Raw genomic sequence first — 72,089 nt, forward strand, 5'->3', positions numbered from 1 at the left:
TCATACAGCCAAACGTACAAACATTTGAAACACGCTGATTTGGCAAGGATGTGGGGAACAGACACGTTCCTGCCTTGTTAGCGTGAGTGTAAATTGATTTATCATCTAGAGAGGGCAATTTAGCAATAGCTAGCAACATTATGTGTGCATTTAGTCCCAGAAATCCTACCTCTATGAATTTATCCTTTAGATATACCTACACACCTATGGAATGAGGTTACATATTCCTTTATTCAATGCAGTGTTGTCTATACTAGCCCAAGACTGGGAAAACCCTAAATGTCCATCAGTAGGGGACTGGCTAAATATTTAATAAATAAAAGAGAATATATCCATATAAAAGGATACCATGTAGCTATTGGAAAAAAGTAGAATGTTAATTAGCTTAGTGGAGCTACACTGCATTGATGCAAATCCTGGTTCTTCCCGCTTTTAGCCATATTACTTTCAGCAGGTTATTGAAATTCTGTGTGCTCTAGTTTCCTCATGCATAAAATGAGGACAACACTTACATCAGTGGGTTATGATAAGAATTAACTTAATAGGCCAACCTCTGAAGATTAAGTTGATTACCAATGACCAATAATCTAATCATTTGTGTCTATGTAATAAAGCTTCCATAAAAACCCCAAAAGTACTGGGTTTGGGGAGCTCCCAGATAGGTGAACACATGGGGATTCCTGGCGGGTGGTGCACCGGGAGAGGACATGGGAGCTCCATACCCCTTCCCACATGCCTTGCCCTATGCGTCTCTTCCATCTGTATCCTTTGTAATGAACCAGTAACCCTTCAAGCCTGATCTGATCTGATCTTATGGGCAGTGGGAATGTCCTGAGACTTACTGGAACTCTACTAATTTTCTTGCTTGGCTCTATAATGATAACACCGTCAAGACTGAGGTGGTAGTAAATGACCAATGGGGTCAGCACTATTCCTGTCACCATGGAACATACTACAACTGTCAAGACAAATTCAAGCCAGAGGGCTTATCAGATCACAAGAAGGAGACGTGTACCAGCATCAACAAGACATCCTGGGACTATTGTCACCAAAAGGTGATGTCTGACATTGCAAGGGAATCTGAAATCATTTTGGAACTGGCTCTGACAGTACGTTTGGGAGGCAACTATCTTCTGAACAACTAAAGATGGACTGATTGTTTCCATCTTCCAAAAAAAGTTTCTTGCTTTTGGGAAGCGGCTGAGCATCAGTAGGGAGGTTATCAATGCCTCCAATCCATGGAGGGTACAACTGGAATATAATACATCTATATAGCATACCTCAAAAAGATCAGTTGTTTATGCCGTTTCTGCACTGGCCATAAAATGGAGTCTTAAATCTTGAATCCCCTATAACTACCTTGACTACAAAGATAACAATACTGGGAATCCAAGAAGATCTGAAATGGTCCACAGATCTGGATGAAGTCTCCTCGTTTCTCTGCCCCAGTTGCCACCCTCTGCTCTCCCAGTTGAGTTTACTTGGGCTGTAAAGCTGACAGGAGTGAAATGATCCTTGGAGTTCAAAAGGAAAGGGACACTGCTGTTTGTTGCTTTTATTTTCCTCCATCAACTGCAATACACTAACTTCTTTTCCCCACCCAGAGGTGGCTTTTCCAACACATTTTGATCAAAGAAACTGAGTACATTATACTGATGTCTTAATGGACCAAAGACAGGCGGCTCCATTGCTAGTATATTTCCCTCTGGTCAGCAAAAGAAGGGACTGAACAGTTAAACGATGGGTTCATCCATTCTTATATTTGGGAATTATCTACAATAAAAGCTTCTCTCCATTCTCTGTGCTGGATAACCTACTTGCTTATTTAATGACTTTAGATAAAAATTAAGCCAAGTTGCCATGTTGCCTATAGGAGGAGGTGGAAAGGATTTGGCAAGTTCACCCACATGCTACTTATTTAGCATCAATTGTCACCAACACTCCTCCCCCAAAAGGCAGGAAAGCCTAGAGGAGAACAAAAAGGCATACTGGGCTGCTAATGGTCAACTCTTCAGAAATTTCCAAAGCAAACTAAGCGCTCTGAGATTCAGTATGTTTACACTCACACTGTTACAAAAATGAGCGTGATTCTGCCTTGTCTTTTTAAATATGATCAAATGAATAAATTTGTGTGTCAAATCATTTCTTTCAAAAAATTAACTTAGTAATTTTGAAACACTTAAAACAATGGCATGGCAAGCACTCTATAACTTTTGCCCTCATTAGTACTGCACAGAAATTACGCCAAGATAAATTTTGAAGTGAACAAATGCAAGGCCCACATATTGTTAGCCATTTGAATAAAAAGGGGAGTGGTTGGAATATACACATATGCTTGAACACCAGGGATGTGCTTCTGGAAGGGTATTTAAGAGCCTGGTGGAAAAGAGTGGTGGCCTTTAGGGAGGAGTTCTGGACAGTTCAGCAACAGGGATGAGAAGAATCCTTTGACTGCATATTTTTGAAACTTTTGAATTTTATACCAAGTGTGTATGTATCACCTATTCAATATTTTTGGTTCTGTTACAATCAAGAAAAGTAAAAGAAATAATGGCTTTGGAGCTATGCAGTCCTGAATTTGTGACCCTTCTCTACCATACAGTTCAAGCTATATAACGGGAGGCCTTGTACAAAATGAAAATGTGGGGTCCGTTGTGCAACAGCAGCAAGGACTGTTTTTCCTTTCTTCCTTTCAGTCTCTCTTTTGCCCTGTCGTGGTGTTTGTATTTGCTATTTAATATCATGTTCCCTCAAGTATGGGGACACTCATAGGGTGAGTGAAGGTCCTCACAGGTGCCCAGGGACCCTGGCCTGTGGCTGGGCACTCTCAAGACCTCCCCTCCCTGCCCCCACACCCAGGCGCCCACCTAGGGGCAAGTGCAGCAGCAGCCACTGGGCTGCAGAGGAAAGGGGAGTCTGGGAGGGTGGCTGGGTAAGAAGGCAGCAGAGAACCTGTCCCAGCGAGGTAGGGAGGTGGTGGGAGCCAGACCACAGGAGAGCACCTACTGCATTGTCCCATGTGACTTCACCTACAAAATACACATGCAAAGAAATGAAGGATCCCAAGACAGCAACACTAAACTGCAAGCCCAGGGACCCATTCTGAGCGTGTGGCCTTTTGGGACTATACTGGTTGCAGGCCCATGAAGCCAGCCCTGTTACCACGCCCTACCTGTGTGCCAAGATTTAACCTCTCAGGGACCTCAGCTTCCTCATCAGTAATGTGGATATTGCAAAAAAAAAAAAAAAAAAAAAAAAAAAAAAAAATCTCACAGGTTTTTTTTAAGACCTAAACAAGATATTACACGGAGAGTACTTAGCAAAGTATCTGGCACTGTGTAAGAAATCCTTATAGCTTAAATATAATTATTAAACTATTAACAATAATTAAACTATTATAATTGATATTGTTATCAATTAAGCACTAGTGACTATTATATAGGAAATATAAACTATGAAATACTTTATTAAAATAGTGTAAAGGTGATATGATGAACACACACAAACATCACAAGAGAGAGCGAGCCATGGAACCCAGCAGATTAAACAAGGCTATTTTTGCTGTAGTTTTGGAGGAAGTGTCCCATGCATCCCTAAAACCCAAATATGCAAATTGTTCACCCATCTGCAGATAATAGCAGCCAATTCAGAACAAAATATCTGACCATTATGAATCCAACTTGAAACAAATTGGTCCTGGTGAGTCACATGTGGTTCCCAGAAGCTGAGTCAAGTCCCTGAGTTTCCATGGCAACCAAGTCTATCAGGGAGCTCCATCATCTCAGAGGAAATGCAGGGCGAGGCTTTCTCTGAGAGTCAGGCCTGGATGTTAGTGGTACAGATTGGTGCCCCTTTTCTGGGTACTGTATGTTTTGCAACCACCTGTCTACATGCTAACAACATCTCTGAGGAGGCAGTTTTCGTGCTTGCCTGGAGCACCAGTGCCCCTAGGTTCAGCCATCTCCCTTGTCACCAGCCCAGAACACATCCTCTTTGCCTCCACCTGCCCTGACTTCCTCGTGGCATTGGCTAGCTCTTCTTTTCATTTATCAGTGCACCGTCACCCAGTACCTACTCTTCTCATTGCAGATATCCTAGGGTATGTTACAGCCCCCCGTCCCATTTATAGGGAGGTGGGTGGGGTGGTAGCTGGAAGGGAACAGGGAAGTCAACACGGAAGAAATTATAGCACGTTTGTAGGCCGATGGGAATGATTCATACATGGTGTAAGGCGTGATTCAGTGAGAGTTTTCTCCATTAATGAGCCAGTTCTCCAAATGCTGACCTCTTTAAAGACACAGTGTTGGGTGAGGAAATCCAGCACGGGCCCTGAGCATTCCTTCATGGTTTTGGCAGGTATGCCAAGAGTTCAAAGCCCCAGTCACTCTCTACCTAGGATATTTCTCAGGGTTCTACTTGCAGGGAGCATCCTCAGGGATGAGGTAACACCTCACACAAAGAGCAGGATGGCTTCCACTCGCTATAAGCACACTGCGTCTCCCAGGCTCGGTGTTCATTTCTTACTACACAGCCCTCTGCACGTGCAAGTATCCAGTTCAGTCTGCCTTCATTGCTCCCGTGGGACTTGGAGGGCACGTAGAACCAGGGTGCACATGAAGCCTGGCTACTGCTTTTGCTGTGAGTGATAAAGTCCTTTGTCTGTGGCCTAGAAGGCTTAGGTCCTCTGTCAGCCTCTGTCGATCTGTGGCAAATTAACTTGCAAGTTTGCAAGTAGGATAACATTTCTCACCCTCCATTGTCCTTGATACATGGATTTAAGTGCATCACTTATCTGCTTCCCTTTGCTGTTAAGATAAAGGTCAACTCCACTAACATGGTATTCCAGCCCCTGCCTTATTTAATTGGCCCTGTGCCAGTTCTCTCTACATCTCTCTGCTCTTTAGTCATATGGGGGAAAACATTAGTCCCTGACATCCAGACATTGGCGTGACACTTATAACAAGGCCTCTGTGTTGCTATTAACCTGGCCTTTTACTCATGGCTAGGCCATGCTGTTCTCCTGGTAGACATAAATACCAGCATCATCCAACCAAATCTTGAATCCTATAGTAGGATTTTTTCTAACATGATCTTTCTGAGACACTGTGGTTCCTCATGGCATGCATTCTCCTTCATTGCAATGAATAATAAGCCCAACTTATTTAACTGCCTATGTGTTCCTGCTGCTCTTTGGCTGGAGTGTATTGACATATACACATGCTAGCCTTCTTTTAGTTTAGCAAACAATCCAATTTCTTTCCTGCTCCATAGATTTCCCACATACTGTCCCCTCTGCCTGGAAAACTCTTCTCTCACCCTCTCAACATAGCTAAAATGTCTCCATTTAATTAATGAATCAATTAGTTAGTTCCACAGTAAGTGTCTAACATTTACCCCATACCAAGCACTGTGTTAATTATAGGGAATTCAGTGGTGAGCAAAACCAGATATGGTTTTGTCTCTGCTTTTGCTTACAGGCAAGCAGATGAGATACATTTAATCAAACATCACATTAATGAACATATAATTCTATAATAACAGTGCTCTGATGATAAGGAAAGACATTTCTATGTGGGTTCATAATAATAGAACCCTAAGCTAGACTCGGTGGGAGAAACAATTGAGTGACACTAGGGCTGAAATATGATGGATGAATGGCACATTCATTAAAAGCAGTGGTCAGTCAGTCCTGACTGAGAGCACAGCACGCTCAAAGGACCTGTGGTCAGAGTAATTGCAGCTGGTTCAAGGAACTGAAGAGACTTTATTTGATGGGAGTAAAAAGCACAAGTAGTAAAGTGGTGTGAGATGGGGAGGTAAAGAATAAAGTGGCTGAGTACTACTTGGTGTGATTACTGAGTCTGTGTAATCAGATGGCCTGCATTTGGCCCGCACCTCTCCCGCTTAGTAGCTGTGTAACAAGGGGCAAGTTACTGAACCTCTTTGGGCCTTACCTGTTTACTGAGGGATGATGATAAAAAGATACCTTGCAGAATTTTTGTGAGAATTCAGTGACATAGAGCCTGTAAAGCACACAGGACCATACTCACTGACTACAGATGGCAATCATTCAGTGAACGTTAGCAGTTATTATTGTGATTAGAGTGGTTAGACAAGGATGGCAGGACTGAGATCAGGGTGTGATATCCGTGGCACCCAGGGTACAAAATTACAACAGACACTCATTCTCTGCTGCCAACACTCCACTTGACCATGACTCTGAGTGTGATCATTCTCTTAAATTTTGTATCCCAGTGCCTCTCTTGTCCCACTTAGTCCTGAACCTAAGGTAGACGTTGGAGCATGAAGGCCATGTTAAAGATCTTGGTTTTTCTTCCAAGAGCAAGGGACGAGTTTTTAGGTTTGTAACCAGGTGGAGTAAGTGGGATGTGTGTTCTCTAATGCTTGCTTTGAAAATATCATTTGGGCAAATATGACCTGGAGGGAAACCAGAGTAAATTTAATAGTGGACAGTTAGAAACAGTTCAAGTAGTCAAAGTGTGACGTGATGAGAACACAGACAAGAATGGTGGTAGTGGAGATGGAAAAACATGGATAATTTTGATAAATATCTAAGAGAATAATCTATAGGACTTGGCAATGAATAGCACGTAAAAGTAAGGGAGAAAGGGCAACAAGGATAATGCCTCGATTGTTGATGTGTACAACTGAATAGAGCATGATACCATTGAATGGGATGATAACACTGGAGGGGAACTCAATTTAGGGGGAAGAGTATACATTTGTCCATGGTCATGTGGAGTTTAAGGTGCCTATGAGACATTCAATCAGATACATTGGATATTGAGTTGGTTATCCTAGTTTGGAGCTGTATTGATTGGGTGGACTGAGAAAGAAATGTTCTTGGTGGCTTACAGATGGGAATTAAAGACGAGAGTATGGACAGATGGTAATTAAAGACGAGAGTCTGGTCCAGATTGCCTGAGGGAGACCATGGAGTGATGATAAGTGGCCTTAGGACCAAGCTCAAAGAAAGTCAAATATGTAATGCCTAGGTAGGGTAGGATGACATTACAAAGGAGCTAGATGAATGGCCAGAAATGTAGAAGAACATCAGGAAAGTTGTGACACAGAAGTGAAAACGTAGGAGTGTTTCTAAGAGGAAAGAGTGCTCCATGGTATCAGAGGCGAGAGGAAGGTCAGGGAATTGAACTGGTGATATTAAGTAATAAAAGACAATGCGGAGAGTGATGCAGTGAAGGTCAAATGCAGGCTGGCAGGGAAGGGGGAGGTTAAGAAATGGCAACAGAGCACCTACAGAGTTCTTTCAAGACACCTGGCTGTGAAGGGAGGGGGAGAGAAAAGACACTTTGTGAAGGGGTTCATATGTGAAAGGAAGGGTGATTAAAAAAAAAAAAGACAATTTGCCAAGTTTAAATTTTTAACATTATATTAAGAGTTTCCTCTGGTTCCAGGCTTTGTGCTAAGGGCTTTACATATATTGTGACATCTTCGCAGCAATTTAATGGTGTAGTGGTTATTATTCCCATTCTACAAATGAGAAACAAGGATAGGAGAGGTTAAATGACTTGCCTAAATCCACATTACACCTAAGTGGCAAGGTATGTACCAGTGTGCCACTGAAGACTGTGCACTTAACCACTGCAGTCATCTATAATGTTGCCCTTGAATTTTGGCTGCTCCTGCCGGATTCCTTCAATTCTCCTTTTCCTTCCTCTACTTGAGCTGCGTAATTCTGACATAATCAAAGGAACAGCGAGAAAACCAGACCTCCCAGTATCCTAGAGGGACAGAGGAAGTTCCTCAAAGAGGAGGAGTGGGAAGGAGGGGCGACATTTCCGGCGGTGCCCCTGAGCTTTCTCTCAGGCTCCGGTGAGTTTTAGGAACGTTGACCTGTCACTGTCTTCAGCAGGTTCTTAAGGGGGTTGGGGTGGGGGTGCAGGACAGGGATTTGTCTGGGGGATGGAGGAGGAGACGCTGGAAGTTTTTTCTGGCCGCTCTGCCTAACTCCTGAGAAAAAAGCACCAAGCTCAGCGACACACCTCACACTCTCTTTTGTTAAACAGGGAGATTGCCTCCCTGGGCTCATGTAAAAGGGGAGGAAGGACAAGGAAAGGAGAGACCTGCACTGTTTGTAGTGCCTGGGTCTGGCCTTTTTCTTTTCTTTTCTTTTTTTTTTTTTTTTTTTTGAGACAGAGTCTCGCTCTGTTGCCCGGGCTAGAGTGAGTGCCGTGGCGTCAGCCTAGCTCACAGCAACCTCAGACTCCTGGGCTCAAGCGATCCTCCTGCCTCAGCCTCCCGAGTAGCTGGGACTACAGGCGTGCGCCACCATGCCCGGCTAATTTTTCCATATATATTTTTAGTTGTCCAGCTAATTTCTATTTTTTTTTTTTTTAGTAGAGATGGGGTCTCGCTCTTGCTCAGGCTGGTCTCCAACTCCTAACCTCAAGCGATCCTCCCTCCTCGGCCTCCCAGAGTGCTAGGATTATAGGTGTGAGCCACTGTGCCTGGCTGAGTCTGGCTTTTTTAAGCCTCAGATAGAAGTGCGGATACCTGTCCAGGTGGGTTTCCTATTTTAAAAGGCGCCTTCTGGAAGAAATCAGGCAATGCCCCCTTCAGCCTACACTTAGCAACGCCTCTCTGCTGGGCTCTGAGAACCTGCAAGGAATCAGTGTCTGTCTCTGCCTTCATGTTATGTTATAGCCTTGAGGGGACATGCACATTAATCAAAATTAACATTCATGTCTCTGTTCACTTCTGTACCACCTAGAGCATATCTAATTTTATTAAATGAATGAAATAATAGTTTCACACGCAACTCTAATTTTATTAAGTGAATGAAATAGTTGAAAAATGACACAATTATATGTTTAAAGTATACTAACAGCAAGATTTATTGGGTGCTTGCTGTATGCCAAACACTCTTAATTATACGTATTATTTCATTGTGACATGTGATATGAAGAAAAGAGGTTTGTAGCACCATAACAGGGTGACCTGACCTAGTTTGAAGAGTCAAGGAAAGCTGCCCTGAGAAAATGTCATTTATGGCCAGGTGCGGTGGCTCACACCTGTAATCCTAGCACTCTGGGAGGCCGAGGCGGGAGAATCGCTCGAGACCAGCCTGAGCAAGAGCAAGACCCCATCTCTACTAAAAACAGAAAGAAATTATCTGGACAACTAAAAATCTATAGAAAAAATTAGCCGGGCATGGTGGCACATGCCTGTAGTCCCAGCTACTCGGGAGGCTGAGGCAGAAGGATCACTTGAGCCTGGGAGTTTGAGGTTGCTGTGAGCTAGGCTGATGCCACGGCACTCTAGCCTGGGCAACAAAGTGAGACTCTGTCTCAAAAAAAAAAAAAAAAAAAGAAAATGTCATTTACAATATTGTGCAAGAATCCTAACATGAGATCTACCCTCTTAACGAATTTTTAAGTGTACAAGGCAGTGTTATTTAACTATGGGTACAATGTTGTACAGCAGATCTCCAGAACTTATTTATCTTGCATAATTGAAACTTTATGCTCATTGATGAACAATTCCCCATTTTGCCCTTTCCCTCAGCCCCAGGTAACCATTCTACTCTCTGCTTCTATGAGTTTACTATTTTAGATTCCTCCTATAAGTGGAATCATGCAGTATTTGTCCTTCTGTGACTGGCTTATTTTTATAGCACTTCACAATTGCCAAGATGTAGAAACAAACTAAATATCTATCAGTGGATAAATGGGTAAAGAAAATGTGGTATGTACATACAATATTACGCATCCTTGAAGAATGAAACCCTGTAATATGTGACAACATGGATAAACCTTGAGGGTATTTTGCTAAATGAAATTAGCCAGCCACAAAAAGACATACAGTGTTATGATTCCATTTATATGAGGTACTTAGAATAGGCAAATTCATAGAGACAGGAGATAGAATAGAGGTTACCAGGGAATGTGGGGAGGGAGAAATAGGGAGTTATTGTGTAATAGGTACTAAGTTTCCCTTTGGGGTGATGAAAAAGTTTTGGAAATATGTAGTGGTGAGTGTTGCACAATAGGAATGTACTTACATGATATGTCACTGAGTTGTAAACTTAAAAATGGTTAAAATGGCAAGTTTCATGTTATACGTGTTTTAACACAATAAAAATATGTCCAAAAATGGTAGAAAAATTTTGTAGCATTTTTACTTGCCCTTGCTCCACTTTCTTCCTGATATGGTGACAGTATTGAATACAGCAGCCTGCATCCCAAGTGCAGAACCCCGGTACCTGGTTCTAGAGGAAGCAGAGCAGAACTTATTTGCAAATTATTATTTTCATCTGTTCTAAACTGTCTGGTGGCTACCTGAAGGACTGGTGAAAGATGCTCCTCTCTGGCCTAAGTTGGAACTCAGGGCAGAAAAATGTTGGGCAATTTTTGAAAACTTAATAAGGCAAACAAAAAAACTGCAGCTGCTTGAGGCAAAAATTACAGTTGAAACATATAATAGATAGCCTAAAACCTGGAAGATAAGCTGGGGAGAAAATTTCTTCAGGAAATTAGCCCATTCAAAAGCAGCCATGTTCCCTGGGGGATTAGAAAGCCACCTGGATGCCCAGGGTAGGATGCGTGCTCAGAAAAGCTCTGAGAAGACCCTTAGCTTTCATCAGCTGATCTCTGGACTGAGTACAAGCAGAAAGTGAAAGCTAAGGCAGAATTGTAAGTAGCCTGGCTGGGTGTTGAAGGAGTGCCCCAGCACAAGGCCAATCCAAAAAGACTGGCAGAGGTATTTTTTTGTTTCGTTTTGTTTTTTAGCTCTGAGCTTTCAAGGAAATTGCTGTCAAAACACTAGCTGAATACAAGCTAAAGGAACAGAGACTTCAGTGACCACATATAATAAGGGAATATGGGCTCTCCCAGAATAGTTTGGAAAACTCGTTAAACAAATGAATGTTTAGAGCATTCAGAAGCAGCTGTGTACCTTTCAGAAATCAAGAACAGCAAACCCTGGGGAAGGTAGAGAATCTGATTTTCAGTGTTACATTATCATATTCAAATATCTAGTTTTGACAAAAAAAAAATCACAAAACACAATGAAACAGGAAAGTATGGCCCATTCAAAGGAAAATTATAAACTGACAACTTGATGGTAGTTTCTTCAAGAAAGAGAGGGTTTAATTCTGTTGATACTGTTGGAGGAATTAAATGATATGAAGACGGGATACTCCTATTGGATTTAATGCCATGAGCATCATGGTGACCTTTGAGAAAGCCATTTCATTAGGATTTGGGGAGCAAAAGTCAGTTTTAGGATGAATAGGCAATGAAGTAATGACAAATGTAGAAAGCTTTAAATTTTATTGTGAATGTGAGGAGATAAGGTAGTGACTGGAAGGTAATATGGCAAAAAGGGAGGGTGCTTTGGGTTTTTGATTGTTTATTTTTATTTTTTTAAGATTTTAGTGACTAGAGCATGTTTTAGTGCTGATAGAAAGGATATGTTTAAAAAGGACAGATTGAAGTTGAGGAAGGGGTAAAGGGAGAAGATAGGAGGAATGAAATTCAAAGCATGCTTTGAAGGATTATCCTTAAACAGGAGGAGGGACATTTCTACCATAAATGGAGGGAAGACAACAACTATGCATGTAGATGCATAGGTGTTTATAGATTTGGTGGTAGGAAATTGAGAGAATTCTTCCTGAGGTCTTTGATTTTCTTAGTGAAATAGGAAGTGTGGCCAGCTTCAGAGAGTGAGAGAAAAGCAGATGAGGTGTTTGAGGAGTTTTACACTTTTAAATGGTCATTACAGGTAGTTGGAGAGAGAGCTGATTGGAAGAATACAGTAAATTTACTGGATCCTATATCAGGCTTAGTTGAAATTGATATCAATGACTGTAGGTGGCACAGGTCTCTGTACTCTTTTTATTTTTCACCAGTACTCTGCTGCTTCTTGATTGTAGGCTTGAGTTCATCCAGACTTTGATAAGGGGAAGTTTCTGAGCTGGGTGACTGAGTAATGCTGGCACATGTAGTTGAAGAATTAAATACAGGGGCATGCACACATTTGTGGGTGAGAGGAGGGCATTGAAATGAGATCTAGGTTTGAAGAGCTTGTGAAAACATCCAGGATGTACAGGAGGCAATTGGACATATTAGTCTGCTGCTCAGGTATTACCTCCAGATGAGGAATATATGTTTGCAAGTCATCACAACTACCAGAGTCGATGAAGCCATGAGTTTGAGTTAATTCATCCAAGGATGTAGGAAGTATAGCATGTAAAGAGCTGGCCAAGGATGGAACTCAGGGAATAGTAATGCTTAAGGACACAGGGAAAGAGAAGTCCACGAAGGAGATCAAGAAAGATACCTCAGAAGAGTAGGAGAGTAACTAGGAGAAAAAGTAGAATCACAGATACGATGGAAGGAGGGAGGATGATGCTACAGAGAGGTAAGGCCACATGAGAACTGCGAGAGGAGTCCTTCAGGATTCATTAATTAGGACATCCTTGTGCCCTTATGGATATCTATATCAGTTGGGACAGCTCAGGGACCAAGGGAATGAAACTAGATTGAATTAAATTGAAGAATGAAGAAGGGATGGCCAAGGTAGTTCATTTGAAAGGAAATGAAGAAGAGTTGGGTAGTTACAGGGAGAATGCAAGGGAAGTTTATTTAAGATGGAGGATGCTTGAATACATTTTTAGAATGAGGAGAAGGAGGCATTAAAAATGGAGAAAGTGAAAATGTAGGGGAAAGAGAATCAGACAATTTTTATCCTTCTAATCTCTTCTCAGAACAACCCTCCAGGACAGGTAGTATTTTCTGTGTTGCAGAGATGCAGAGATGAGGCAACCAAAACTGGGAATTTCAGTCACCTGCCTGCGGTCACACAGCTGGCAAGTAGCAGCCAGGACTTGAACCCAGTTATAACTCCAAAACGGTCACAATTACCGGAGTAACATTCACAGATACCTTGAACATTGTTCTCTCTTAGGGGAAAAAAAGTTGATGTAGTAGCCATCACTGTATTTTTTTTTTTTTTTTTTTTTTTTGAGACAGAGTCTCGCTCTGTTGCCTGGGCTAGAGTGAGTGCCGTGGCCTCAGCCTAGCTCACAGCAACCTCAGACTCCTGGGCTTAAGCGATCCTACTGCCTCAGCCTCCCGGGTAGCTGGGACTACAGGCATGGGCCACCGTGCCCGGCTATATAATTTTTCTATATATATTTTTAGCTGTCCATATAATTTCTTTCTATTTTTTGTAGAGACAGGGTCTCGCTCTTGCTCAGGCTGGTCTCGAACTCCTGACCTCGAGCGATCCTCCCGCCTCGGCCCCCCAGAGGGCTAGGATTACAGGCGTGAGCCACCGCGCCCGGCCTATAAATATTTTTCTATTTTGTTCTCAGATGTGGCTAAGAAATTTGGAAACTATTTTATCCTTTCAGGTTTTGCTTTTACACTGTATTAGGCATGGCCAGAGTGATGTTTACACTGGGAATAAATTTCTCCCACTCCCAAAGCAAAGTCCTTTTGCGTATTGGTCCCCAACCTTTATGGCACCAGGGACTGGTTTCACGGAAGACAGTTCTTCCACGGACCTGGTTGGCGGGGGGAGGGCAGGACGGGGCACTCTGTAGATAGTCCCTAACAGGCCACCAACCAGTACCAGTCCGAAGCCCTGGGGTTGGGGACCATAGCTTTTGGGTACTTTACCTGATGCTCTGTGAATTGTGAGCTTTTCCTATGACTGATGGAAGCCCTGTGTAAAGTTCATGCTATTTAATCTTTTCAAATGGTTCTTTTCTCAACATTCAGTACTTTCCTCATATGCAAACATTGCTTAGCACCTATTTAAATATGCAAGGGAATGTGTCTATAGAGCTCGAAAGTTCTGTTCAGGCCTCTCCTCTCCAACACGCTGTCCCGAAAACTATAGCCACCTTGACTCCTCCTGTACTCTACAGCTCAGACCACCGGGCTCTGCCTGAGTTCCCCCTCCCTGCAGTGAGCAGAGGGAGGCAGTCACAGGGCTCGACGTGTTTATTTCTCGTCCCTCACAGGTTACTCTCTTTCATTGCTTTATGTCCGATATGTTGGAAATCATTCTTCTCCAGTTTCTTTTGTAGCTTCAGAGGGAAGGATAAATGTGATACTTTTTCCTCCATCGTACTGAGAAACAGAATCTCCTGGAACACAATTTTTAATACCCCTTATTTTAGAAGGTCTTCTTCAGGCTGAGAAAAAGAAAATTGGAAAGAGAATCCAGATCAGTGTTTTGAGAAAAAAGTGTCCTGAAATTCAAGAACATATACTCAGGTAAGACCGTCTCTCTCTTCCTGTCGGACACTGTTGTGCCCGGATGTGGTACCTGGAACACTTACTGTGCGGATGGGAATCGAACTGGGCTCTCTCCCTGATGCTGGGGGCAAGCTCCCCGGGCCTTCCAGAGGCAGGAATCTGCCACCTGCTAATGATGAGGGTTTATCTCAGAGACCACGAGCTCTGAATTTGGCTTCCCCAGCAGGTACCTTCAGCTCCTCCAGGCTGTTGCCAGTTGCTCTAATGTCCACTGGTGGGCACGAAGGCGCTGTTGGTCACACCTTCTACAGCCTGACCCATGGGAAGGGCCTTCCTCACTTAAGTCTCTTCTTACAAGTGAGAGACAGTAAAGGCATCAACCCCACCAACCTCACACCTCACCCTTGCTCCTCCTCATGCTTCTTCCTATACTGGGGAGGGCATGGACACTATGACAGGGTCTCAGAGCCAAGTCTCAGAAGTTGTTGTGGAACCTCTGAACTTTTGCCTGTCGGAGAAAACCTTGTTCCTCTAGTCATGACGGGGGAGGCGAAAGGTACTGAGAGTAACTCAGTGATTTAGTCACTGCTGAGTCCCCAGCACAAACAATAGGGTCTAGTTACTTTTGGTCCAACTATCTTGGTGTGATAACATAACTTACAAAAGTAACACTAGATGGTTTTGTTGGCCATTTGACATGTATCGGGACATGGAAGTCTATATGCTTTTCAATCATTCTCTCCCAATGCTCAAAGAGTTAGGAGATATGTGGTTCTAGAACCGTTGTACAAATGAGGAAACCAAGGCCGAGAACGGTTTATTGACTTGTCTGATAATGGGCACCCCCTCTGTGTGCTCCCACAGTTCCCTGTACTTTCCTTACCAATGGCCCCAGTCACCCTGCATGGAATGGAAAAGGCTACCTCCGTTTCTCATGCAATAGACTGAGAGATGACAGGGTCTCGGGAAGGTGGGAACTTAGTAAGGAACCGGAAGGTCTATGTGCTTCCCCCTCCTTCTACCTTTCTGCAGCTGAATTCCTTTTATACTCAGTGTCAATGTCAAGGAAATGTGGATGACAGTTCCTGAGATAGTGCTTCTGAAAGTACTGCCTACACTTTAAGCTGTGTACAATTGAGACAAAAGCTCCATTCCAATTTTTGCTCTAACAACAACAGGAAAAATACAAAGAGCTCTCATGTGCAAAGTGCTTATGATAGGCGAGGCTCCGTTATTTCTTTACGTGCGTTGCCTGAGTTAAGCCTCACCGAGAAGATGAGTGCAGGTTTACAAACCTGTCACCAACTGAGAGTTAGCACACGAGCCCGGGTGGGTGTCCCTGGAAAGCCTCTTCCTCAAAATGAGTGTTTTCCCAAACTGTGATGTGCAGGTCACGTGATTTGTGGTCCCAGAGTTGTCTCTGTTCTATCGGCACATGGAAAAACAATTTTGGAGGTGGGGGTTCACAAAATGGCAGCACGTCTAATCTAATATCATTTCAGGTTTCTAAAGAGGGCCAGAGTCAAGGCTGAATCCACTGGGCATCTGGCCACAGGATCTCGGGAGAGGTCTCTGGGAGGGAAAGCTGGTGTGGGTGTGAAGAGGCCATGGGGGAAATGCTCAGGGAACTGGATCCATGACCAAGGAGAAGGGACCAGATTCAGGGGAGCAGAAGTACACGGGAACCTCTCTGTCTCCAGTCCTTACCGACTGTGGTGTCCAGTGGCCCTGGCTGTCCCCCTTCTCTCTGCCACTCCCCAGCTTTGCATCCGTGCGCTTCAGCCACAAATCGAGAATAATAATATGTGTCAGGGAGAGTTTTCGTGAACATTAAATGAGGGAACACAGATGAGGTATTCTGTGGAGGGAAGGCCTTTGATCTACTTCTCCTTTTTTATTTCAAATGTTTCATTAAAGATTATTTATAACCATAAAACATTTTCATATTTATTTTTAGTTATGTTTTATGACCAGAGATACAGCTTTCCATTTGGTTCCATGACACGAATGGTCCTTTTCAAACACATTTCAGTAAAAAATATTGTGATGTTAATGGAAATGCGAAGAAAGGAGAGTAGAGGTATTACAGGATGTCAATACGGCAGATATCATCGACGGTTTCTTATTGAATCTTTTCATGACACTTTTCAGAAAACAAATTCACCTTCTACTCTGGAGTTCATCCTACAGATGCCATGCAGATGGCCAGCATCGCAGTGGCCTTTGTGCGTCAGGTGCCAGATGCATCCCTGTCATCCACTCACAGGGCTGTTTCAGTTCCCTTTCCTGTGGCGTTCCATAAGAAAGCCAAGCTACGCTCTAGGAAAATTACTGTAGCCAACCCTCCTCCATAGCCTTAAGTCCTTCTCACATTCTGTTTGGCACATGTTAAACACTCAGTAAATATTTGTGGAATGAATGAACGAAAGCACGAAGGGATTAGAATGGATAGAGGAAGGGGTGGTCAGGGGCACTGTGCTAAGGCAATCCAACATATCCAACCAACGATAGGTGAAACTTTTCTGGGGGCCCAGAAACACTTATGGTCCCCCGGATACGACTTCTACTACCCTGGGCTGTGCTTGGGTGGCCGTTGTCAAGGTTTGCCGCAGGAGCAACCAGCCAGCCTCCTCCTGGCTGTCGTATTCTCTGTGTACCTCCAGTCATACATTTAGTCTGCTCCGGCTCTTGCTCAGTGATAGGAGTAAGAATCACCCGTTTTTTAATATTCTGGCTTAAATCATACACAACTATACATGCACTGTATGTGAACTGCCAAACCATTACAGGGTAAACATCTGAGTGGCCGCCACGTAGGGGAACTGAAACCTAACCAGCTCCCTAGAAGCCCACTGTGCCACAGACTGTATTTTCCAAAGATGGCCACGCCAATATGTCCCCTCTCTCATGCTGTTATAAAAAGCTGCCACCTCCACCACCATGAGATGCAGTTTAATCACCCTACTTGAATCTGAAAGGGCTGGTGACTCACTTCTAATCAATAGAGTATGACACAAGTGACTCATCACGACTTCTGAGTCTTGGTCATAAAAGGTGGTGCAACATTCAGCTTGTTTACTGCTGCAACACTCCTGCTTGGAGCCCGACTCACAAGGTATGAAGCCTGAGTACTGTGAGGACTGCTGTGTCATGAGGAAGCCTACGTCCATGGAGAGGTAGCAGGTAGGCCCTGCACTCCTCACCTAGTCTTCCAGTCCTTTCCATGCCAGCACTGGGCATGTCAGTGACTGAACCTTCAGGTGGTTCAGGGCCCAGCCACTCAGGCTTTTGCAGCTGAGGTCACAGACTCATGTGAAACACATCATATCCACTGTGGCCTTTCTGAGCTCCTGATGTTAAAATGCCACACATAGGGTGAACTGGCTGTTCTGTTACGGACTAAGTTTGGGGCGGTCTGATATGTAGCAAGAGTAATAGGAACATAGGACGAGTTCCCCACTCAAGTCACAAAGCCATCCCTCCTCCATGGCATTAAACCCTAACTAATCCTTGCTTAAATTCTTTCTTTGCATTTCTTCAGGGTTTGTCCCACTGTATACACGCCCCCCTAAGCAATACAGTGCAGTATTTTCTGGATGACGTGATAGGAGGGGTCTAGGGACCCCAAATCAGTTGAAAGGAGAGCATAGGCATTCATTGATAAGGTAGTCCACCCAAGGCACTGTCTTTACCCTGAAAATGAAAACTCTATTAGTCCTTAATGTGATTTACAGAAGATGAAGTTGAAGAATAGATTTTCAGCACTTCCAGGCCGGGCGCGATGGCTCAAGCCTATAATCCCTAGCATTCTGGGAGGCCGAGGCGGGTGGATCGTTTGAGGTCAGGAGTTTGAGACCAGCCTGAGCAAGAGCAAGATCCCATCTCTACTAAAAAGTAGAAAGAAATTAGCTGGACAACTAAAAATATAGAAAAAATTAGCTGGGCATGGTGGCTCACGCCTGTAGTCCCAGCTACTCGGGAGGCTGAGGCAGAAGGATTGCTTGAGCCCAGGAGTTTGAGGTTGCTATGAGCTAGGCTGACCCCAGGGCACTTGCCCCGGGCAACAGAGTGAGACTCTGTCTCAAAAAAAAAAAAAAAAAAAAAAAAAAAGTACCTCCATACAAGTTATGTAACTAGTATGTAGCAGATTCCAGATTCAAACACAGATATTGTGTTCCCAGAGGCAGGATGTGTACGCACTCTGATAATTCCCCTCATCAAAAATTTAGGGGACCCTGGAGAACTTTTCCCTATTATAAAAGCGAGAGACACCACTACTTTTGCAGATAACGTGAGACCAAATAATTACAACCACCAAACCTTCCCCATAGTAGGCGGTGCTTTATATATAAATCAACAAACAAAATTTCCTCTCAAAAATTATTTACTAATTTCTATATACTTAACACATGTACAAGATAGGTATTTCTTTCTTTTTTTTTTTTTTATATTTATTTTATTTATTTTTTTTTTTTGAGACAGAGTCTCACTTTGTTGCCCGGGCTAGAGTGAGTGCCGTGGCATCAGCCTAGCTCACAGCAACCTCAGACTCCTGGGCTTAAGCAATCCTACTGCCTCAGCCTCCCGAGTAGCTGGGACTACAGGCATGAGCCACCATGCCCGGCTAATTTTTTTGTATATATATTTTTTTAGTTGGCCAGATAATTTCTTTCTATTTTTAGTAGAGACGGGGTCTCACTCTTGCTCAGGCTGGTCTCGAACTCCTGACCTCGAGCGATCCACCCGCCTCGGCCTCCCAGAGCTAGGATTACAGGCGTGAGCCACCGCGCCCGGCCCTAAGATAGGTATTTCAAAAGATTAAAGGGGACATGCATTGCAAAGACATCATGAGTCTCATTCCTGTCTAACACCCTTCCCAGAGTTTCTAAAACAAAACTGAAAAAAAAAATACTAAGTAGTGAAAATGTTGAGTGTCCACCTAATACACACAAGGGGGCGCGCGCGCACACACACGCACACACACACATACACACACACACACACACACACACACACACACACACACACACGGAGTAATCAGTGGAAAACATCCTAATGTTTACCAAACTGGATGGACCTGTGCTAAACACCAGGTGCAACTGTTAGAAACAATCCTGTACACGATAGCACCAAAAAACGTACTATCTGCAAGTGATTTTTGAGAACTGTATGAAGACTAGTAAAAGTGAGTGACACAAAGGGTGGCTTGAGAAAGTAGAGAGGGTCCTTGCTTAGTGGATTGCAAGATTATCATTGTACACAGACAAACGTGTGTTCAGGTTTTGGATCAGAAGCGAGTCTGGTGCAAATTACGGGAGGGGAAGGGAAAATACTGGAAGAGAAGCTCAGAGCAACACAACAGGTTTACAGTTCAGAAACAAAGCTCTTTCACACGATATTTTTTTACAAGCACTGCGGAGATTCCCCGGAGGGGCGCCCGGGGGCCTGTTTCGGCCCCAGTCACTGCTCCTTTTCCCGAGCACAGGCAGGGGCTGCCTGGGTGGACGCGTTCTGCGTGGTCTTGTGCTCCTCGGTGGCCTCCTCCTCCTGCTCGCCACCGTGGACCTCCTCGACGACCACGCTGCGCACGGTGCCGGCGTCCAGGCAGTGCGGGGCGACGCCGTACACCCGGGGGTCAGAGACAGCTGCGTGGAAACTCTGCACCCCGCACCTGCGGCAGAAGCTGTGCAGCGCCGGGTGCGTGTTGCATCGGTAGGTGACCATGCTCTCCGCGCCCTGGAGGAGCGTGAAGCGCGCGGCCGGGACCAGGAAGTGGCGGTGCTGCTTCTTCTTGCACAGCCTGCAGCTGCAATCCAGCACGCGCAGGTCTGCGGGGGCCCAGGCCGCAAACCGCACCGCGCCGCAGTGGCAGCCCCCGGTGTGGTACACCAAGCCCGGGTACTCGAAGGTGTCCAGCAGGACCTTGGCGGCGCCCTCGCAGCTGAGGCCCCGCAGCCTCCTGAACGTCTCCCAGCGCTCGCGCTGCGCGCCCAGGTCCAGCTCCTGGGGGGACGCGGCGGGCGCCAGCGGGTTCGCGGGTGGCCCGGGGGACAGCAGATCTTTGAGGCGGGCCTCGCGGACCCTCCGCCACCAGCGCTTCCGCCGCGACCTTCCCCGCCACCTCTTGGCCGCCGCCCGCTCCCTCCCGGCCGCTTGGCTCCCGACCCCGACCCCGACTTGGACACGGGGACACCGCGGGCGGCTGGCGCCCATGACCGCGATGGCTGCGCAGGCGGCGGGAGAATCCCTGGGACGCTTTCGCCTCCGCCGCCGAGCAGTCGCGCGGTTCCTCACTCTGCCCATGGCGCTCGCAGCCTGCCAAGCGTGTGCCCCCCGCCCCTCATTTCCTACTCAGTCACTGGGCTGCCTCCTCGTCTGCACCAGCAGGATTGGCCACGTGTTGAATGTGATGCAGAGAGACCCTTCCCTTGACCCTATCAAAACAGCCTTTGCTGGCCCCAGATGCGGTCTGCAGGGGGTCATTCATTCAGGACGCACCTGCTGGGCATCCGGTACTGGCACCGAGCTCTGGGATGTGCACATGCACCAGGCTTTCCAAAGCACTTACTCTCATTTAGGGTCAGTCACACACAAATACAGTCACCAGCATATGGAGACCTTTGCTCTGACAGGGACGAGAACAGGGTGCTCTGGGAAGAGACAGGAAGGCCCCCGAGGGAAGGCTAATTGGAGGAGTGGGTGGCAGGGGCGGGCAAAGAGTCCTCTTAGTCTTCCTGGAGGATTGATTCTTTTATTGTGATGTAATGTTTCCTTATTAACTCTCAGTTTTCTTTGTGATGAAGTCTACTTTAGCTACTAAATTAATAGACCTACTCTGGCTTTTGAAATGAACGTTTGTGTGATGTGGCTTCTTCCATCCTTTTCCATTTTGTTTACCTGCGTCAGCTGAAATGGACGTGAGTATCACACAACATGGTGTGGGTAGGTCGTGATTCTTCCTGACTCTGCCAATGTCTGCCTGGGACTCCATGTATTTAGTTCACTTCCATGAGGGTCATGACTGCTGGGCTGCTGTTTAAGTCCACCAACTTATCCTTTGTTTCCTTTGTGTCTGATCCATCTGTTCCTCCTCTCCGGCCTTTCTGTGGCTTATCTGAACACTTTACAGGATTTATCTTGGTTTCTAAGAAGTGTTTCTGAGTGTTTTGCTCTGCAAAATCGTCTCTGTGGTTGCTCTGCAACGTACAATGGATGTATGTTACTTATCACGGCCTACTGGTATCCAGTTTTCATCACTTCAATAGAAGTGTGGAAACATTAGGCCCAGGGAGGCACCTCATCTTCCTCACTTTTCAACAAAATTGCCTGGAGCGTCCGATGATTTTATAATCTTTGTTTTAATGCTCTATCTAATATGACTAGCACAATTCACAGGGAAAAGGGTGGCTTAATGTATGTTCCCTACAGATGTTTCTGGTTTATGACACTTTATTTCTTTCTGATACTCCTAGAGTCCTTCTATTGTTTCCTTTCTATTTTAAGCAAAGACCTTAGCCATGCTTTCAGCAAAGGTGTGCTAGTGAGAAAATCTCTTAGTTTTCCTTTTCCTGAGGATGTCTTGAATTCCTCTTCATCCATGAGGGATGGTGTCCCTGCATGAGATGCAAAATCCAGGATTGACAGTACTTTGTTCTCCACACTTGCAGATGTATTTATACTTCCTAATGGCTCCTGCTGCTTGGAGGAGAAATTGGCCTTTCCTTTAGTTGGGGTTGCCCTATAATCTCGGCACCATTTTGTTCTTGCTGTTTTCGATGTTTATGAGCTCCAAGAGATTCATGAGAATGTGTCTTGGCGTGGATTTATTTGTGTTTCTCCTATCTGAGGTTCACTAATTTTCCAGAATCTCTAGGTTTGTGGTTTTCATCGAATATTTGACATTTTCCGCCTTGGATTCCTATCCTGCTCTTTCAACTCCACTCTCTTTTTTGGAGAGTGTGATCGTAGGGATGTTGGAACTTTGTCATCGTCTGAAATGCTCTGAGGATCTGTTCATTATTTTTTCAGTCTGTTATCTGTCTCTTGCTCAGAATGGGTAGAGCCTAGTAATCAGTCCTCAGTTACAACAACAGTATCTTCTGTCAGCTCCAGTCTACTATTGAGCCCATCCAGCAATGTTTCCAAATTTGTTATTCTTTTTTTTTTCTCTTCCATAGTTTCCCAATTTATAAGTTCTGTTTATCACTGAGATTTCATATTTTTCATCTGTTTCTAGAATATTTGTAATTTCTTAAAGAAGCATTTTGATGATGGTTGCCTTAAAATGTTTGTCAGGTGACTGCCTGCCACATCTGATTCATCGCTGTTTTGTCACCACTTGATCGTAGGTTCTCATTCCACCTGTGATTGTCCTGGTCCTTGATGTGGTGGGTTATTTTCTATTGTACACAAGATATCTTGGCCATTATGTTAGGAGTCTCTGGAAACTATTTAAATATTTCATCTTAGCTGTCATCCGCCTTGTTTAGGTTTGGCGTGCAGATCTGCTGTCCACTTTCAGGTTCTGGATTTTCCAAAAGTTTAATTTTCAGAGCCTTTGCAATGCCACTTTTGCCTGCTTGGTTTACCTACTGACACAGGGGCCCCAGCGGTTCCCTGGTGGTGGTTCCCAAGAGGCAGAAGAAGCTAAAGTCCATGCTTTATTGAGGTTTTCTTTGTTCTTCCCTACTATCCTTTCATTGTTCCATGATGCCATCCAGCTCGCCATACTGCCTTTAGTCGTCATGTCACTTTAGGCTTGTCTTGGCTGTGACAATTCCTCAGACTTGCTTGTTTTGATGACCTTGAGAGTTTTGAGGGTTACTCGTGAGACATTTGGCAGAATCTCCCCCCGTTGAGACTTTCCTGATGTTTTCTCGAGTTTAGACCCATGTGAGTTATGGGAGTAACAATGCAAAGGTAAAAAGCCATTGTTGTCTAACCATATCAAGGGTATTTGATATAAACACGAGCTTTGACTGCTGAAGTTGACCTTGATCACCTGGCTGAAGTAGTGTTTGACAGATTTCTCCAATGTAAAGTTACTCTTTTTAATCCCTTTCCAGGCTCTACTCTTTGGAAGGAAGTCACTGAGAACAGACCACGCTTAACTGGTGGGGAGTTACCCTTTCATTGGGGCAGAGCGTGTATACATGAATCCTCTGGAATCCTTCAGCACGACAGATCTTTCTATGCCTCTCCATGTATTTCTTGATTCAGTCACTTATTTAGATCATGATACTCTCACAGATATTTATTTCGTACTTTAGTTTATAATCTCACGCAATGTCTGGGCACTAGGTGTGCTTGTTGTTACTGGGGTGAGTGGTGTCCAGGCCCTCTCAGCCGAAACAAAAGAAAATACATGTGCATATACTAACCCATGTGTATACACATCTCTGTTATATGTGGTCATGAGTATCTGTAAGAAGCTACCTGGGAGTTGTCACCGATGTCTCCACCTCTGTTCCATCACCGTGTGAATCATTCTTGCCCTGCCACTGTCAGATCCGTACCTCCCACTGCAGCGGTGAGAAACGTGCCTCCCCGCATCCACCATCCATTTATTGATTGTTCGGTTCCATGTACTGGGTGCTGTGTCAGATTTCTTAACCTGTGTCCACACGGGCAACAGATTTATCCGCTAGATTACGGTGCATAGGTGCACTTTCCTTTGTCTTTAGCTTTACAAACTTCTTTCATTTCCAGAGTTCCTTAGATCAGCACATTGTACCTCCCACCTTTCAGTGAAGTTTTTTTATACATTTGCTGGGTTAGATATTTTTGTCACACTCTGCATTTCATCCTGATATCCCCCGACTTCCTTAGTGACGCTTGAAAATTTTGAATACATTAAGTTTCACTCTGTGTGCTGTGATTTCTATGGATTTTGAGCAATGCTGTGTCATGTAACCACCATTAAAGTTCCTCACTCTGTCCTCACAGGGAGAGTTATCTTCATTTCCTCTTCTTATAAAGATACTAATCCCATCATAGAGATGCCACCCTCGTGACTTCATTGAAACCTATATACCTCCCAAAGGCCCCACCTGCAAGTACCATCACATTGCAGGTTAGGCCTTCAACAGATGAAATTTGGTAGGACACAAACCTTTAGTCTATAACACACACACACACACACACACACACACACATGCACACACACACATGCACGCATACACACACGTGCATGCACACACATACACACGCATGCATACACACACATGCACACGCACACAGACACACGCAGGCACACATACGCGCATGATAATTTCATTGCCCAAACACATGACTTCTGCTTTACTTATTCACGTCCTCCTGCAATAGTCCCTTCCCCCACCCCCACCCACAACACCTCCTTGTAACAATCCTTCTGAATGAATTTCTTTTTACTAATTCTGGATTTCTCTTTTATTTAGACATGCGTTTTGAAATCAAGTGGGCAAATACTTAATGGCGGGAATGCTGGATGGAGTGGCAGGAATATGATGAACTTTGTTAAGAACCTCTCAAACTGTCAAACTGCCTTCCGAATTCAGTGGAAGATACAGACATGCAATTTTACACGAATGAATGTTCCTGCTTTTCCACATCCTCAGCTGTAGTTGGTTTGTCAGTTTGGGGGTCTTAGCCATTGTATTAGATATTAGTGTTATTTCTTCATTGTTTTAATTGGCATTTCCTTGAAGCCAAATGATAGTAAACATTCTTTCATATGCCTGTTTATCACTTCTACATCTTATTTGCTTAGGTGTCTACTCAGACCTTTTTCTCATATTTATGTTGGGTTATGTGGGTTTTTTTTTTTTTTTTTTGAGTTTTAACAGTTCTTCATATATTTGGAGACAAGTCTTTTCTCAAACGTGTGTTTTGTAAATAGTTTCTTCTGGTCCTTAGCATCTCTCTCTTTTGTTCTTAACAATATTTTTTTTCACAGAGCAGAAGTGTTGAGTTTTAATATAATCCAAATTATTGCTTTTTGTTCATGGATCGTGCTTTAGGTTTTGCCTCTAAAACCTTGTCAGCAAACACAAAGACATGTTGATTTCTTCCTGTGTTTTGTTCAGAACTTTTCTATTTTGAATTTTTACATACAGGACTTTGGTCCTTTGTCAGTTGATTTCTGTGAAAGTGTAAGGTCCTGGTCTAGGTTAATTTCTTTTGGCCACATGGACTCCAGACTTTTCTAACACTGTTTACTGGAGAAGCTATCCGTTTTCCATTTTATTGAGCTTGTGCCCTTGTCAAAGATCAGTTGAGAGATCTCTGTGTGAATCTATTATTGGGCTTCCCATTCTGTTGCACTGGACTCTGTGTATATTTTATGCCAATACTACACTGCCTTGGTTACTTTAGCTCTATAATAAGTCTTGAAATCAGATAGTATGAGTTTTGCAAACTTGTTCCGCTATTTTGTAGTTGTTTGTCTATTCTAGCACCTTTGCTTCTCAATACCAAATATAGAGTCAATATGTTGATATCTACACGAAGATTGCTGCAATTTTGATTGGGATTCTGATGTTTCTATGGGTAAATCTATGAAGAATGGAAATCTTAACAATTACGAATCTCTCAGTCCATAGAGATGACATATCCCTCTATTTCTTTAGATTTTTCTCCCATGAATGTTTGTAGTTTTCCACAAGGAGATGCTATACATAATTGCTACGTTTATACCTAAGCACTTCATATGTAGGGTTGCTATTGTCAGGGGTAATTTTTTAAAAATATCACATCCTGATGGCTCACTCCTCATATGTAGGCAAACCATTGTCATTGTTATATTGATTTTGTATACTGTGACCTTAAAAAACCAATTTATTTATTCAGCGGTGTTTTGAAATACCGTGGAGTTCTCTACATAGATAACCATATCCAAATCCCCTCTTTTTTGCCTCCACGGGTTTTAATTGAGGTTCTTTATATCCTCTCTTAGTGTATGGCTTATCCTGCCTGTACAGGAGGTTTTGGTAGTTGCCCTAGACTTCACAATATGTATATTTACCTATCTCCGTCCCCATGAAATGACACTATACCACTTAGTGAGTGGTGCAGGTTCCCAGTGAAAGAGAATTCCCAGTTACTCCCTCTGCTTCTGTCACTCATTTTGCGTGTCCATGTGCCATAGTAACCCAATGCACTGAAACGGTTATTTTAAACCTACAGTTATCCTTTCCATCTTGCAAGAACGAGCAACAGAAAAGATGTCATTTTACCTCCCTTTGTTCCTTCACGGACTCTCGTCCTTTCCTCATGTAGCTTCAAGTGTCTGATCTTTGCTATTTTCCTTCCATCTTTCAACATTTCTGAACATTAATTTGCTCAACTTGTATTGGTCTGAGAAAGTTTTTATTTCTTATACTTTTCAATGATAGTTTTGCTGGATAGAGAATCCTGAGTAGCTGATTTTTGTTTTCATTCAACACTTTACTATTTCAGTGTACTCTCTTCTTCTTTGCCTGGGCTCTGATGATTAGTCAGCTGCAGTTCTAGCCCACGTTCCTTCTGTAAGTAGGGTGATTTTAGCCTCTGGCTTCTACTTGCTACATTTTCTCAGTCTTCACTTTTCTCCAGGTTGAATATAGTATGTATAGATGGGAGTTTGTGTTGTGTGTGTGTGTGTGTGTGTGTGTGTGTGTGTGTACTTGGTATTTATGATGCTTGATATTTGCTGTGAGGTTTGGTGTCTGTTATTAATTTTGAGAGTTCTCAGTCCTTACTGCTTCTAATATTTCTTCTGCTCTGTTCTCTCTGTCCTCTTTCTCTGTGTGGTGTTCAGATTCATAGGTAAAACCACTTGCATTTTCACACAGTAGGACGTTCGATTCTGTTTTTATCCCATCTTTTTTTCCCTTTGCGTGTCTGTTGACCTACGACCTATCTGCAAGCTCACTGATTCTTGGATTCTTACCTTGGTTGTGCTGAATCTAGTGATGAGCTCCTGAAGGACACTTGTCATTTGTGTGACAGTGTTTCTCATTTCTAGTGTTTCCTTTTAATTGTGTCTCAGAATTCCCATCTCTCTGCTACATTAGCCATCTGCTCTTGCATGTTGTCCGCTTTTCCGTTAGAGTACTTCCTGTACCAGTCACAGTTATTTTATATTCCCTGTCTGACAATTCCAACATCTGTGTCATACCTGGGACAGGTTCCAATGCTAGCTTTGTCTCTTCCTCTCTATTTCTATTTTATTTTATTTTTGCATGTCTTGTAATTTCTTTTGTTGCAAGCCACACGTGTTCTGTTCGGCAATAGGACCTGATATAAAGAGGCTTTTACTGTGCGTATGCGTGTTCATCTGGCTGGGAGCCGGGCTGTGTTTTATGGTTGCTGTAGCTATATGTGGCAGAGGCTTCTACTCTTTCTAGTCTCCTTTTTCTGTCCCCATTCTTGAATTTGGGCTTCCCAAAGTACTCCTGCTCAGATAGGGTCTGGGTCTGGCAACAGCGTCAGCTATCATCCACTGTTGTTTCCCTGGAGCCCAGTTGCTTGGTGTGGTGGTAACGTGTGCGGGAGGGAAAGAACTCCAAGGCTTTTTGACTGGATCTCAGTCTTACTGTGGAACTGTGTCGTCGGACTGTCACTTTCATAAGTGCTTCTGCAGTGGTATTTCCTTCTCCCTGCCGCCCCCCCCCCATCCTTTGCCTGGCTGCAGTATCCCCAAATAATTTCCTTGAAGACTGGACCCCTTTTGATTACTTTTTTCCTCAGGGGAGACAGGAAGCCTAGAGGGGCAGGGGTGGGAGGAATGGCCTTCCTCCACTGGGGACGAGGCTCTGGCAAAGTCTTTGGCCCTGGAGAGTAAGCCTTTGTCTTGGAGAAGGATCTGGGGGGATTTGACAGTGAGTACTCTTCCTCTCTGCCAGTCTCAAGCAGTTAATCATCCTATTTAGCACTGAAGGGGTCCTGCCAGCTTATGACTGCAGAAGCTTCCCGACCAGGTGAGCACTTCTCACTCCTGACACTCTGGATCTGACAGTCTCTGAAGATTCCAGGGTGGTTGTTTGTCCTACCCTTTCCCTTCGATGATGAGCCCCAAAATTATGTTGATTTTGTCTTTCCAGCGTTTTCTTGTCGTAAGGCTGGAATTGGTGATTTCTTGCCTCTTTGCATGCGGAGCTGAAACCACAAGTCTCATCTGTGGCCATTTTGGAAATATGCCACACTCGGTCTACGCCTGTGATTTGCAAATATCACGCTAAGTAGCCGGAGAAGCAGATAAAAGGTGAAAGTGGTTGTGGTGGGGAGCCAGCAGCACAAGCGTGTATGTGTGCGTGGGCGGGGGATTTGGAACCAAGTGATTTCTGTTTTCATTGAATGCCAGTATTTCTATTTAACTCTTAAAATCCCATACATATGTGATTTGAGAAAATGAAATAATACGTGGTGCATTTTATGCAGAAATACTCTAGAAGTTGTATACGGAATGCACAGAGATTCGCAGTGTAATTTGAAGATTAAAGAAATCCCCCCAAATACATACAATTACTAGTACAGTTATTACGTCTTGCTTGCTTTTTGATGTCAGTTGTCATTATCAGTTTCTCATTGCGCACATGTTGCTCGTGATCACAGCAGGTGTGCACGCTAATTGGCTAGGGTGGCAGCGTGAAAGTTGCCCTCTGCCAAGTCTTGGGGAACAATGAAAGAGAGGGGACTGTATTCCCATTTCACTAATGCAGAAAGTAAGGCTAACAGAGATGAAGTAACTTGCTGAAAAGCAGACGCTGAGTAGGAGGTGTATCTGAGACTGTCTCCTAAGTCTGTCCAATGTCAGCATCCAGGTTCTCTCTCATAGACTTCTCTGCCTGTCCTAGAATGCGCATTTTGAGTAGTCATAGCTTTATCTAAAAACGGTGTTATTTTCTTCAGCTAAGTACAAGTAGGGACAAATACCATTATCCAATTCTTTCCAGAAAACTCAGATTTGAAGCCTTATTACATTGATTTGGAAGGTGGAAACAAAGATAGAAATCTTCTGACTTTATCAAATGACGGTAGCCTAAAGTCTGATAACACAATCTGGAAACGATGGCACGTGCACGGGAGTCCACAAGCACCACACGCGCGTGCACACACACACACACACACACACGCACACAAACACACACACACACACACACACACACAGACACGCAGACAGAGAAATGTGGGTATGTATCACTCATGAAAGTAGATTTATGTTTTTATCCATACGGCTTCAGTGGAGAAATACCAACAGTATGTAGAAAATCGACCTCATCATGCTAGTTTTTGTAGTCATGAGAAGATGGTATAATAATAGGAAGTATTTTAATAATCCATCGTATCCATAGCTCAAAGGAGAAAAACCACATCATCTGAAATGGTGAAAAAAACACTCCAGAAACACAATCCATCTCTGATAGGTTCTCTTCAGTCTTTCTTAGTTGTCCACTTTGTCTGTCTTTGGCTGGCAGAATTATACTAAAACCCTCTACTACCACCTATCCACAATGCCTTACCTGAAAGTCTGAGAGCAAATGTTTCAGAATCCTTATATCTTGCTTAAAATAGGAACCGTAGCAGGCCCTGGGATACCAATGCTGAATCTAATAAAGCAATATTTCTGCAGAAGAACACAAGCATTCACGCCAAGAAGGATGAATAAAGACTACAAACAGCATCCTGTCAGTTCAGGTCATCTCTCATGAACAAATGAGTCAGGAAAAATAATTTGTTTTCACAGCATTTGGGATTTTAGACTTGCAAGAAGGGATCTGGAGTCTGAAGGGTGTTTCTGTCCTTTTCTGTGTATGTGTTTTACACATTTTTCTATTTTCATCAATAATTTTTAATTGAAAGATAACATATGAAGAGAAGAGTACGCAGATCTTTTTCATTTATCTATTTTTTCATTTCAGCATATTACGGGCTTATAAATGTTTAGGTTACGTATATTGCCTTTGCCCCACCTGAGTCAGAGCTTCAAGCCTGTCCATCCCTCAGATGGTGCACACTGCACCCATTAGGTGTGAATATACCCACCCGCACCTCCCCCTCCCATCTGCCCGACACCCGATGAATGTTATTACTACATGTGCGCTTTTTTTGATCAGTTAATACCAATTTGATGGTGAGTACCTGTGGTGCTTTTTTTTTCGATTCTGGGGATACTTCACGTAGTAGAATGGGCTTCAGCTCCATCCGGGATAATGCAAGAGGTGCTAGATCACCATTGGTTTTTGTGGCCGAGTAGAACTCCATGGTATACATATACCACATTTTATTAATCCACTCATGTATGTTTTTTTTTTTTTTTTTTTTGAGACAGAGTCTCGCTTTGTTGCCCGGGCTAGAGTGAGTGCCGTGGCATCAGCCTAGCTCACGGCAACCTCAAACTCCTCGGCTCAGCGATCCTCCTGCCTCAGCCTCCCGAGTAGCTGGGACTACAGGCATGGGCCACCATGCCCGGCTAATTTTTTCTATATATATTTTTAGTTGTCCTGATAATTTCTTTCTATTTTTAGTAGAGACGGGGTCTCACTCTTGCTGAGGCTGGTCTCGAATTCCTGACCTCAAGTGATCCACCCGCCTCGGCCTCCCAGAGTGCTAGGATTACAGGCGTGAGCCACCACGCCCGGCCCCACTCATGTATTAATGGGCACTTGGGTTGTTTCCACATCCTTGCAATGGTGAATTGTGCTGCTATAAACATTCTAGTGCAGATGTCTTTTTTATAGAATGTCTTCTGTTCCTTTGGGTAGATGCTCAGTAATGGGATTGCTGGATCAAATGGCAGTTCTACGTGTAGCTCTTTGAGGTATCTCCGTATTGCTTTCCACAGAGGTTGCACTAGTCTGCAGTCCCACCAGCAGTGTCTGAGTGTCCCTATCTCTCCGCATCCACGCCAATATTTATTGTTTTGGGACTTTGTGATAAAGCCCATTCTCACTGGAATTAAGTGATATCTCATTGTGGTTTTGATTTGCATTTCCCTGATGATGAGAGATGTTTGTTATCCGTTAGTCTATCTTCTTTCGAAAAGTTTCTGTTCATGTCCTTTGCCCACTTTTTAAGGGGTTGTCTGATTTTTTCTTGCTGATTTTCCTGAGGTCCATACAGATGCACAGATCTTAAGAAACAAGAAATTGGTGACGTTTTACGAAGCAAGCACTTGCATGAAATCGCCACAAAGACCAGTACAGTATGTAGAAAATTGCTGGCACCCCAGAAAGCTGTCTTATGCCCCCTATCTAGTCATCTCCCCTCAAAGTAACTGCCTGTGTTACTAGAGGTTCCTTGCCTGTTTGTAAACATTATACAGACAGAATCACAGATCGTAGACATTCCTACACCTGGCTTCTTTTGCTTAATACTCTCACTTTGAGACCCACCTGTGTTGCTGCATGTCTGGATATGTGCTTGTTTTATTCCTTATAATATTCTGTACAGACTTGGACTGTGTGATAGCCAGAATTCTATGAAGGGCCCCACTGACCCTTGAATTTTATAATGCCCTCCCCTTGCGTTGGGGTGGAACCATGCATGTGACCAGATGTCACTGCCGTGATTGCATTATTTTTGTGGCAAACAGGATTTTGCAGGTGAAATTAAGGTCACGGATCGGTTGCCCTTACCATGGAGAGATTACTCGGGGTGGGCCAGACCTAATCAGGCGATCCCTTACAAAGGCCTAGGCATTTGCTGCAAGAGAGATGGGAAGCATGAGAGAGCATTTGGAGGGGGCCAGGTGACAAGCAACTGCAGGTGTCCTCTAGGTGCTGAATGTTGCCCCCTGCTGACAGCCAGCAAGAGAAAGGGGGCCTCAGTCCGCCAGCCGCTGGGCACTGAATTCAGCTGACAACATGGATGGTCTGCAAGGGCTTCTTCCCAGAGACTCCGGAAAGGAGCACAGCAAGTCCAGCAGCATCCCACCCTGTGAGACCCTGAGCACGGAAGCCAGTCACACAGTGCACAGACTTCTGACCTACACGACTGTGAGCTAGTAAATGAGTGTTGGTTTAAGCGGCTAAGAGTGTAGTGGTTTGACCCACACCGATAAAAACCAGTATAGATTTTGGTTCCTGGATGCGGGGTGCTGCCGTCCTGTACTAGTCATGGCTCTCCAGAGCCACAGAACCAACAGGATACGTGTAGATGCAGATAGAAATGGAGACAGAGATGGAGGTAGAGATCTAGGAGAGGGGATGCTGTTAGGGGAATTAGCTCACCCAGTGATGGAGCCTGAGAAGTCCCCCGACAGGCGGTCTGCAAACGGGGACCCTACGGTGTTGTTGCCGTGGCTCAGTCCAAGTCCAAAAGCCTCAGAATGGGGGAAGCCGATGTTGTGATTCTTAGTCCGAGGCCAGAGGCCTGAGAACCCGGCGGGCCGCTGGTGTAAGTCCTGCCGTCCCAAGGGCAGAGAGCCTGGACTTCTGATGTCCAAGGGCAGGAGAAGGAGAGTGTCCCAATTCCCAGGGAGAAAGCGAGGAAATCCTTATCTCCCCACTTTTGTCCTATGCAGGACCCCAGCCGGGGACACGGTGCCTGCCCATACTGAGGGCAGAACTTCCCCACTCCGTCCACAGACTCCAGAACAATCTCCTCTGGAAACCTCCTCGCAGACACACCCAGAAGTAATGCTTCACCACTACTCCACGTGTGCCTTTGACACCTAAAATGAACCATCACACGCTGCAAACCCCTGAAATTGTGGGCGTGGCTCTAGAACCGGACAGTGGCGAAGGCTAAAGAATTTTCTGCTGCCTGACAGAGACAACCTCAGTCGCCTTGGCAAAAGCCTTACTTGCCTCAGACAGACCGTGAGGAGAAGTCTGGCCTTTTAGGACGCTGCTGGTGAGGGTCGCGAAGGACGGAGGAAGGTGATGTTGTACCCTGGAGGAAGGGGGATCCCTGCTTTGTAGTGGCAGAAAGTCTAACAAGCTTGTTGCCTGGAGTTTTATGGAAAGAAGGAAATACAGGTGAGGAACGTGGCTCTGTGGGCCAGGCGGCGGGTGGAGGCCAGCAGAATGCGGGCGGCGTAAGAGAAGAAACCTGGCTTGCCTCGAGCAGACTGTTGGTACCCGTCTGGAACTGAATGACACTGCCGGTGGGGGCTCTCGTACAATAAGGAGAATCTTAGGGAAACCCTAAATTGCCTCCGAGAGATCCCAAAGTACTGTTACATCTCCGGCTTTTGGTGCAAATGTGAACTTGGAGGTTTCTGACAGTGAGGGCTCCACAAGGATCGAGGACCATGTTCCCGGAAACTACAGGAAGGGGGACCCGCCTTCTCTGGGGCAGCAAGCGCAGCAGGATGCATCCTCCAAGTACGTGCAAAGCCCACCTCACAGATACTCAGCTTGGACGTGTGGCTGGGGAGACTTCCCAGCAAAATGTTGAAGGAGCGGCCTGGTTTCTTCTTGCTGTTTACAGCAGAAGGTGAGAGGAGGAAGATACACCGTGGGAAGAACTGTTTAACAGCAGGAACCAGGACTCGATGATTCAGGAAATTCTCAGCCTGTGTAGATGGAAGGGAAGAGGAGCTGATATTAAGAGGTTGCTTCTGGAAGTGCGGCCTAGAGAGAAAGCAGAGGGTGAGGTTGTTCAAAAGTTTGCTGGAAGCCCAGAGAGCCCCGAAGGTCAGAGTGTTCAGTCACACAAAAATCCCTTTCAAGAAACTGAAGGTACGTCTCCTCTCACAGATTGTCTGAACTATGCGGGCGGGCCTCGGGGAAGCTCAGGGGTGCTGTCCCTCAGTCATCTCAGCAGGACCCCCAAATGAAGAAGGGATTCTCTTGAACACATCTAGGATGGGGCTTTTGTGTGACTGAGTGAATGCCAGTGAAATGCACACAAGACCCACAGGGTCCTTGAGAAACGTCAAGCAGCAGAAACACTGCCAGCTCGGACTTAAAGGGAAAGAGAAAGTACAAAATGAAGAGGCTGTCGGACCCCTAAGATGCCGCTGGCTGGCGGGGAGCAGGCTGACAGCACTACTCAGCTGCGGACACCTGCTGCCTTTCATGAAAAAGGAAGGATGACTCAGAGGGAAGAACTGAGGGCCCAGGGGCAGAACTGAGAGGCACCGAGGATTGTTCCAGGCTTTGAAACTTTATCAAAGACTTCGGGTGTTCTCCCAGCCGGATTTCCAACCTGCTTTGGCACTCTGACTCCTTTCTACCTTCCATCCTCCCTCCCCCGGTATTAAGGTGGAATGTTCACAGCTGTTATCCTGGGCTTCTCCCATCACTGTATTTTGGGAGTGTTAGAGGAAGATAGCTTGCCACTTTAGTGTCACCGGCCTGAAGTTGGAGACGGATTGTGTCCCAGGAGTGGACCTGGATGGTCATACCCAGGAACCTCATCTGTGCCTGATCTACGTGGCTGAGATGAGGAGAGTTTGGACTTTGAAATGTTGAGATTTAGGTGAGCTTTGGGAATTGAGCTGATGCTGGAATAGGATGAGAAGTTTGGAGACTGCGGTATGGGGTGAACGCATTCTGTATGTGGGACCAGTGGATGCCTGGGGGCCAGAAGGCAGACTGTGGTAGGGGTAAGTCTAAGGTGACCCCCAATGGCCCCCCCCCCACCTTGTATAACCCCTGCACGTTGAGTGTGAGAAGAGCCCGTGACTGTGATGAGCTGTCACTCCTGTGATTATGTTCCATTATATGGGGAAACAGATTTTGCAGATGTATGAAGGTCTTGATCTGTGGACTGACCTTCCCATAAAGAGGTTATCCTGGGTGGGCCAGACCTAATCAGGTGAGCTGTGAAACTACCCTGGGCCTTTCCTGAGACTCAAGCATGAGAGTGGGCACGGGGTGGCCGACGTGGCAAGCAGCGGTGGGCCTCGACTGGAGAAGCCGGGAGTGTGAGTGATTCTGCCAGTAACCTGAATGAGCTTGGAATTGGATTCCTCCTCAGAGCCTCCACAAAGAAACACAGCCTGGCCAACACCTGATTTCACCCTGTGATAGGCCGAGCAGACAACAAGGCCGTGCCACGTGCACTTCTGACCTACGGAACTGTGAGCTGATAAAGACACTAAGATTGTGGCAGTTTGTTATGCAGGAATAGACAACTGACACAGGCACGATTGCTGGGTTATAGAAAATGCACATGTTCCGCTTCAACAGATACTGCCAAACGGCTTTCCAAAGTGCTGGTACCAATTTACACTCCCACGGGCAATGTAAACAGGGTTCCTCCCTATCCTCACCAAGCCTGGATGCTGCTAGTTGTCTTGGCTGTCCTGGCAGGTGTTTTGGGATATGTCACTGGGATTTTCCCTTGCATATGCCTGGTGACCGGGCTCAAGCAGGTGTTTGTTTGTTTATTGGTCAGTCGTTTGGGTGTCCTATTCTGTGAAGTTCCTGTTCACATATTTTTCCAATTGTTCATTGCACTGTCCCTTTTCCTTCTTGATTTTAGGAGGCAATATATTCTGTACGTAAGACATTTGTGGGATAGATGTATATTGCAAATATCTTTCTCCCGTCCTGGGGCTTTATCTTTTCAGTCTCTAAATGTGTGTTTTGGTGAACGCAGGCCCTTTTTTTCGATACAGTCAAAATTATCAATGTTTTCCTCTAAGGTTAGTGTGTTTGTGTCCTGTTGCAGATACTTTGGTCTACCCCAAGATCATACAGGGACGCTTACACATTATGGTGTAGAAAACCTAACTTCTGGAATTAATTCTTGTGTATGGTGTAAGTGAGGGGCCAAAGTCAATTGTTTCCACATGGATATCCAATTAGTGCAGCTCTGCTTATTTAATAGACCATCCTGCTCCCAGAGCACGGAGGTGGCACGTCTGTTGTAAATGGGGGTGACCACATATATGCGAGTCTGTCTGTGGACTGTCCTCTTTGCTCCTTTGGCCTATTTGTCTATTATCTTGCCCATACCACACTATCTTTAATCATTGTAGCTTTATAGTTGGTCTTGCTATTTGGCTGTGAAGGTCCTAAAAAGTGTTCTTGTTTTCCAGTGGCTTGGCTTTCCTCGGATCTTGGATATCCTTATATAATTTGGAAGCAGTGTGCCAATTTCCATTTTCAGGAAATTTAATTGAGATTGCATTGAATCCACGGATCGTTTTCGTTAGAATTCTCTCTTCAATTTACTTTCATGATATTGTTTTCTGACGCAAAACCATGATATATTTCTGATTTAGGTAGGTCTTCTTTCAATTCTCTCCGAAAAGTTATGTAGATGCCTGGGCAGAGGTCGTGGGAACCCTTGCTACATTTGTTCCCAGGCATTTGGTGTTTTCCGATGCTACGAGAAATTGCATTTAAAAGTTTTCTCTTTATGTCTTCCATGCTAGGATATAGAAATCCCAGGGGATTTTGTAATTGACAGTACATCTAGCAATATCATACTAAATTCACTTGTTATTTATAATGCTAGATATACACATTCTTTTAAATTTCTGTGTCTGTGTGTGCGAGTGTGTGTGTGTGTGTGTGTGTGTGTGTGTGTGTGTGTGTATGAACAGTCTGTTGTGTCTGTTTTATTTCTTGAAGAGCTGAGAAAACGCTCTCCAAAGACTCCAAGCTGACATTGTCCCGTATCTCATCCACTACATCTGGGAAATGCCCGTTCCGAATCCAGTCACTGGTGGGGTCATCAGATTGCTGTGACCCGGCTATTCAACCCCACTACCCTTTACGTATCAGATGCATTGCTTTATGAAGCACAGCTCTTCTTTACCTTAACCAAACATGTAAATACTTGGAAATCAGAAAGGTGAAAATGAGAAGATAGATGATGAAGGATTGATACTGGTGGGATATCCCTCTATGTAAATGAGCTGAAATTACAAACCCTAAGGGGCATGATTTCTGAAGCACAGGAAATATCTGTAACACTGGAAAAGCATTTGTAGATGGGGGAGGAAGAATTAACCTTGAAAATGAAATACTTTACCTCAACCGTACTCTCTTGGTGATTATGAAGTACAAATTTAACATACGAAATTTAACATGTGCACATATCAAACTTTTAGCAATAGTTATCAATCACTGGCATGATTGCTTGTGATTTAAATGTTGCTTTAAGCTTTTCTGAATTATCTAAATGCACTTCCACGGGGCTTGTCAACCTTGACACTATTGACATTTTGGACCAGATAATTCTTGTAGGAGGCTGTCTTGTGCATTCGGGGGGTGGGGGGTGGTTTACGCAGCACCCCTCCTAGCCTTGATCCGCTGGGTGCCAGTAGCACCTCCCCTTTCACTCAAGAATGACAAAGACAAATGTCTCCAAACATTGCTAGATATCGCCTGGGGGCAAAATGCCCCTCCAATGGGACGTCTAGAGAGAGAACCATTCCTCTACAGCAAGTGAGATCTACACCTCCCAGCTTTATTGAGGTAGGATTGACAAATAAAACGGTGTATGTTTACGGTATTCAATGTGATGTTTTGATATGTGTATACATTGTGAAATGATTACCAAAATCAAGCTAATTAACACACGCACGATCTCAGATAGCTACCTTTTTTTGTGGTGAGAACACTTCAGATCTACTTTCTTAGCAAATTTCAAGTATAGGCTACAACATTATTAACAGTAGTCACCATGCTGTCCATTAGGTCTCCAGTACTTATTCGTCCTGTAACTGAAGATTTGTACCCTTGGATCACGATTTCCCCTTTTCCCCACCTTCCAGTACCTGGCAACCACCATTCTCTTCTCTGTCACTGTGAGTTTGACTTTTTTTTTTTTAAGATTCCACATATAAAAGACATCATGCAGTATCTGTCTTTCTGTGCTTGGCTTATTTCGATCAGCATCATGTCCTCGAGGTGCGTCCGTGTTTTGGCCAATGGCAAGATTTCCTTCTTTGATAGGTATATAGAGAGCTAGTTATATGTAAAGATGGGTAGGTAGATAGATGTAAATATAAATCAGTTTATTCAGTATATAGTCTTATTTTATTTGCACAACACAGCCATTTTCAATGGCATTAAACGTTCTTTGAAATCATCTTTAAAAATCTGCATAAGTTTATTCTATGGACCTGCAGTATCCTGCTGGAAATTTAGGTTGCTTCAAATTTTTCAAAATACATGACGATGTAAAGTCACCTTCAAGTGTTATAACTTTCTGGTTATATGTGAGTATTTGCTTACGATTAGTGCCTAGAAGAGGAGTTGTAGCATCAAATGGATTTCACGATTATGACTTTTTCTGTGTATTGTCAAATATCCATCTGGCCAGGTGCTATGAATGTATAGCTCCATCCAGTAGTATAGGATAGAACATGGTTTCTTACAACAGCTTGATTCCTAATTAGACATGAAAAGGTTGTTGCATCCCAAAGTGCAAATAGCTGTATTCTTATGAACATAAGAGGATTGTGATTTCATTGAAAACATTCACAAAATAGAGTATAACGTATAACGAGAACAAAACTCAGGCTTCCAGAATTACTTTCTCCATGAGTACACACATACATATACACTATCACTAAACAGAAGCCACAGGAAAGAGAAAGGAGAGGGCACTGAAGACACATCAATGGAGTCGAAGCCAGGGGGCTTCCTTAGAAGAAAGTTGGAGATGTAAGAGGTCGCTTAAATCAATAAGAAAACACACACTACACCCGCCGCACACACAAATACACATACACATATAGGTATATATGTATATTTTAAGAGGCGCAGGGACACCTCTTTAAATTAAACAAGCTTTATAAATATATATGTATATTGTAAACAGGCGCCAGGACAATCTGTAGACATTTGAGTTATTACTAAGCCAGAGATCATGATTAAGGCACAGAGAGATTTCAGAGAGGACGAAAGGAAAGATCCCTGACAGCAAACTGAAATGGCCCCCCAGAGCAGAACTTGATCCAAAAAACTGGTGAACGTTGACCTGTAAAACAAAAATAACCTCTATCATAAAACTTGAGATACATACCCCCAAATGACTAGGACACCTACACAAGGTGTAGAGGCCAACGTGCTCACAACAGGATCGCCGAGTCCCACTGTCTCCCCAATCTGCTACTCAAACCAGCAAGTCTTCCCCATTGCACAAAGCAACACCACCATCCACCCAGATACTGTGGCCCAAATCTAGGCATCATCACTGATTGCTGCCCTTCCCTCCTGACCTCACAGCCATTAAACTGTTCCCAGATGAGACCCCAGATATCAACCTCGGGGAGCAGAGAGACACAAGCCATCCTTGCTCGGATCTTTCTGAATTCTTGGTGCACAGAATGCATGAACATAATCAAATGGCCACTGCTCCACAACACGAAGTTATGGAGCTGTAGACGACTGGAACACATTCTATTCATTCATTCTTAATTAAGTACATACCTGATTTCATCACTATTACATTTTCCAAGTCCATTCCATTTTATTTTGACTCATTGTCTATTTCATCCTTCGATACCATGTACTCTATATGTTGTTCGAAACATCATTCCATTCGTTTCTATTCCATTCTGGCACTTTAAATCTACAGCACACATTTCTCATGGATTTCAGGCCAGTGCACATTCTGTCCCGTTCTCTATTCCTTCGTATTTATTAAGGATTTTGATTCCCTCCTATTTTGTTTAACATTTGATTTCACTGTCTATTCCATTCCTTCTCTCATAAAGTGGTGTGTGTGTGTGCATGTGTGTGTGTGTGTGTGAGTCTTTTTACTCCACACACCACTAGGTATTTATTTCCATTCTCTTTTCCATCCCATTCTCCCATCATATTCCATTCAATTTCCATCCCATTCAATTTTCCATTTCCTATCTTGTTCCAGTCCAAACTCCTTTCCCCATTTCATTCCAGTTTCCACTGCAACCAGTCTCCACTGCATCCCATTCTGCATTCCGTTTCAAACCCATTTTCCATCCCGTATTATTTAGCATCCCAAATACCATTCCATTCCACTTTGCATTGTGTTTCACCCCAGATGCTCATACAGTCCAGGAAACCTCCCGACCCATTCTGCCAAAATTATTAGAATGGTGAATTTCTGGAGAACACCTTGCTAATATTTTAATCAAAGACTCAGAAACCTGTGTGGCCTGTACCGAGAATTTCCTCTGTCTGCAATTTATCCGTAGCCAGGACACAATTGAGGATATGAACAACTTTTAGTTAGAGGGATGCGCCTCACAGTGATGTGCGACACAGAGCGAAAAGTTGGGAAAACATAAATATTGGGCAATATTGGAATGTTTGAAAATGTAAGCTGCTTCTATAATCATATCATTTTGTACTTAAAATTGGTCTCGTGAATATTTGTTTATTGCCAAGGAAAGAGTGTTTTCTGGACCCCCAAAGCAGGTTAGAAGGCAGTATCTATGGAGAAATGATTCCATTTTATGACATCAAACAACAACATCGAAAACTATGGACTATATATGAATAGCCTTTCTACCAACATAGAAGTAAAGATTTCCAGTACACGCCTGTAGGTGTGTGAGAAATTAGGTGCTCGTTTTCTTACATTTGCCTTTCTGTTTGGGGTACTGAATGTGCAGCCCTTTTGTCATCATGACTAAAAGGGAGCGTCCAAATATTAAAGTTCCAGTCTGTGCATCACAGCATATTCATATCAACAGAAACAAGAGACTAGGCCAAATAAATTCGCGTACATTCACCAGTGGAATACTATGCAGCCTGTACAAATATTTAAGCTCAGTATCATCCCTAATCATAAGCGACCCGGCCTGTGCGTAGGGGAACAAGACAGGGAGAACCACCTTACGGGAAAAATTCTAAATGCAGCCCCCAGGCCCGCCCCCTCCATCGCAGCCCCGAGTGTGAGACCCGAGGGAGGCAGCAGCGCGAGGCAGCAGTGCTGAACGTCCGGAGCCGCGACGGTGTGGGCCCTGCCCCTTTTCTCTGCTTCAGGCCTCGCTCCAACCCCCAAACCCACCAGTCCCCGCGTAGGGTCATCCACAGGCCTGGAGTTCCGGGACGGTCCCCTCTGCCATGTGCCTGGGCCTAGTGTGTGGACTAGACACCAGGAAGGACAGACACCTGGCCGAGGGGATATGGCCTCTCGGCCAGCGTGGTATTTCTTTCAGGCGATCGCTTGACCTTCAGCCACCACACTGGTGCTGACAAGCAGATTAGGGGTGGCTCAAATCTTTGATATACTCTCCCCTCCCCCAGGCCCTGAACAGAAACACACACACACACACACACACACACACACACACACACACACACACACGGGCAGTTTCAGGGGCCAGGTTTTAGCACAGGGAGCTGCGCACTATTGACTCTGCCAGGGCTGACCCCAAGGGGCGGGGCACACCCTCCGGGTTCACGCCAGACAGGTCCCGATTGGTCGGCTCACGGAGGAGGAGAAATGCCACGTGACAGCCAGCTCACCAATAAGAGGCGAAGGTTGGGGCAGGCTCTGCTCTCCCGCCATCTCCCTGGCGAGCCGCACCGCCCCTTCACCCACTTCTACCACATTGATCTCTAGCAGCCGCGCTCCTCAATCTCCGAGTGATAACCTGGCGTTATGGCCACCCCGTCACAGGTGAAGAAGGAGGAGAAGCACCAGCAGGGTGAGTCGCCCTCAGGGCCGAAAAGGATGCCGCCCGCGCCTCTGGCGAGGAAAGCGGCGCCGGCAATCACCAGCTTGCTGCCGCGGGTCTGGCCCTCTCTAGCGCCATGAGCAGCGGCCCAGCTGATTCCGCCGCCGCCGCCATTTTCATCGCCCATGAAGACCCGGGGCCGCTCTCTGAGGCCCGTGTGCAGGGGAAGAGGCGCTCTGACCTCCAGGGCAGCCGCAGTCCCCACGCAGACCGCAGATGTGCGGTGTTCGAGACGGCCGGCCTGGCTGCCGTGGAGCCACCGCCGCAGGCCACTGGCCAGTCCGGCGGGCACCGGGCCCAGACCAAGAGCCCCGGGAGAAACCGTCGTAGGAAGCAGCCCAGGTGCGACCAGGCTGCCCAGGCTCGGGAGCTTCCAGGGAGCCGTCTGTTTCCTGCGGCTCCCAGGCCTCAGTGTTCTCACCCTCTGCCTCTATCTCCTCCTAGGTCTCAGCCGAGCAGCAGCCACCACTCCCAGGCTTCCACTAGGAGTCAGCAGGCATCGCGGCCAGGGCCTGCTCTTCGCAGTCAGGCAGCCAGGGGAGGCCCTGCCCTCCACAGCCAAGCATCTGAGCCCAGCCCTGCTCGCTGTCGCCGAAGCAGCACCACCCCGCCGGGTCCTGCTCTCCAACCACGTGCATCTGGTCCAGGTCCTGCTCCCCGCAGCCAGGTCACCGCACCAGGCCCTGTTCTCCGAAGCCAGAGCTGCGGCTGCACACGCAACCGCACGGTCCCACCAGGCCCTGCACTCGGCAGACGCGCCACCCCGCCTGGCCCTGCTGTCCGACACCGTGCATCTGCTCCAGGCCGTGCTCCCCGCAGCCAGGTCACTCTGCCAGGCCCTGTTCTCCGAAGCCAGAGCCGCGGACACAGTCGCAGCCCGGGGGTCCCCCTAGGCCCTTCACTCCGCAGCCAGGCCAGGCCTCCTGTCCCTGCTGTCCGACGCCATGCATCTGCTCCAGGCCGTGCTCCTCGCACCCGGATCACGCTGCCAGGCCCTGTTCTCCGAAGTCAGAGCCGCGGCTGCACTCGCAGTCTCGCGGTCCCACCAGCCCCTGCACTGCGCATCCGTGCCACCCCACCTGGTCCTGCTGTGCCACGCCATGCATCTGCTCCAGGCCGTGCTCCGCGAACCCGGATCACTCTGCCAGGCCCTGTTCTCCGAAGCCAGAGCCGCGGGTGCACTCGCAGTCTCGCGGTCCCACCAGCCCCTGCACTGCGCATCCGTGCCACCCCGCCTGGCCCTGCTGTGCCACGCTGTGCATCTGCTCCGGGCCGTGCTCCTCGCACCCGGATCACTCTGCCAGGCCCTGTTCTCCGAAGCCAGAGTCGCGGCCACATCCCCAGCCCCGCGGTCCCACCAGGCCCTGCCATCTGCAGCCGTGCCACCAGCCCTGTGCCTACTGGCTGTTGCCAACGCCGCCGCAGGCGTGCGTCTAAACCAGCCCCTGCTCCTTCCACCCAGGTCACCCCACCAGGCCCTGCTGTCCGCAGCCAGGCAAACCCACCAGGTCCTGCTCTCTGCGGACGCATCTCCACACCAGACCCCGATCTCCAGAGCCATGCCGCCGGGCAAAGATCAGCCGTGTGCAGCCTCCCCTCTCCATCTGGCCTGGCTGCACTGAGTCCTCCTTCACCTGGTGTTGCCTTAAGAAGGCTGGACTCCCGGAGCATTTCAAGCTCACCTGATCCTGAGGTCCTGGATTTTGTCTCCCACTCTGGTCCTCCCAGCCAGGCGAGTTCTTCCTCACCCTTCTCTCTTGCCAAATTAGCTTCTGTTTTTGCTGGGCAAGGTACTGAGAGATCCTCCTCCCCCTCCTCTTTCTCTCCCTGGGCTAGGCGTTCTGTCCGGAGCATCTCTTCCTCCTCCAGTGAGTCTTCTGACCTGGGCTCCAACTCCACTGTTAGTCTTGATAGCGTTAGCACCGTGCTTTCTGACCTTCCTCCTCTGAGCCCTGTCTCTCCAGGGAACCAGTCCGAAGTAGGGAGTACACCTGACCCCCCTACACCGCCTTTGTTGTAACCCTCCATGAGCATCCTCCAAGGCCCGCAAAAGAAGTCAGCATCCACATACTGTGTGGATGGGCTGCCTGTTCTATGGGTACCTGTGAGGTCTCCCAAATTTCCGGCCATTAACCAACATCCTGAGCTGTTTTGAAGCCTCCCCTCCCCGTGACTCCACCACCCAGCACTTAACCTGCTCTCAGCCCTTGATTCCAGGCCACCTTCTCCTTGAAGAGGGCCTGCCTTTACCTCTGAGCTGAGATTTGTCTCTTCGAAGTTGCCTTTCTTTAATGAAAAATGTTTAATGAATAAAATAAAAATGTCAGTTTCAGTTAAAAAATGTGCAGTTTTTTGATTGTGGTCCAAAGAACTGTTGATGCTATGTCATATTTGGGAGATTAAAGGAAGTCGTTAGCATGTTAACTGACTCCTTGGAAAGGAGAAGGAGTGAAATTCTGTCCTAGCAGTCATTTATTCCCGCTGTCTGAAAGGGAGTTCTGTCCAGGAAGTTGCCACGTAGGAACTATATAGCCTCTTAGCATAAGTGATCTGCAAGTTGGACAGGAAGAGGGGGCAGGGTTTAATACACGGTGCCTGGAGAAAAAGAGGGGTGGTGGAGATACCCAGGGTCAGGAATGAGGCAGAAGAGCATGATGAAGGGTGGTGAGAGGGGGAAAGGGCAGGATAACCCAGGTGGGAGTAGGGAAGCTGGGAGGAAGACCCGGGATCAGGAAGGGGGGAAACAGCAGGGGTCAGGAGCTGGAGGGAGGAGGGTCTGAGTCTCTAGAGAAGAAAGAGTTCCTGTGTTGGGAACAGGGCTGCCGAAGTCAGGGGGGTAGGGGGCCAAGGGGGTGATTCAAGGTAAAAGATTGACATGGGAAATGGTCATATATTCAATAAAAAGCTGTTAATGAAAATCCCATCATAAAAAATAACTGTAACCTCACTTGTGAGCAGGTATATGAAAGTGAGCCTGTGTGTATGCATGTGCGTGTTTGTGTGTACAGTGCATATTTGGCAGGAACTGCATGGGCATACGCCACCCTATAAACAGGGTATATACTCGGCTCTTGGAATAACTGGAAATATGGACTTATCTTCTGTATTCTGCATTTTATACCTGGATCATATGACTACTTCTGTGCTAGCATTCAGCTCAATTCAGTGGAGTGATATCTATGTGTATATACATACACAGAGACACACATACATATTCATACACACACACAAATACACATATACATAGAGATATATATGCATATTTTAAGAGTTGTGGGGACACCTCTTTAGAAATAAACAAGTTTCATAAATATAAACATATATATATATATTGTAAAGAGGTCCCAGGACAATCTGTGGGCATTTGAGTTATTACTAAGCCAGAGATCATGATTAAGGCACAGAGAGATTTCAGAGAGGACGAAAGGAAAGATCCCTGACAGCAAACTGAAATGGCCCCCCAGAGCAGAACTTGATCCAAAAAACTGGTGAACGTTGACCTGTAAAACAAAAATAACCTCTATCATAAAACTTGAGATACATACCCCCAAATGACTAGGACACCTACACAAGGTGTAGAGGCCAACGTGTTCACAACAGGATCACTGAGTCCCACTGTCTCCCCAATCTGCTACTCAAACCAGCAAGTCTTCCCCATTGCACGAAGCAACACCACCATCCACCCAGATACTGTGGCCCAAATCTAGGCATCATCACCGATTGCTCCCCTTCCCTCCTGACCTCACAGCCATTAACGTGTTCCCAGCTGAGATCCCAGATATCAACCTCGGGGAGCAGAGAGAGACAAAACATCCTCACTCGGAGATTTCTGAATTCTAGCTGCACAGAATGCGTGAACATAATCAAATGGCCGTTGCTCCACAACGTTATGGTCTGAGACGCGAGAAATGACCACCTAAAGACCGAATTGAGCCAAGTCAGGAGTCTTTATTAGCTGTCCAGCCGACTACTCTCTGCACTGCCAAAAGCGGCGGGGCAGAGGGCCGCACTGAGCTTTTGAAGCAGAAAGCTTTTATTGTGAGTGAAAAATCATTGGGGCAGAACAAGCATGATTACAGGGGCAAAAAGCAGCATTACATCACTCTCATGTCCTGGTGCAATGGGATCTGGGCAGTTTATGGCTTGGTCTTGCAGAACATGGGTGTTGCATTCCCACGCTTGGGGCACTGTCTTTAGCAAGCAGTTTTACAGAAGCGAGATAGCAGGTTAATGATTTTTCGGCATGAACCTCACATTATGACATTATAGAAATAGCTTTGACGATGTTAAAATTTCAGGCTTTAACATTATATGGCCAAAAGTTATAACAGTCAGTAGTCTTGAAGCTTTTGGCCCTTAACATTCCCCACTGGTTTTTAGGGGAAGTCAAATCATTGATTTTTTTGTCATTAGCATTATGGATATGTGGATAGTGAGTTTGGAGGACTATAAGTTTAACAGCTTGCATTTTTTGTTTAACATAGGACATTAGGCTGTTTATAATGCAGGGGCCAAGGAGCAGCGTCAGCTTTTTTGGCTGTCTGTATCACCCTGCCCCCCATACAAATGTCCTAAGCAAATAAGGTGTTTAGCTTATGCCCAAGGGTTTATCTTTTAGGGATGGGGTGGAATTTTGTGCTATGACAGTGTTATTTATTGTCTTTGTAAGCACCTAAGTGTAGTTTACAGGCTGATGGGGGGTGCCTTTGGTAAGTTTAAAGCAAGCAGTTAGGAGGAACCAGAGGAGTCTTTGGAAAGTCTTATCTTTAGTTGGTCTTTGGTTGGCTGGATAATCTATTTTTCTGGGAGCTGATCTGAAGATGCCTTTTTAATCTGAGTGTGATGGATCCAGTGGTGCTTTCCGGCAATTTTTATGGCTGTTGGCATGGTGAGGGTTACTGGCAAGCATCCAGTCCACCTTGCCTGCAAGGTAGCGGGGTAGAGTTTCTTTATCTAGATGAGATCTCCGGGCTGCACCTGAAACGAAGCCTTTTTGGGGGGAAAGATTAATTGGTCCAGGATGAGCGGCCTTTACAAGGTCTCGGGTCTGCTGGACGTCAGACTGCAAGGCCTACAATGACTTAAGAAGGGAATGGTTATTTAACTCTGCTACTTTGTCCTCCCCCAGCATGGGGATAAGCAGGGGCGGTCGGCCGAACACGATTTTATATGGGGTTAAGCCTTGAACATAAGGAGTGCATCTAGCCCTTAGCAGAGCAAAGGGGAGGAGGCTTACCCAGTCTGCGCCAGTCTCTAGCTTTAACTTGTTTGATGTTTTCTAAAGTCCTATTTATCATTTTTATCTGTCCTGAACTCTGAGGCTTATAAGCACAGTGTAATTTTTAATTAATCTTTAATGTCTTAGTTAATAATTGAGTCGTTTGGGCAATGAACCCCGGGCCATTATTGGACCCCAGTGCAAGTGGGAGGCCAAATCGGGGAACAATCTCAGTAACTAGTTTTTTTACAGCTATTTGTGTTGTCTCTGACTTTGTAGGAAAAGCTTCTGCCCATCCAGAGAAAGTATCAATGAATATAAGGAATCACCGATATCCGTACTTGCCTGGATTTACTTGAGCGCAGACGTGGCACCTTGCTGAAGCTTGTCAGGCTTGGTGGTGTAGCCGAGGAATATCCGATTTCTTGAATCAGTTTTAGTCTTTAGGGATTTTCCTATTTTAACTTATTTTCTTGTGTGTGTGTGTGTGTGTGTGTGTGTGTGTGTGTGTGTGTGTGTAGTTTGGAGAGTTTGGCAAGAGTCGTTTTGGCAGAGCAGGGAGAGTTAGGAGAGGCCCCACTGGTTTTTTGCATGACTTCCCTTGCTGTGGCGTCGGTGAACGCATCGCCTCTCATCACCGGGGAGTCAGTCCTTGTTCTTGGTAAAATGCCCCCTGTCCATGTGTCGTTGTAAAGGCTCTCTCCTGTCTTAGGACCTGGGTCAGGGCTATGAGTCCAGCCTTTTGGGCTGAGGTTTTATGTCCAAGAGCCTGTGTCCAGATAACCCAGTCAGCAGTCACAACAGCCGCCCCTGCATACCTGACTCCCTCTGAGATGTGGCAGGATTGAGGGAGGCTGTTTTCAGGAAGCGAATCCTGGGAGGGTCTAGCAACAGCACCTGACATTGGCTTATGCGGGAGTTTGAAAGCCAACTCTCAGGGGGACCTTTCAGCGAGGCTTCTGCGGAGCGGAGCGTGGGGCTATGGTATGTAAGTCTTGTCTCAAGGTTAGTTTAGAGGCTTTTTTTGACCAGGATGGCAGTTGCGGCGATGGCTCGCAGGCAATTTGGCCAACCTGACGTCACAGGGTCCAGTCTTTTAGATAAGTAAGCCACTGGTCTTTTTCAGGGTCCCGGCGTCTGGGTTAATACCTCCTTTACTATGCCCCGGTTCTCAGCAACATATAATTGGAAAGGCTTAGATTAGGCAAAGCCAATGCAGGAGGGTTTGTGAGGGCTTGAGAGTCTCAAAAGCCTGGGTTTCAATTTCAGTCTAAACTAGAGTTTCTATTTTTAGAAAGGGGGCCCTTTAGCTTGTTGGAGAACGGAGTACGTTGCTCTTGTGTCCACCTAAAACTCTAAAGTTTCCCCCCCGACATTCAAAGTTACCTTGGGCTCCCGAGGACTTATTGGGATGGAGCCTCGGCCCCATCAGTCTGTGTCTTCCATAAGGACCGGTGTGGGCTTGGTTCTCTCATGTTTTTTGTGGGGACACTCATTTTTCCAGTGACCATGTTTTTCTGTAATAGGCACACTGGTCACACCCTAAGCCAGCCTTTTTCCTTTTAGTATCCCAATCTGGTCTTTTAGGCTCCTTGCCTCTCTTAGTTTTATATTTTTCCTGTTTTATCATAGCAGACGTGAGAATTTTGGCCATCCCCTTAGACTATGTAGTTTCAGGGTCTTCTCTGTTGTTGTAGATCTTCTGGGCAATTTTTATCAGTTTCGACAGCATTTTATCCTCAAACCTCTCTAATCTCTGTAGCTTTTTAAATATCTGGGGCCGACTGAGTGGCAAAGGCAATATTAATGGCACGTCTATTTTCGGGTGCCTCTGGGTCTATGGGAGTATACAGGCAGTAAGCTTTACAGAGGGGTTTTAGGAACACCGCTGGGGACTTGTTAGGTCCCTGTATGGTTTCGCTTACCTTAGATAAATTAGTCGGCTTTTTAGCCACAGCCGTATGCCTCCTAGCAGAGTCTGGAGATACCGATGGAGAGCCTCCTTACCTCGTTTTTCAGTTGGGTCCCAGTCTGGTCAGGTAGAAGGGAAAACAATCTCTTCTCGGACTGGGTCAGTCGTGGGTTGCCCATCCGGGCCAGGGATGGTTTTGACCGCCTCCCTCCTCATCCGCTCACGCTCTTCAGAAGAGCACTTTTGAAGCAGAAAGCTTTTATTGTGAGTGAAAATTCATTGAGACAGAACAAGTATGATTACAGGGGCAAAAAGCAGCATTACATCACTCGCATGTCCTGGTGCAACGGGATCTGGGCAGTTTAGGGCTTGGTCATGCAGAACATGGGTGTTGCATTCCTACACTTGGGGCACTGTCTTTAGCAAGCAGTTTTATAGAAGCCAGATAGCAGATTAATGATTTTTCGGCATGAACCTCACATTATGACATTATAGAAATAGCTTTGAAAATGTTAAAATTTCAGCCTTTAACATTATATGGCCAAAAGTTGTAACAGTCAGTAGCCTTGAAGCTTTTGGCCCTTAACACGCAGCACAAAGTTATGGAGGTGTAGACGACTGGAACACATTCTATTCATTCATTCTTCATTTAAGTGCATCCCCAATTTCATCAGTATTAAAATTTGAAAGTCCATTCCATTTTATTTTGACGCATTGTCTATGTCATCCTTCATAATCTTGTACTCCATATGTTGCTCCAAATATCATTCCATTCGTTGCTATTCCATTATGCTACTGTAAATCCACAGGGCACATTTCACAGTGATATCATGCCAGTGCATATTCTGTCCCTTTCTGTATTCCTTGTTATTTATTAAGGATTTTGATTCCCTCCTGTTTTCTTTAATATTTTATTTCACTGTCTACTCCATTGCTTTTCTAATATAGTGTGGTGGGGGCATGGGTGTGTGTGTGTGTGTGTGCATTTTGTGTGTTCATTCTCCACACCACTAAGTATTTATTTCTATTCTCCTTTCCATTCCATTCTTCTATTATATTCCATTCAATTTCCATCCCATTCAATTTTCCATATCCTATCCTGTTCCAGTCCAGACTCCATCCCCCATTTCATTCCAGTTTCCACTGCAACCAGTGTCCACTGCATCCCATTCTGCACTCCGTTTCAAACCCATTTTCCATCCGGTATTACTTAGCATCCCAAATACCATTCCATTCCATTTTGCATTGTGTTTCACCCCAGATGCTCATCCAGTCCAGTAAACCTCCAGACCCATTCTGCACTAATTATTAGAATGGTGGATTTCAGGAGAGCGTCTTGCTAATATTTTAATCAAAGACCCACAAACGTGCATGGCCTGTACCGAGAATTTCCTCTGTCTGGAATTTATCCATAACCAGGACACAATTGAGGATATGAACAACTCTTAGTTCGAGGGATGGGCCTCACAGTGATGTGCCACACAGAGTGAAAAGCTGGGAAAACATAAATGTTGGGCAATATTGGAATCTTTGAAAATGTAAGCTGCTTCTATAATGAGACCATTTTGTAGTTAAAATTGGCCTCGTGGATATTTGTTTATTGCCAAGGAAAGAGTGTTTTCTGGACCCCCAAAGCAGGTTAGAAGGCAGTATCTATGGAGAAATGATTCCATTTTATGACATCAAACAACAACATCGAAAACTATGAAGTATGTATGAATAGCCTTTCTACGAACATAGAAGTAAAGATTTCCAGTACACGCCTGTAGGTGTGTGAGAAATTAGGTGCTCGTTTTCTTACATTTGCCTTTCTGTTTGGTGTGCTGAATGTGCAGCCCTTTTGTCATCATGACTAAAAGGGAGCGTCCAAATATTAAAGTTCCAGTCTGTGCATCACAGAATATTCATATCAACAGAAACAAGAGACTAGGCCAAATAAATGCTCGTACATTCATCAGTGGAATACTATGCAGCCTGTACAAATATTTAAGCTCAGTATCATCCCTAATCATAAGCAACCCGGCCTGTGCCTCGGGGAGTAAGACAGGGAGAACCATCTTATGGGAAAAATTCTAAATGCAGCCCCCAGGCCCGCCCCCTCCATCGCAGCCCCGAGTGTGAGACCCGGGGGAGGCAGCAGCGGGAGGCAGCAGTGCTGAACGTCCGGAGCCGCGACGGTGTGGGCCCTGCCCCTTTTCTCTGCTTCAGGCCTCGCTCCAACCCCCAAACCCACCAGTCCCCGCGTAGGGTCATCCACAGGCCTGGAGTTCCGGGACGGTCCCCTCTGCCATGTGCCTGGGCCTAGTGTGTGGACTAGACACCAGGAAGGACAGACACCTGGCCGCGGGGATATGGCCTCTCGGCCAGCGTGGTATTTCTTTCAGGCGATCGCTGGAGCTTCAGCCACCACACTGGTGCTGACAAGCTGATTTGGGGTGGCTCAAATCTTTGATACAGACTCCCCACCCCCACGCCCTCACCCGAAACACACACACACACACACACACACACACACACACACACACGCACGCGCGCGCGGGCTCTTCCAGGGGCCAGGTTGTAGCACAGGGAGCTGCGCACTATTGACTCTGCCAGGGCTTACTCCAAGGGGCGGGGCACACCCTCCGGGTTCGCGCCTGACATGTCCCGATTGGTCGGCTCACGGAAGAGGAGAAATGTCACGTGACAGCCAGCTCACCAATGAGAAGCAAAGCTTGGGGCGGGCTCTGCATTCCAGCCATCTCCCTGGCAACCCGCACCGCCCCTTCACCCGCTTGTAACACATTGATCTGTAGCAGCCACGCTCCTCAATCTCCGAGGAAGAACCTGGCCACCCCGTCACAGGTGAAGAAGGAGGAGAAGCACCAGCACGGTGAGACGCCCTCAGGGCTGAAGAAGGATGCCGCCTGCGCCTCTGGCGAGGAAAGCGGCGCCGGCAATCACCAGCTTGCTGCCGCGGGTCTGGCCCTCTCTAGCGCCATGAGCAGCGGCCCAGCTGATTCCGCCGCCACCGCCATTTTCATCGCCCATGAAGACCCGGGGCCGCTCTCTGAGGCCCGTGTGCAGGCGAAGAGGCGCTCTGACCTCCAGGGCAGCCGCAGTCCCCACGCAGACCGCAGATGTGCGGTGTTCGAGATGGCCGGCCTGGCTGCCGTGGAGCCACCACCGCAGGCCACTGGCCAGTCCGGCGGGCACCGGGCCCAGACCAAGAGCCCCGGGAGAAACCGTCGTAGGAAGCAGCCCAGGTGCGACCAGGCTGCCCAGGCTCGGGAGCTTCCAGGGAGCCGTCTGTTTCCTGCGGCTCCCAGGCCTCAGTGTTCTCACCCTCTGCCTCTATCTCCTCCTAGGTCTCAGCCGAGCAGCAGCCGCCACTCCCAGGCTTCCACGAGGAGTCAGGCATCACGGCCAGGGCCTGCCCTCCGCAGTCAGGCAGCCAGGGGAGGCCCTGCCCTCCACAGCCAAGCATCTGAGCCCAGCCCTGCTCGCTGTCGCCGAAGCAGCACCACCCCGCCGGGTCCTGTTCTCCAACCACGTGCATCTGCTCCAGGACGTGCTCCCCGCAGGCGGATCACTCTGCCAGGCCCTGTTCTCCGAAGCCAGAGCCGCGGCCGCACACAAAGCCGAGGGGTCCCCCCAGGCCATGCACTCGGCAGACGCGCCACCCCGCCTGGCCCTGCTGTCCAACGCCGTGCATATGCTGCAGGCCGTACTCCCCACCTCCGGATCACTCTGCCAGGCCCTGTTCTCCGAAGCCAGAGCCGCGGCCGCACACGCAGCCAGGGGGTTCCCCCAGGCCCTGCACTCGGGAGGCACGCCACCCCCGCCTGGCCGTGCTGTCCGACGCCGTGCGTATGCTGCAGGCCGTACTCCCCACCGCCGGATTACTCTGCCAGGCTCTGTTCTCCGAAGCCAGAGCGACGGCCGCACGGGCAGCCGGGGGGTCCCCCCAGGGCCTGCACTGGGCAGGCCTGCCACCCCGCCTGGCCCTGCTGTCCGACGCCGTGCATATGCTGCAGGCCGTGCTCCCCGCCGCGGGATCACTCTGCCAGGCCCTGTTCTCCAAAGCAGGAGCCACGGCTGCTCTCGCAGCCAGGGGGTCCCCCCAGGCCCTGCCCTCTGCAGCCGAGCCAGGCCTCCTGGCCCTCCTGTCCGACGCCGTGCATCTGCTCCAGGCTGTGCTCCTCGCTCCCGGATCACTCTGCCAGGCCCTGTTCTCCGAAGCCAGAGCCGCGGCCGCACACGCAACTGCGCGGTCCCACCAGGCCCTGCACTCGGCAGACGCGCCACCCCTGCCACCCCGCCTGGCCCTGCTGTCCGACACCGTGCATCTGCTCCAGGCCGTGCTCGCCGCAGCCAGGTCACTCGGCCAGGCCCTGTTCTCCGCCACCAGAGCCGCGGCCGCAGTCACAGCTGGGGGGTCCCCCCAGGCCCTGCATTCGGGAGCGGCACCACCCTGCCTGGCCCTGCTGTCCGAGGCCGTGCATATGCTGCAGGCTGTATTCCCCGCCGCCTGATCACTCTGTCAGGCCCTGTTCTCCCAAGCCAGAGCCATGAGCGCACCCGCGGTCACGCGGTCCCACCAGCCCCTGCACTGCCCATCTGTCCCACGCCGCCTGGCCTTGCTGTGCAACGCCGTGCATCTGCTTCAGGCCATGCTCCTCACACCCGGATCACTCTGCCAGGCCCTGTACTCCGAAGCCAGAGTCGCGGCCACAGCCCCAGCCCCGCGGTACCACCAGGCCCAGCCATCTGCAGCCGTGCCACCAGCCCTGGGTCTGCTGGCCGCCGCCAACGCCACCACAGCCGTCGTCGCCGTCGCCACCACCGCCGTTGCCGTGCATCTAAACCACGCCCTGCTCCTCCCACCCAGGTCACCCTGCCAGGCCCTGCTGTCCGCAGCCAGGCAAACCCACCAGGTCCTGCCCTCTGCGGCCGCATCTCCACACCAGACCCCGATCTCCAGAGCCATGCCGCTGGGCATAGATCAGCCATGTGCAGCCTCCCTTCTCCGTCTGGGCTGGCTGCGCAGAGTCCTCCTTCTCCTGGACACTCTGGTTCTCCCAGCCAGGGGAGTTCTTCCTCACCCTTCTCTCTTGGCAAATTCTGTTGTGTTTTTCCTGGGCAAGGTAGTGAGAGCTCCTCCTCCCCCCCCTCCTCTTCCTCTGTCTGGGCTAGGCGTTCTGCCCGGAGGATCTCTTCCTCCTCCAGTGAGTCTTCTGACCTGGGCTCCAACTCCACTCCTAGCCTTGATAGCGTTAGCACCGTGCTGTTTGACCTTCCTCCTCTGAGCCCTCTCTCTCCAGGGAACCGGTCCGAAGTAGGGAGCACACCTGACCCCCCTACACTCCCTTTGTTGTAACCCTCCATGAGCATCCTCCAAGGATGGCAAAAGGAATCAACATCCACCCACTGTGGGGATGGGCTGCCTGCTCCATGGTTACCTGTGAGGTCTCCCAAAGTTCTGGCCATTAACCAACATCCTGAGCTGTTTTGAAGCCTCCCCTCCCCGTAACTCCACCACCCAGCACTTAACCTGCTCTCAGCCCTTGATTCCAGGCCACCTTCTCCTTGTAAAGGGCCTGCCTTTGCCCCTGAGCTGAGATTTCTCTCTTCCAAGTTGCCTTTCTTTAATGAAAAATGTTTAATGAATAAAATAAAAATGTCAGTTTCAGTTAAAAAATGTGGGGTTTTTTGATTGTGGTCCAAAGAACTGTTGATGCTATGTCATATTTGGAGGATTAAAGGAAGTCATTAGCATGTTAGCTGACTCTTTGGAAAGGAGAAGGAGTAAAATACGGTCCTAGCAGGCATTTATTCCTGCTGTATGAAATAGAGTTCTGTCCAGGAAGTTCCCACCTAGGAACTATATAGCCTCTTAGCATAAGTGATCTGCAAGTTGGACAGGAAGAGGGGGCAGGGTTTAACACACGGTGCCTGTAGAAAAAGAGGGGTGGTGGAGATACCCAGGGTCAGGAATGAGGCAGAAGAGCATGATGAAGGGTGGTGAGAGGGGGAAGGGGCAGGATAACCCAGGTGGGAGTAGGGAAGCTGGGAGGAAGACCCGGGATCAGGAAGGGGGGAAACAGCAGGGGTCAGGAGCTGGAGGGAGGAAGGTCTGAGTCTCTAGAGAAGAAAGAGTTCCTGTGTTGGGAACAGGGCTCCCGAAGTCAGGGGGGTAGGGGGCCGAGGGGCTTATTCAAGGTAAAAGATTGACATGGGAAATGGTCATATATTCAATGAAAAGCTGTTAATGATAATCCCGTCATAAAAAGTAACTGTAACCTCGCCTGTGAGCAGGTATATGAAAGTGAGCCTGTGTGTATGCATGTGCGTGTTTGTGTGTACAGTGCATATTTGGCGGGAACTGCATGGGTTTACGCCACCCTATAAACAGGGTATATACTCGGCTCTTGGAATAACTGGTGATATGGACTTATCTTCTGTATTCTGCATTTTATACCTTGATCATATGGCTACTTCTGTGCTAGCATTCAACTCAATTCAGTGGAGTGATATATATGTGTATATACATACACAGAGACACACATACATATTCATACACACACAAATACACATATACATAGAGGTATATATGCATATTTTAAGAGTTGTGGGGACACCTCTTTAGAAATAAACAAGTTTCATAAATATAAATATACATGTATATTGAAAAGAGGTGCCAGGACAATCTGTGGGCATTTGAGTTATTACTAAGCCAGAGATCATGATTAAGGCACAGAGAGATTTCAGAGAGGACAAAAGGAAATATCCTAGAGAGCAAACTGACATGGCCCCCAGGGGAGAACTGGATCCAAGAAACTGGTGAAAGTTGACCTGTAAAACAAAAATAACCTCTATCATAAAACTTGAGATACATACCCCCAAATGAGTAGGACACCTACACAAGGTGTAGAGGCCAACGTGTTCACAACAGGATCACTGAGTCCCACTGTCTCCCCAATCTGCTACTCAAACCAGCAAGTCTTCCCCATTGCACGAAGCAACACCACCATCCACCCAGATACTGTGGCCCAAATCTAGGCATCATCACCGATTGCTCCCCTTCCCTCCTGACCTCACAGCCATTAACGTGTTCCCAGCTGAGACCCCAGATATCAACCTCGGGGAGCAGAGAGAGACAAAACATCCTCACTCGGAGATTTCTGAATTCTAGCTGCACAGAATGCGTGAACATAATCAAATGGCCGTTGCTCCACAACGTTATGGTCTGAGACGCGAGAAATGACCACCTAAAGACCGAATTGAGCCAAGTCAGGAGTCTTTATTAGCTGTCCAGCCGACTACTCTCTGCACTGCCAAAAGCGGCGGGGCAGAGGGCCGCACTGAGCTTTTGAAGCAGAAAGCTTTTATTGTGAGTGAAAAATCATTGGGGCAGAACAAGCATGATTACAGGGGCAAAAAGCAGCATTACATCACTCTCATGTCCTGGTGCAATGGGATCTGGGCAGTTTATGGCTTGGTCTTGCAGAACATGGGTGTTGCATTCCCACGCTTGGGGCACTGTCTTTAGCAAGCAGTTTTACAGAAGCGAGATAGCAGGTTAATGATTTTTCGGCATGAACCTCACATTATGACATTATAGAAATAGCTTTGACGATGTTAAAATTTCAGGCTTTAACATTATATGGCCAAAAGTTATAACAGTCAGTAGTCTTGAAGCTTTTGGCCCTTAACATTCCCCACTGGTTTTTAGGGGAAGTCAAATCATTGATTTTTTTGTCATTAGCATTATGGATATGTGGATAGTGAGTTTGGAGGACTATAAGTTTAACAGCTTGCATTTTTTGTTTAACATAGGACATTAGGCTGTTTATAATGCAGGGGCCAAGGAGCAGCGTCAGCTTTTTTGGCTGTCTGTATCACCCTGCCCCCCATACAAATGTCCTAAGCAAATAAGGTGTTTAGCTTATGCCCAAGGGTTTATCTTTTAGGGATGGGGTGGAATTTTGTGCTATGACAGTGTTATTTATTGTCTTTGTAAGCACCTAAGTGTAGTTTACAGGCTGATGGGGGGTGCCTTTGGTAAGTTTAAAGCAAGCAGTTAGGAGGAACCAGAGGAGTCTTTGGAAAGTCTTATCTTTAGTTGGTCTTTGGTTGGCTGGATAATCTATTTTTCTGGGAGCTGATCTGAAGATGCCTTTTTAATCTGAGTGTGATGGATCCAGTGGTGCTTTCCGGCAATTTTTATGGCTGTTGGCATGGTGAGGGTTACTGGCAAGCATCCAGTCCACCTTGCCTGCAAGGTAGCGGGGTAGAGTTTCTTTATCTAGATGAGATCTCCGGGCTGCACCTGAAACGAAGCCTTTTTGGGGGGAAAGATTAATTGGTCCAGGATGAGCGGCCTTTACAAGGTCTCGGGTCTGCTGGACGTCAGACTGCAAGGCCTACAATGACTTAAGAAGGGAATGGTTATTTAACTCTGCTACTTTGTCCTCCCCCAGCATGGGGATAAGCAGGGGCGGTCGGCCGAACACGATTTTATATGGGGTTAAGCCTTGAACATAAGGAGTGCATCTAGCCCTTAGCAGAGCAAAGGGGAGGAGGCTTACCCAGTCTGCGCCAGTCTCTAGCTTTAACTTGTTTGATGTTTTCTAAAGTCCTATTTATCATTTTTATCTGTCCTGAACTCTGAGGCTTATAAGCACAGTGTAATTTTTAATTAATCTTTAATGTCTTAGTTAATAATTGAGTCGTTTGGGCAATGAACCCCGGGCCATTATTGGACCCCAGTGCAAGTGGGAGGCCAAATCGGGGAACAATCTCAGTAACTAGTTTTTTTACAGCTATTTGTGTTGTCTCTGACTTTGTAGGAAAAGCTTCTGCCCATCCAGAGAAAGTATCAATGAATATAAGGAATCACCGATATCCGTACTTGCCTGGATTTACTTGAGCGCAGACGTGGCACCTTGCTGAAGCTTGTCAGGCTTGGTGGTGTAGCCGAGGAATATCCGATTTCTTGAATCAGTTTTAGTCTTTAGGGATTTTCCTATTTTAACTTAGAGTGTGTGTGTGTGTGTGTGTGTGTGTGTGTGTGTGTGTGTGTGTGTGTGTGTGTGCGTGTGTGTGTGTGTGAGTGTGTAGTTTGGAGAGTTTGGCAAGAGTCGTTTTGGCAGAGCAGGGAGAGTTAGGAGAGGCCCCACTGGTTTTTGCGTGACTTCCCTTGCTGTGGCGTCGGTGAACGCATCGCCTCTCATCACCGGGGAGTCAGTCCTTGTTCTTGGTAAAATGCCCCCTGTCCATGTGTCGTTGTAAAGGCTCTCTCCTGTCTTAGGACCTGGGTCAGGGCTATGAGTCCAGCCTTTTGGGCTGAGGTTTTATGTCCAAGAGCCTGTGTCCAGATAACCCGGTCAGCAGTCACAACAGCCGCCCCTGCATATCTGACTCCCTCTGAGATGTGGCAGGATTGAGGGAGGCTGTTTTCAGGAAGCGAATCCTGGGAGGGTCTAGCAACAGCACCTGACATTGGCTTATGCGGGAGTTTGAAAGCCAACTCTCAGGGGGACCTTTCAGCGAGGCTTCTGCGGAGCGGAGCGTGGGGCTATGGTATGTAAATCCTGCCTCAAGTTTAGTTCAGAGGCTTCTTTGACCAGGATGGCAGTTGTGGCGATGGCTCACAGGCAGTTTGGCCAACCTGACGTCACAGGGTCCAGTCTTTCAGATAAGTAAGCCACTGGTCTTTTTCAGGGTCCCGGCGTCTGGGTTAATACCCCCTTTACTATGCCCCGGTTCTCAGCAACATATAATTGGAAAGGCTTAGATTAGGCAAAGCCAATGCAGGAGGGTTTGTGAGGGCTTGAGAGTCTCAAAAGCCTGGGTTTCAATTTCAGTCTAAACTAGAGTTTCTATTTTTAGAAAGGGGGCCCTTTAGCTTGTTGGAGAACGGAGTACGTTGCTCTTGTGTCCACCTAAAACTCTAAAGTTTTCCCCTGACATTTAAAGTTACCTTGGGCTCCCGGGGGCTTATTGGGATGGAGCCTCGGCCCCATCAGTCTGTGTCTTCCATAAGGACCGGCGTGGGCTTGGTTCTCTCATGTTTTTTGTGGGGACACTCATTTTTCCAGTGACCATGTTTTTCTGTAATAGGCACACTGGTCACAGGCTAAGCAGGCCTTTTTCCTTTTAGTATCCCGATCTGGTCTTTTAGGCTCCTTGCCTCTCTTAGTTTTATATTTTTCCTGTTTTATCATAGCAGACGTGAGAATTTTGGCCATCCCCTTAGACTATGTAGTTTCAGGGTCTTCTCTGTTGTTGTAGATCTTCTGGGCAATTTTTATCAGTTTCGACAGCATTTTATCCTCAAATCTCTCTAATCTCTGTAGCTTTTTAAATATCTGGGGCCGACTGAGTCACAAAGGCAATATTAATGGCACGTCTATTTTCGGGTGCCTCTGGGTCTATGGGAGTATACAGGCAGTAAGCTTTACAGAGGGGTTTTAGGAACACCGCTGGAGACTTGTTAGGTCCCTGTATGGTTTTGCTTACCTTAGATAAATCAGTCGGCTTTTTAGCCACAGCCGTATGCCTCCTAGCAGAGTCTGGCGATACCGTTTGAGAGCCTCCTTACCTCGTTTTTCAGTTGGGTCCCAGTCTGGTCAGGTAGAAGGGAAAACAATCTCTACTCGGACTGGGTCAGTCGTGGGTTGCCCACCTGTGCCAGGAATCGTTTTAACCGCCTCCCTCCTCATCCGCTCACGCTCTTCAGAAGTGAAGAGGGTTTGGAGGAGCTGCTGGCAGTCCTCCCAAGTTGGCTGGTGAGTATAAAAGACAGTCTCCAGGAGAGAAATTAGTCCCTGAGGCTTCTCAGAGAAAGAGGAGTTTTGCTTTTTCCAGTCATACAAGTCACTAGTTGAGAAGGGGACATAAACCATGAATGGAGGGCGGTCAGGTCCCGGTAACTTGGACACTGTGCTCCGGGGGCCGTCCAACACCAAATGTGGGCCCCTCTCATTATAAAATTTCTGTAAGTCGAAGGTGTTAACTGAAAAGCCGTAGGGCCCGGCCCAATGCTGAAAGTCCTGGAAATTTTTCAAGAAGCATTCAAGAGGAGAGCAAGTAACACAGGACTGAGATTGGTCCATGATGAAAAGCCTAAATATCACAAAATCAGGCAACAGGCAGAATGGGGAGCAACACCGCAACTAGAAAAAGAAACTTACTGCAGTCCCGTATATAACCATTAATCACAGCCTTTTCCCAGGCCCCCAATTCTCTGGGGCCACTGAGTAAAGTCTGATACCCAGCAATAGAGTCAACCCGAACAGGCCAACGGCAAGGTAAGAAGCTGACTCAGTCATTCAGTTCAAGGGGACCTGAGTAGTGTGTCTCAAAGACAATTTTTATACACAGTCTACATTTATTAAACACCTGTGCCGGCGACGACACGCAGAGACACAGACTTGTTTTACAGGGTAGGGTTTCTCAAGCTCCGCGGCCTTTCAGCTGTGGAGCCGTGACACTCTCACTCACACCACACGTGTACATAAAGGACGGAGGACAGGACAAGACAATTGGCCAATGATGACAGCGTGCATAAATCGGATTTCCTACTGTCGCTGCTGCCCTGGAAGGGACCCAAGATGGTGGTGGCGGCATAGGCCATCTACCCCTCTCTTGATTTTGATAATAAGGGCCTCGGACCTGCCGACTCCAAGGGCAGTCAGGGAGCTGCCAATTTGGCTTGACCAGTGCAGTCAGATTAATTTGGCACCTTGTTGATTTCACAGTCAACTCTTTAAATCTCATTTAAAAAGAAAACCAGAAAACCAGAAATTTCAGCCGCCTGAAAAGACCTGAAGACCACACACAGAGAAAGGCATGGACAGACAGGGAGAGGGAGAGAGGGAGAGGGAGAGAGGGAGACGGGCAGAGAGAGCAAGCGTCCAGCGGCTGGGCGGAGGCAGAGAGGGAGAGGGAGGCCCGGTTCTACACCCAGATGGCATCAGGAAAAAGACAGGAAACTGACAATCATCGATCCCAGTGATAACCACCCACCATTCTTTAAACTTTGAAACTATAACCTAGCACCCAGATGACAGGTGAAACTGAAATGGAATCGAAGCTGAGAGAAATGAAAGTAGAAGAGTAATCTCAAAGAAAATACTCAGGAATCTGACCAGGACTCGCAAGTCCTAGGTGACATCTCACTTCCCAGGAATCGCCCGAGGAAAAGGGGAAACAGAATCAGATCCTGACAGTAAGTTCCGGGTGACGTCTCACCTCTTGGAACCCGCCTGAGGAGTGAAGCTGCGTCCAGCCAATCTCCTGAGGCACCAGACAACTCCAGAGCCAGAAACAGACCAGAAAAATACTCACTGGTGAACAGAACCAGAAGACTCCTCCAGAAGAATTTGCGGTTTTGACGGTGTCGGGGGCCGGTGCACTGTCAAGCCTCTATGCCAGGCTGAGGAACGTCTCTCAGAGGCCTTCCCCGAGGCAAGACACTCAACTCCTCGCCCGGTCTCCAGGCACCGGTGGTGGCCAGGTGCCCTATATTAGGGCAGAATCTTGCTGAGGCCTCCAAATGTTACGGTCTCAGACACAAAAAATGGCCACCTAAAGACCGAATTGAGCCAAATTAGGAGTCTTTATTAGCTGGCCATCGATTAGTCTCTGCACAGCCAAAGGCAACAGCACAGAGAACAGCATTGAGCTTTTGAAGCAGAAAGCTTTTATGGTGAGTGAAAAATCATTGGGGCAGAACAAGCATGATTACAGGGGCAAAAAGCAGCATTACATCACTCTCATGTCCTGGTGCAACAGGATCAGGGCAGTTTAGGGCTTGGTCATGCAGAACATGGGTGTTGCATTCCCACGCTTGGGGCACTGTCTTTAGCAAGCAGTTTTATAGAAGCCAGATAGCAGGTTAATAATTTTTCGGCATGAAACTCACATTATGACATTATAGAAATAGCTTTGACGATGTTAAAATTTCAGGCTTTAACATTATATGGCCAAAAGTTATAACAGTCAGTAGCCTTGAAGCTTTTGGTCCTTAACACGCAACACAAAGTTATGGAGGTGTAGACAACTGGAACACATTCTATTCATTCATTCTTCACTTAACTACATCCCCGATTTCATCACTATTACATTTTCAAAGTCCATTCCATTTTATTTTGACGCATTGTCTATTTCATCCTTCATAATCTTGTACTCCATATGTTACTCCAAATATCATTCCGTTCATTTCTATTCCATTATGCTACTGTAAATCCACAGGGCACATTTCACATTGATTTCATGTCAGTGCATATTCTGTCCCATTCTGTATTCCTTCGTATTTATTAAGGATTTTGATTCCCTCCTCTTTTCTTTAATATTTTATTTCACTGTCTCTTCCATTCCTTTTCTCATAAAGTGGGATGTGTGTATGTGTGTGTGTGTTTTCTTATTCCACAGAGCACTAGGTATTTATTTCCATTCTCCTTTCCATTTCATTTTTCCATATATTCCATTCAATTTTCCATCCCATTCAATTTTCCATTTCCTATCCTGTTCCAATCCAGACTCCATTCCCCATTTCATTCTAGTTTCCACTGCAACCAGTCTCCACTGCATCCCATTCTGCACTCCGTTTCAAACCCATTTTTCATCCCATATTATTTAGCATCCCAAATACCATTCCATTCCATTTTGCATTGTGTTTCACCCCAGATGCTCATCCAGTCCAGTAAACCTCCTGTCCCATTCTGCCAAAATTATTAGAATGGTGAATTTCCAGAGAACATCTTGCTAATATTTTAATCAAAGACCCACAAACGTGTGTGGCCTGTACCAAGAATATCCTCTGTCTGGAATTTATTCATAACCAGGACACAATTGAGGATATGAACAACTTTTAGTAAGAAGGATGTGCCTCACAGTGATGTGTGACACAGAGTGAGAGGTCGGAAAAAGATAAATGTTGCTCAATACTGGAATGTTTGAAAATGTAAGCTGCTTCTATAATGAGACCATTTTGTAGTTAAAATTGGCCTCGTGGATATTTGTTTATTGCCACGAAAAGAGTGTTTTCGGGACCCCCAAAGCAGGTTAGAGGGCAATATCTATGGAGAAATGATTCCATTTTATGACATGAAACAACAACATCGAAAACTATGACGTATGTATGAATAGTCTTTCTACCAACATAGAAGTAAAGATTTCCAGCACACGCATATAGGCGTGTGAGAAATTAGGTACTCGTTTTCTTACATTTCCTTTTCTGTTTGGGGTACTGAATGTGCAGCCCTTTTGTCATCATGACTAAAAGGGAGCGTCCAAATATTAAAGTTCGAGTCTGTGCATCACAGAATATTCATATCAACAGAAAGAAGAGACTAGGCCAAATAAATGCTCGTACATTCACCAGTGGAATACTATGCAGCCTGTACAAATATTTAAGCTCAGTATCATCCCTAATCATAAGCAACCCGGCCTGTGCCTCGGGGAATAAGACAGGGAGAACCATCTTACGGGAAAAACTCTAAATGCAGCCCCCAGGCCCGCCCCCTCCATCGCAGCCCCGAGTGTGAGACCCGAGGGAGGCAGCAGCGCGAGGCAGCAGTGCTGAACGTCCGGAGCCGCGACGGTGTGGGCCCTGCCCCTTTTCTCTGCTTCAGGCCTCGCTCCAACCCCCAAACCCACCAGTCCCCGCGTAGGGTCATCCACAGGCCTGGAGTTCCGGGACGGTCCCCTCTGCCATGTGCCTGGGCCTAGTGTGTGGACTAGACACCAGGAAGGACAGACACCTGGCCGCGGGGATATGGCCTCTCGGCCAGCGTGGTATTTCTTTCAGGCGATCGCTGGAGCTTCAGCCAACACACTGGTGCTGACAAGCTGATTTGGGGTGACTCAAATCATTGATATACACTCCTCTCCTGCACGCCCTGACCAGAAACACACACACACACACACACACACACACACACACACAGACACACACACACAGACACGGGCACTTCCAGGGGCCAGGTTGTAGCACAGGGAGCTGCGCACTATTGACTCTGCCAGGGCTGACCCCGAGGGGCGGGGCACACCCTCCAGGTTCACGCCAGACAGGTCCCGATTGGTCGGCTCACGGAGGAGGAGAAATGTCATGTGACAAGAACTCACCAATGAGAGGTAAAGGTTCAGGCGGGCTCTGCATTCCAGCCATCACCCTTGGCAACCGCACCGCCCCTTCACCCGCTTCTAACACATTGATCTCTAGCAGCCGCGCTCCTCAATCTCCGAGGGAGAACCTGGCCACCATGTCACAGGTGAAGAAGGAGGAGAAGCACCAGCAGGGTGAGACGCCCTCAGGGCCGAAGAAGGATGCCGTCCGCGCCTCTGGCGAGGAAAGCAGCGCCGGCAATCACCAGCTTGCTGCCGCGGGCCTGGCCCTCTCTAGCGACTTGTCTCGGTCGGGCGGCGGCACCATGAGTAGCGGCCCAGCTGATTCCGCCGCCGCTGCCATTTTCATCGCCCATGAAGACCCGGGGCCGCTCTCTGAGGCCCGTGTGCAGGGGAAGAGGCGCTCTGACCTCCAGGACAGCCGCAGTCCCCACGCAGACCGCAGATGTGCGGTGTTCGAGATGGCCTGCCTGGCTGCCGTGGAGCCACCGTCGCAGGCCACTGGCCAGTCCGGCGGGCACCGGGCCCAGACCAAGAGCCCCGGGAGAAACCGTCGTAGGAAGCAGCCCAGGTGCGACCAGGCTGCCCAGGCTCGGGAGCTTCCAGGGAGCCGTCTGTTTCCTGCGGCTCCCAGGCCTCAGTGTTCTCACCCTCTGCCTCTATCTCCTCCTAGGTCTCAGCCGAGCAGCAGCCGCCACTCCCAGGCTTCCACGAGGAGTCAGCAGGCATCACGGCCAGGGCCTGCCCTCCGCAGTCAGGCAGCCAGGGGAGGCCCTGCCCTCCACAGCCAAGCATCTGAGCCCAGCCCTGCTCGCGGACGCCGAAGTAGCACCACCCTGCTGAGTCCTGCACTCCGCAGACGTGCATCTGCTCCAGGCCGTGCTCCCCAAAGCCCGATCACTCTGCCAGGCCATGTTCTCCGAAGACAGAGCCGCGGCCGCACACGCAGCCGGTGGGTCCCCCAAGGCCGTGCACTCGGAAGACGCGCTACCCCGCCTGGCCCTGCTGTCCGAGGCCGTGAATATGCTGCAGGCCCTGCTCCCTGTGGCCAGGTAACCCCAGCAGGCCCTGCTCGCCACAACCGCAGCCGCAACCGCATCACTCCACTTGATGCTGCTGTTCCGCTCGGTGCATCTGCTCCTGGCCGTGCTCCCCATAGCACGATCACTCTGCCAGGCCCTGTTCTCCGAAGCCAGAGTCGAGTCCACAGCCTCAGCCCCGTGGTCCTACCAGGCCCTGCCCTCTGCAACCGTGCCACGAGGCCTGGGCCTGCTGGCTGCCGCAGCCACCGTCGCCGCTGCTGCCGTGCGTCTAAACCAGGCCCTGCTCCTCCCACCCAGGTCACCCCGCCAGGCCCTGCTGTCCGCAGCCAGGCAAACCCACCAGGTCCTGCCCTCTGCGGCCGCATCTCCACACCAGACCCGGATCTCCAGAGCCATGCCGCAGGGCAAACATCAGCGGTGTGCAGCCTCCCTTCCCCATCTGGGCTGGCGGCGCAGAGTCCTCCTTCTCCTGGACACTCTGGTCCTCCCAGCCAGGGGAGTTCTTCCTCAGCCTTCTCTCTTGACAAATTCTGTTGTGTTTTTCCTGGGCAAGGTAGTGAGAGCTCCTCCTCCCCCCCCTCCTCTTCCTCTCCCTGGGCTAGGCGTTCTGCCCGGAGGATCTCTTCCTCCTCCAGTGAGTCTTCTGACCTGGGCTCCGACTCCACTCCTAGCCTTGATAGCGTTAGCACCGTGCTGTTTGACCTTCCTCCTCTGAGCCCTCTCTCTCCAGGGAACCCATCCGAAGTAGGGAGCACACCTGATCCCCCTACACCCCCTTTGTTGTAACCCTCCATGAGCATCCTCCAAGGCCCGCAAAAGAAGTCAACATCCACACACTGTGTGGACGGGCTGCCTGCTCTATGGGTACCTGTGAGGTCTCCCAAATTTCCGGCCATTAACCAACATCCTGAGCTGTTTTGAAGCCTCCCCTCCCCGTGACTCCACCACCCAGCACTTAACCTGCTCTCAGCCCTTGATTCCAGGCCACCTTCTCCTTGAAGAGGGCCTGCCTTTGCTCCTGAGCTGACATTTCTCTCTCCAAGTTCCCTTTATTAATGAAAAATGTTTAATGAATAAAATAAAAATGTCAGTTTCAGTTAAAAAATGTGGAGTTTTTTGATTGTGGTCCAAAGAACTGTTGATGCTATGTCATATTTGGAGGATTAAAGGAAGTCATTAGCATGTTAGCTGACTCTTTGGAAAGGAGGAGTGAAATTCCATCCTAGCAGTCATTTATTCCCACTGTCTGAAATGGAGTTCTGTCCAGGAAGTTCCCCCCTAGGAACCATATACCCTCTTAGCATAAATGATTTGTAAGTTGGACAGGAAGAGGGGACAGGGTTTAACACACGGTGCCAGGAGAAAAGGAGGGGTGGTGGAGATACCCAGGGTCAGGAATGAGGCAGAAGAGCATGATGAAGGGTGGTGAGAGGGGGAAGGGGCAGGATAACCCAGGTGGGAGTAGGGAAGCTGGGAGGAAGACCCAGGATCAGGAAGGGGGAACAGCAGGGGTCAGGAGCCAGAGGGAGGAGAGTCTGAGACTCTAGAGAAGAAAGAGTTCCTGTGTTGGGAACAGGGCTGCCGAAGTCAGGGGGGTAGGGGGCCGAGGGGGTGATTCAAGGTTAAAGATTGACATGGGAAATGGTCACATATTCAATGAAAAGCTGTTAATGATAATCCCATCATAAAAAATAACTGTAACCTCACCTGTGAGCAGGTATATGAAAGTGAGCCTGTGTGTATGCATGTGCGTGTTTGTGTGTACAGTACATATTTGGCAGGAACTGCATGGGCATACGCCACCCTAATAACAGGGTATATACTCGGCTCTTGGAATAACTGGTGATATGGACTTATCTTCTGTGTTCAGCATTTTTTTTTTTGAGACAGAGTCTCACTCTGTTGCCCAGGCTAGAGTGAGTGCCGTGGCATCAGCCTAGCTCGTAGCAACCTCAAACTCCTGGACTCAAGCGATCCTCCTGCCTCAGCTTCCCAAGTAGCTGGGACTACAGGCATGTGCCACCATGCCCGGCTAATTTTTTCTATATATCTTTTTAGCTGTCCATATAATTTCTTTGTCTTTTTAGTAGAGACAGGGTCTCGCTCTTGCTCAGGCTGGTCTACAACTCCTGACCTCAAACAATCCACCCGCCTCAGCCTCCCAGAGTGCTAGGATTACAGGCATGAGCCACCGCGCCCAGCCTGTGTTCTGCATTTTATACCTGGATGATATGACTAATTCTGTGATAGGATTCGACTCAATTCAGTGGAGTGATACCTATGTGTATGTACATACACAGAGACACACATACATATTCATACACACACACAAATACATATATACATATAGGTATATACACATATTTTAAGAGTTGCGGGGACACCGGTTTAGAAATAAACAAGTTTTATAAATATAAATAGATATGTATACTGTAAAGAGATGTCAGGACAATCTGTAGGCATTTGAGTTATTACTAAGCCAGAGATCATGATTAAGGCACAGAGAGATTTCAGAGAGAACAAAAGGAAATAACCCAGAGAGCAAACTGAAATGGCCCCCAGAGCAGAACTTGATCCAGGAAACTGGTGAACGTTGACCTGTAAAACTAACATACCGCCTATGAGATAAGTTGAGGTTCATACACCCAAATGACTAGGACACCTACACAAGGTGTAGAGGCCAACGTGTTCACAACAGGATCACTGAGTCCCACTGTCTCCCCAATCTGCTACTCAAACCAGCAAGTCTTCCCAGTTGCACCAACCAACACCACCATCCACCCAGATACTGTGGCCCAAATCTAGGCATCATCACTGATTGCTGCCCTTCCCTCCTGACCTCACAGCCATTAAACTGTTCCCAGCTGAGACCCCAGATATCAACCTCGGGGAGCAGAGAGAGGCCAGCCATTCTCGTTCTGCTCTTTCTGAATTCTAGCTGCACAGAATGCGTGAACATAATCAAATGGCCATTGCTCCACAACATGAAGTTATGGAGCTGTAGACGACTGGAACACATTCTATTCATTCATTCTTCATTTAAGTACATCCCCAATTTCATCACTATTACATTTTCCAGGTCCATTAAATTTTATTTTGACACACTGTCTATTTCATCCTTCCATATCATGTATTCTACATGTTGTTCGAAACATCATTCCATTCGTTTCTATTCCATTCTGGTACTTTAAATCTACAGCGCACATTTCACATGGATTTCAGGCCAGTGCATATTCTGTCCCGTTCTCTATTCCTTCGTATTTATTAAGGATTTTGATTCCCTCCTATTTTGTTTAACATTTTATTTCACTGTCTATTCCGTTCCTTTTCTCATAAAGTGGTGTGTGTGTGTGTGTGTGTGTGTGTGTGTGTGTGTGTGTGTCTTTTTACTCCACACACCACTAGGTATTTATTTCCATTCTCCTTTCCATCCCATTCTCCCATTATATTCCATTCAATTTCCATCCCATTCAATTTTCCTTTTCCTATCCTGTTCCAGTCCAGACTCCATTCCCCATTTCATTCCAGTTTCCACTGCAACCAGTCTCCACTGCATCCCATTCTGCACTCCGTTTCAAACCCATTTTCCATCCCGTATTATTTAGCATCCCAAATACCATTCCATTCCATTTTGCATTGTGTTTCACCCCAGATGCTCACCCAGTCCAGTAAACCTCCTGTCCCATTCTGCCAAAATTATTAGAATGGTGAATTTCAGGAGAGCATCTTGCTAATATTTTAATCAAAGACCCACAAACGTGTGTGGCCTGTACCGAGAATTTCCTCTGTCTGCAATTTAACCATAACCAGGACACAATTGGGGATATAAACAACTTTTAATAAGAGGGATGTGCCTCACAGCGATGTGTGACACAGAGTGAAAAGCTGGAAAAACATAAATGTTGGGCAATATTAAAATGTTTGAAAATGTAAGCTGCTTCTATAATGAGACCATTCTGTAGTTAAAATTGGCCTCTTGGATATTTGTTTATTGCCACGAAAAGAGTGTTTTCTGGACCCCCAAAGCAGGTTAGAAGGCAATATCTATGGAGAAATGATTCCATTTTATGACATCAAACAACAACATCGAAAACTATGGACTATATATGAATAGCCTTTCTACCAACATAGAAGTAAAGATTTGCAGTATACGCCTATAGGTGTGTGAGAACTTAGGTACTCGTTTTTTTACATTTGGTTTTCTGTTTGGGGTACTGAATGTGCAGCCCTTTTGTCATCATGACTAAAAAGGAGTGTCCAAATATTAAAGTTAGAGTCTGTACATCACAGCATATTCATATCAACAGAAACAAGAGACTAGGCCAAATAAATTCGCGTACATTCACCAGTGGAATACTATGCAGCCTGTACAAATATTTAAGCTCAGTATCATCCCTAATCATAAGCGACCCGGCCTGTGCGTAGGGGAACAAGACAGGGAGAACCACCTTACGGGAAAAATTGTAAATGCAGCCCCCAGGCCCGCCCCCTCCATCGCAGCCCCGAGTGTGAGACCCGGGGGAGGCAGCAGTGGGAGGCAGCAGTGCTGAACGTCCGGAGCCGCGACGGTGTGGGCCCTGCCCCTTTTCTCTGCTTCAGGCCTCGCTCCAATCCTCAAACCCACCAGTCCCCACGTAGGGTCATCCACAGGCCTGGAGTTCCAGGACGGTCCCCTCTGCCAAGTGCCTGGGCCTAGTGTGTGGACTAGACGCTAGGAAGGACAGACACCTGGCCACGGGGATATGGCCTCTCGGGCAGCGTGGTATTTCTTTCAGGCGATCGCTTGAGCTTCAGCCACCACACTGGTGTTGACAAGCTGATTTGGGGTGACTCAAATCATTGATATACACTCCCCTCCCCCACGCCCTCACCCGAAAAACACACACATACAAACAGACACACACACAGACAGAAACACACACACACACACACACACACACACACACACGGGCACTTCCAGGGGCCAGGTTGTGGCACAGGGAGCTGCGCACCATTGGCTCTGCCAGGGCTGACCCCAAGGGGCGGGGCACACCCTCCGGGTTCATGCCAGACAGGTCCCGATTGGTCGGCTCACGGAAGAGGAGAAATGCCACGTGACAGCCAGCTCACCAATGAGAGGTAAAGGTTCAGGCGGGCTCTGCTCTCCCGCCATCTCCCTGGCGAGCCGCACCGCCCCTTCACCCACTTCTAACACATTGATCTCTAGCAGCCGCGCTCCTCAATCTCCGAGGGAGAACCTGGCGTTATGGCCGCCCCGTCACAGGTGAAGAAGGAGGAGAAGCACCAGCAGGGTGAGACGCCCTCAGGGCCGAAGAAGGATGCCGCCCGCGCCTCTGGCGAGGAAAGCGGCGCCGGCAATCACCAGCTTGCTGCCGCGGGTCTGGCCCTCTCTAGCGCCATGAGCAGCGGCCCAGCTGATTCCGCCGCCGCCGCCATTTTCATCGCCCATGAAGACCCGGGGCCGCTCTCTGAGGCCCGTGTGCAGGCGAAGAGGCGCTCTGACCTCCAGGGCAGCCGCAGTCCCCACGCAGACCACAGATGTGCGGTGTTCGGGTCGGCCGGCCTGGCTGCCGTGGAGCCACCGCCGCAGGCCACTGGCCAGTCCGGCGGGCACCGGGCCCAGACCAAGAGCCCCGGGAGAAACCGTCGTAGGAAGCAGCCCAGGTGCGACCAGGCTGCCCAGGCTCGGGAGCTTCCAGGGAGCCGTCTGTTTCCTGCGGCTCCCAGGCCTCAGTGTTCTCACCCTCTGCCTCTATCTCCTCCTAGGTCTCAGCCGAGCGGCAGCCGCCACTCCCAGGCTTCCACGAGGAGTCAGCAGGCATCGCGGCCAGGGCCTGCCCTCCGCAGTCAGGCAGCCAGGGGAGGCCCTGCCCTCCACAGCCAAGCATCTGAGCCCAGCCCTGCTCGCTGTCGCCGAAGCAGCACCACCCCGCCGGGTCCTGCTCTCCAACCACGTGCATCTGGTCCAGGTCCTGCTCCCCGCAGCCAGGTCACCGCACCAGGCCCTGTTCTCCGAAGCCAGAGCCGCGGCCGCACCCGCAGCCGGGGTGTCCCCCCCCAGGGCCTGCACTGCGTGGCCGCGCCACCCCGCCTGGCCCTGCTGTCCGAGGCCGTGCATCTGCTGCAGGCCCTGCTCCCTGTGGCCAGGTAACCCCAGCAGGCCCTGCTCGCCACAACCGCAGCCGCAACCGCACCACCCCGCTTGGCGCTGCTGTTCCGCTCGGTGCATCTGCTCCTGGCTGTGCTCCCCATAGCACGATCACTCTGCCAGGCCCTGTTCTCCGCAGCCAGAGTCGCGGCCACACCCCTAGCCCCGCGGTCCCACCAGGCCCTGCTCTCTACAGCCGTGCCACCAGGCCTGGGCCTGCTGGCTGCCGCAGCCACCGTCGCCGCTGCTGCCGTGCGTCTAAACCAGGCCCTGCTCCTCCCACCCAGGTCACCCCGCCAGGCCCTGCTGTCCGCAGCCAGGCAAACCCACCAGGTCCTGCCCTCTGCGGCCGCATCTCCACACCAGACCCCGATCTCCAGAGCCATGCCGTGGGGCATAGATCAGCCGTGTGCAGCCTCCCTTCTCCATCTGGGCTGGCTGCACAGAGTCCTCCTTCTCCTGGACACTCTGGTCCTCCCAGCCAGGGGAGTTCTTCCTCACCCTTCTCTCTTGGCAAATTCTGTTCTGTTTTTCCTGGGCAAGGTAGTGAGAGCTCCTCCTCCCCCCCCTCCTCTTCCTCTCCCTGGGCTAGGCGTTCTGCCCGGAGGATCTCTTCCTCCTCCAGTGAGTCTTCTGACCTGGGCTCCAACTCCACTCCTAGCCTTGATAGCATTATGCGCACCGTGCTGTTTGACCTTCCTCCTCTGAGCCCTCTCTCTCCAGGGAACCCATCCGAAGTAGGGAGCACACCTGACCCCCCTACACTCCCTTTGTTGTAACCCTCCATGAGCATCCTCCAAGGCCCGCAAAAGAAGTCAACATCCACACACAGTGAGGACGGGCTGCCTGCTCTATGGTTAC

At 47.6% G+C, this 72,089-nt stretch overlaps 1 protein-coding gene and 1 pseudogene across 1 annotated transcript; one reads left to right on the forward strand and one right to left on the reverse strand.

The window, feature by feature from the left end:
- The first annotated feature begins 707 nt into the window (after positions 1–707).
- On the forward strand, positions 708–1,512 carry LOC123628253 (annotated as a pseudogene).
- Positions 1,513–19,231: 17,719 nt separating this feature from the next.
- On the reverse strand, positions 19,232–20,676 carry CENPVL1 (centromere protein V like 1). The gene has a single exon (XM_045537770.1). It carries the CDS (start codon positions 20,550–20,552, stop codon positions 19,710–19,712), a length of 843 nt encoding a protein of 280 aa, XP_045393726.1. The 5' UTR covers positions 20,553–20,676; the 3' UTR covers positions 19,232–19,709.
- Positions 20,677–72,089: the final 51,413 nt, after the last annotated feature.

Source organism: Lemur catta, chromosome X (assembly GCF_020740605.2).
Source record: "Lemur catta isolate mLemCat1 chromosome X, mLemCat1.pri, whole genome shotgun sequence".
Taxonomy (NCBI): Eukaryota; Metazoa; Chordata; class Mammalia; order Primates; family Lemuridae; genus Lemur; species Lemur catta.

What these genes read in the sequence shown, in the direction of transcription:
- CENPVL1 (XM_045537770.1), bottom strand. Translation starts at nt 20,552, where the DNA reads ATGGGCAGAGTGAGGAACCGCGCGACTGCTCGGCGGCGGAGGCGAAAG.